At 39.4% G+C, this 66,682-nt stretch overlaps 2 protein-coding genes across 4 annotated transcripts in view; one reads left to right on the top strand and one right to left on the bottom strand.

Annotated features, from left to right (window-relative positions):
* cdc40 (cell division cycle 40 homolog (S. cerevisiae)) overlaps positions 1–4,968 on the bottom strand; it is an 18,583-nt gene extending 13,615 nt beyond the window's left edge. The window contains exons 1-9 of the mRNA XM_008397756.2: positions 4,748–4,968; positions 4,318–4,404; positions 3,170–3,299; positions 3,006–3,092; positions 2,767–2,906; positions 2,201–2,297; positions 1,888–2,027; positions 1,375–1,449; positions 573–618 (exon numbers count right to left, since the gene is read on the bottom strand). Of these exons, the coding sequence (XP_008395978.1) occupies positions 573–618; positions 1,375–1,449; positions 1,888–2,027; positions 2,201–2,297; positions 2,767–2,906; positions 3,006–3,092; positions 3,170–3,299; positions 4,318–4,404; positions 4,748–4,939 (994 nt within the window). The 5' untranslated portion in view covers positions 4,940–4,968. The remainder of the gene's footprint in view (positions 1–572; positions 619–1,374; positions 1,450–1,887; positions 2,028–2,200; positions 2,298–2,766; positions 2,907–3,005; positions 3,093–3,169; positions 3,300–4,317; positions 4,405–4,747) is intronic.
* Positions 4,969–6,072: 1,104 nt separating this feature from the next.
* wasf1 (WASP family member 1) lies at positions 6,073–63,917 on the top strand. Of its 3 annotated transcripts, XM_008397758.2 has the most exons (11): positions 6,073–6,500; positions 29,144–29,298; positions 31,506–31,640; positions 40,843–40,996; positions 45,479–45,596; positions 51,236–51,319; positions 56,477–56,533; positions 57,237–57,400; positions 58,650–58,829; positions 60,598–61,169; positions 62,253–63,917. In XM_008397758.2, the coding sequence occupies exons 2-11, from the start codon at positions 29,166–29,168 to the stop codon at positions 62,408–62,410; spliced, it is 1,755 nt and encodes a 584-aa protein (XP_008395980.1). In that variant the 5' UTR covers positions 6,073–6,500; positions 29,144–29,165; the 3' UTR covers positions 62,411–63,917. The 3 variants fall into 3 exon arrangements, with proteins under 3 accessions (XP_008395980.1, XP_008395982.1, XP_008395983.1); XM_008397760.2 differs by lacking the exon at positions 51,236–51,319 and having other exon boundaries at positions 6,074–6,500; XM_008397761.2 differs by lacking the exons at positions 51,236–51,319; positions 56,477–56,533 and having other exon boundaries at positions 6,074–6,500.
* Positions 63,918–66,682: the final 2,765 nt, after the last annotated feature.

Raw genomic sequence — 66,682 nt, 5'->3', positions numbered from 1 at the left:
TATATATATCAGTATTGCCTTACATATGGACTCTTGTGATTTCATTCATTCCTAACTGGGTTTCCTCTCCCCCTCCACATCGCCTCTCCATGTTCTGTGCCCTCCCTTGCCCCTCGTTCCCTTCAGCCCCTGGGCTGCTGAATTATGCATGTTCTGTGAAGGAGCTGACAAGCAGAACCAAAGCTGCAAACAATCTCTATCCTGACAGTGTGCTGTCAGGGAGGAGTAGCAGAGTGCCTTGCATGCATTAGCCTAAAAACACTCAAACCTGGAATAATAAATATTTCTCTGTATGTATAATTAAATTTAAAACACAGCATCTCTGTCAGTGGTCAGCAGATTTAAATGTTCCAGTGACGCTGAGCTCATATCCGTCACTGCCGCGCGTTTCCCAAAAGGCTATGTTTATTCAGAGCTTGAGCGTATTTTCTGTCAGCATGTTTGCAGATGACATTCTGTTGTTCAGGAATTCTTGAGGGATGCAGCACTCAAAATTACATTAAAAAAAAGATTAATCACCAGTTGACAACTTTAAAATAAACCATATATTTAGCAAAAAAATGCTTACTTACCAATAAATGTACGGAGACACCTCCTCTCTCCGTAGACCTCCCACAGCTAGAGAGAATTAAGACACATCGAGTGATGGCCTGATCAGTAAAGAGCACTGATGTGCTCAATGTTGTGCATATTTGCACAACGCTGTGTCTTGACTAAAATAGTCAACCAAAATAATCAAATGCACTGATCAGGTTTTTCTGGAGTGAAACTATTATCTATATCACCTGAGAAAAATATGGGCTGCAGGCTGGCTGATAAAGGTTGCTCTTTTGTATCCAAGAGAAAACAAAGGAATAAACTCCATTTACACATCAAAGCACATCAAAGTATCTAATGAACTTAAACAGTTCAGTAGATACAAAAAAAGTGAAACACACATGTCTCTGATTAATGTGCTTATAGATCAAAACAGTGGAAGTTTGAAGTTTTCATAAAAAAAATATATATATATATATACATTTCCCACTATTGGATGAAGAAAAGAAAGAAAGCCTTTTCTGATTTGGGTTCCTTCAGTATTTCCATTCCAAAATTTCCTACTCATACTCAATGTTTTAGACTTTTCTATCCATATAAAATGACATCGTGGACATATGCGCAAAACATAAGTTTGGTTTTAACATTTGTTATCTTATAGTCATTTAATCCAACATTCAGTCCAATGCACTCTTAGAGAACCACGTCTTAAGACTGTAAACATAGGCAGCCACCTTGAAATGTAACAGTAAAATTATTAACATCTACTATCTTGAGGCTATCAAGAGTCTGTGCTGCTTAAATGACCTGCTGTTATTAGATTATTTGATAATATACCTTGATCTTGCAGTCCATTGAAGAGGAGAGCAGAAGATGACCAGACTTAGGATATAATCGGATAGCACTGACACCCTGGAAACAAACAGACATGGAAAGAATGAATTTACTTATTTATCTCCTTCTTATGATAGTATTTGTCAGTACCGATATTGTACAGTGTTGTACTGTACAGTTCTGCGTTTTATCTAGCTTTTAGGTGTCACAGTTTACAACATTTACACATTTTTGTGCCTCTTTTTAACTGGTGAAATGTTTTTGAGAGGTTAATGGTTTTCAAAGTAAAGTCACACTTTACACAATAATGTAGCACAGATGAATTCATTTAAATTCAAAATGCTTACAAAGACTGAATAATCCAAAACAGACATGGAGACAAAACACTCTCAGTGTTCCTGGTTTTCTTTTTGCATGTCAAAATGTTCAGAGAAAGAAACCATAGAAATATCAACAAAGCTCACTGTGAGGTTACTTCATTAGCAACAAACCCCCATGTTGTCCTTTTCCACCTACCTTGGTGTGTCCAGACCAGACATGAATCTGTTTCTTTGGCAGGTAACACTTATCTGGAGCATCTGCAGAGCGCAAGTTGACGCCCACATCCTGTGGAACATGGAGGTATGACCTGCCCTGGTAGTCATACATGTCTTTGACTGCAGACAGGAAGAAAGACATAAAATGTGATGTTTAAAACACTTTAAAAAAAAAAAAAAAAAAAAAAAAAAGGAGAGAAAATGTAACTCCTCTTAGTCATTAACTGGGAAAAAAGATTATTTTTGATTAATTTCACTAAAAGCCATTGAAAACATAAAAGCATCTTAATTACCGTGAAGAATGGTCTTCTCCTCTCCTGGAGCCTCGTCTTCATTCCTTCCCTTCTTCTGCCTTTTAGCAGTGATCTCATTGAGTTCTTTCTGCTCTTCCTGTACAATAAAATTAATTATGAGGAAACAACCCAGCAATTGTCATATTTTATATTATTACGAAGACAGGCCCGGCAACGTGAATCAGTTTAATCTCGAATGAATGCCCGATTATGAGGGCTTTAACATGGCTGTGTGGGTGAGTGGAGTCACAAAGCCAGTGATAAGTAGCATCTGCTGCACCAAATGTCTGATCTAATGTAGAAAAATACATTAGACTGGATATAAAGGCCTATACAGATGCCTCTCGGTAGCTGCAGAAAAACTGTCCTGTTAGAGGGGCTATAACTTCAGTATTCCTGCTATGAATTATAATAAAGAATAAAATACAAACACTCTGCTTCATAATTGTGATTTAAAGACAATCACATATAATTTAGCACATGTTACAAATGATCAGTAAATCGTTCTGTAAACCAGCAATCAAGTTACACTAACATGTTTTCTAGCACATAAAACAACATTTCACCTCTGATGGTTTGGCCACATCTTTCTCGTCCACATATTTCGCCCACGGCCCCAGGAAGTTGTCAATCTCTCCTGCGTCCCCACCTTTGACCTTCTTCCTTTTCTCTGGCTTCTTCTGACCACTTTCAAAGACAGTCAGTCCTGGAGGAAGGAAGGATTACAATTGTTTAATAATAACACACACACATATCAAAGTTATTAAACAAACTAATGTAAAAGATAATCATTATTAATGCACACCTTTGTTTTTTTCAGCCTCTTCCACAGCACCAATATAGCTACAAGAGGAAGCTTCGTGTGTGTCAACAGAAGGATCTAAAGCGTAACCTACAAGCAGACAGAAGAACGCTGTTAAAAGAAAAAAATGGTGTGCTACCTATCCTAGAGGATATAGATCATTTTACCATAAGTAGAGAAAGTCCTCCTTTGCTGTTCAAACATAAAATCATTGACGTGAGCAGGTTCTGCATAGCCAGACAGCATGTTCCTTGGGGCCGACATCTGCTGGGACTTATACGGATTCATCGGCCCAAACTAAAATGAAATGAGCCAACGATTATTGTCGATGTCATCAAAAAGTGTTGTTTTTAATAGCACTTAGCACAGTGCTTTCATTGATTTAAGAAAAATCATGAGTTTCTAACCAAATGGTTTTCTAGAACAAGTTGCCTTTTTGTTGTAAAATAACATGCATTTCAATAGCAACCGACTTTGTGATTCATAGAAGAGAAAATAAATGAATAAGATGGCAGAAGGATCAGGAGCAAAGATCTCTTCTCCTAAGGAAAAGAGAAATCAGGGGTCGACAAGAACAAGATACTTTTTTTTTTTTTTTTAAACAGATGCTATGAACCAACCAAAGAATTTTTCAAAAACATATCGCCTTCGAGAACAAAAATAAACTAATCTGTATTCAAAGTGCAGCAGTGAAACTAATCTTTTCCCAAGAAAATATTATCTTCATAATTCACAGTGGTTACAGCAAAGCTCAGCACATTGGCCCAACTCAATATGAACTGTTTAAGTCCATATCGAATTAGAAAACATTATTTTAGAAAGAGTTACTTAGCTGCTGTAAAACTGCCTATCCTGCCACATGTTGACATATCTAAAACACATTTTACATGGGTATTTATTGAAGGAACACCATGTTCTGTCCTGGTTTAGTAGGTAATGGACACTCTTATGTGTAGAAGCTCTACAGTGGGTGAAATGTGTTAGATGTGCATTGAGGTACATCATCTTTTATATATATATATATATATATATATATATATATATATAATTCAGCATTTGATGATCATCTGCCCTGTGGTCATTTATTTAACTGAATTCATAAGACTCAGTATTAAGAATGCTAAGGTGAGTCAATCACCAATGCATAGGGTAGAATGAAGTCAAGTAAAGTTACTACCAAGCCTTTACTTCAACACTTAATTAGAACTTAATTAGAAGTTTTGACATTATTCATGGAAATCTTTTGACTTGCAGGTGTACATTTTACGCGCAAACATATTCGTTTGTAGTTCTGTAATATTTTTGACGGCCTTACCTCAGGGGCAAACATCGTTTCATATGTCGGGTTATAAGTGACTTCTTTCAGTGAAGGGTCCAAGTGTACGCCAGTCTCAACAGCCTCCTGACATGGAGACATACATAATTAGCTAACAAGGTTAACCAACTGATCTCACCAAGTTATAAAATACCAACCCAATGAAATTAGAAGTTGGAGATTGTTCTCTGCAAAAAGTACGACTAACTAAACCTTGCGTTACAATGAATAATGTCGTGGTACATTCAGATAGCTATATCAGCGAAAAATAAAAAGCAACAATGGCAAGCGTGTAAGCTACAGCTCAACGCATTGTGCTTTAGTATTCATTTTCCATTTAGTAGATGAAATTGGTTATATTATTAGTTTAAATACAAAATCCGCATTCAACGTCAAGCTAACGTTAGCTAGCCTGCATCTCTTAGCTTACCTTAACAGCGACCTCCGGGGCAGAATTAAGAACAGCCAAAGACATTGTGGGTCCAGACTGCAGAGGTTTAAGGTGAGCCGTAGCATCCGGATCATCCGGATCAACTTTCTTGATACTGGTATTAGATTCTGACTCGTTTTCAGAGTCGGAATCGCTCCCGTACGAAGCGAGGGAAGCTATGATGGCAGACATGTTGAATGTTGTGAAGTCACCGGAAGTAGGAGGCGGGACATCCGTTCAAAGAAAGAAACGAGGGAACAATACGGGCAGAAATAAAACTTGAAACTTACTCACCAGAAACTGGATTGTGATTTAATTTTGCTGCAATAGTTCTACCCAGTGGGAAAAAAGAGAGAAAAGAATCAGGTAAAAAGTAGATGAATGAATTCATAAAATTACTTAAAGTGAAGCATGGAAAATGGATAGAAACTGCTACAACTGCAATTTTCAGATCACTAACTCTACTTGGTTTATGTAACTTAAGTTAAGAAAGTATAGAGTTCAAGACTTTTAAGGATATAAGTTACAAATATTTTGTTACCACATTATTTTTTACTAAAACAACCTGTAGCGAGTTCTAGATGTTATGTTTGGTCATTTAAACAAGTAGCTATAATTTTTTCACATTTTTTTTCTTCACAATTTCACATTTTTGTTCGCTTTACTTTTTTCATTTGAAACATCAAACCGGGATTGATAAAATAATCATAACAATTACCGTCATGACATATATATTAATATATGTCAATCTGTGAACAATATGTTTAAAAAGGAGTAGGAAAAAACAAGAAAAACAAACGGCTGAGTCATGCTAGAATAGTGCTAGATTTTATCACACAATATGCTTATTTCACATTAAGTTACTTACACATTATTAAAGACACACGTTAGTCATAATAAAAATGGCCTGTTTGTATATTCCCTAATTCATACATTTGTACCTTTTTTGTATTTTATTGAACGCGCCAATCTTCACTTTTTCTTTATCCAAAAAAGTTGTGGGTTCGTGGTAAAATTTTGTTTTTCTTTATTGATTTGTAATTTTTGCTTGAAATATATTCTGTTTGAAAAAGCACTACAAGACATGACCCATATATGAAATCCATGAAAAATAGTTTTGCAAATATCTCTCAGCTCCATGCAATGATTTCTAAAAATAAAATTTTTTTGTATTACACGGCTAATATATTCACTAAATCATAATCTAAAAGACCGGAGATTAATTAAATGTACAGTTGGATCGATTGGACAGCGCACTATGACGATCCCACACTTTAGCCAATACTGCGAGCGCACGCGCTGTCCGCGAGCCTCCCACGATCACACATCAGCATGGGACGCCGTCTCGAGCCCCAACAATGGAGTGGCTCATACCATCGGCGCCGATTGTTGCGGGGACATTCTCCTCCAAACAAGCCTAACACAACTCCCCTTACTTTGCCGAGACAACCTTTGTCGCATGGGATTTAAACCCGAAAACGGGTTCATGTTAAGAAATTGCCAGTTAGTTGGACCCCGGAACACATTTGATGTCAGTTTAAGCAATATCTTGCCAAAGAAACCCTTTGCAGAAAAAAAAAAAAGTGACTGGATTGTTCTGCGCCGCCGCCTCTTCCAGCAGGAGCGCATTTGATATCAGAGACGGTGCAGCCATGGATCTGACCCGGGGATTTAAATACTTGGATTCTGTGGCACGCTGTGCAGCTCCGTGAAGATGGAAAGAAAATAAGTGGGATTTTAACCAACCTATCAGGTAATGTTTGAACGTCGTGTAATGCTGCAGCCACTTTTAAATCCTGCTCTAATAACATTGCATGGTGGACCTTGATGTATCTCAACAGTATTCAGCTGAACTTAACTGGCTCAGAACAGAGTCACCATGTTGTAACGTTAGACCTGAACTGGAACTGCTAGACTAATAACGGTCTTGGTAATTCAACACTGTGACTCCCACTTTAACCCCGGATACAGGTGATAAACGTGACACTGATGGGATTCCAAAGTGATCAAATTCTCGAAAAAGTACCAAATGCGTGTTTCTAATGCTTAAATAAAGGTCAGATTTGCAAAGGGACTGCTGGGTAATCAATTTCAGGGGCACATCTGCGTGAGCTCCCGCTGCAGCAGTGTCTTGACATACATGTACAGTCTGAGGAATTATTGGCAAGAAACCCGGAGAGCACATATGTACGATGCCGCGCAAATTTCCTGACACGATCGAAACATCCGAGATGTATACGCCAGCTGCTATGTCAGTAGCCGGGGAATGGTGGACGGAGAGTTTCGGAGCGGCGGAGTCAAACCGCTGGGAATGAATTTCTCCGCGATGAGGGGCCGGGGTCTTTCTCCAAGCCTGCTCGGGCTGTAAACTGTCATGGGGGGATGGTAGGTTGCAGCCCACTGAAAAAAAAAAAAAAAAGAATTCATGGTTTCTGAAATTTGAAACCGTCTTTGTACTATTTAGAAGTGCGACAAGAAAAGTATGCACACTGAACCCAGTCCTATTGTGATATGTGTGCATTATTTTTTTTTTATCTTTCGTGCAACTGTAAGACTTTATTTGCACTGAATGATCCAGTTGATGTGATCCTTAACAGTATTCACTTTACAACTATCAAGAATATCTTTTGGAATCATGTTCTTTCAAACCTGATAGAAGGGTTAATATTGTGTGAATCAAAGCCAGCTTGATCCATATGTGAACTTGGCAGCTGCTTTGGTCCTCCTTACCAACAGAGTGCACCCAAGAGCACACAAATCAGGTTTACAAGTTCATATTTTTGTACAAATTATGTCAGCGCTATTCAAAGCTTGTATAAATGATGCAGAGCCTCTGCTTCCATGCACAACCGAATATATATATATATATATATATATATATATATTTCCCGATTAAAAACCCATTTTAATTTGCAACTTATCTGAAACATAGAACTGAGAACTATTAATATGATTTCCGTTCATAAAGATTGATCTATATATCAATCTGTATGAACTTAATAATTAACAATAATTTCAATTTTAATTGTAAATAAGTGCAGTAAGATCCTAAAGATCTTTTTTCTGAGTAAATGTTTTTTTTTCCTAAATGGGATAATGCTTGTAAAATAGCATAGCTGTTTTTACGCCGCGCTTTTTTAACGTTGCTACTTGGAAATATGCCAGCATCTGAAAAAAAAGTGGCTTACATGAATGAATATTTAATTGTAAAATCAATTACTTCAAATATTTTTCTTTCCAGATGCAAATTATATTGATTGTTACATAGGACGTTCAATGTTTTAAGCAATTGAACTGGAAGATGTAGAGTAAATATTATCTGAGTTGTGTTGAAAATTGTGTTTGTGCTTTGGACCAGCTCTGCTGTCTCAATAAAATAACCATTTGGTTTGTTTGTTCACAACATGATATTAAAGTAAAAACACCCTGTGTGGAGTTCTTTTAGGTTCAGATCTACGATTTACAATGAATGAATTATCTGTCCGCAGATGGATATCTTGGTGTCCTACTGCTTCTGACAATGGATTAGTTGTGTCTCCTATGAACTGAAACAGTCAAATGAAATGAAGATGCAACAGGGACACAAGCTGTCTATTTTTTAAATTTTATTTTATTTTTTTAGCTGAGATTGTAGCAGAACGTGATATACAAGAACTTAATCATTTCACCAACTATCCACTAATCAGTTTATTCAGCTCAGATCAGCTTTTTGCATTTTCAGAAGACATTAGGTCTTAAACTTTAAACACCTCATCAACATTAATCATAAATATTTGGTCAGAGATGTATGTGTTCGAAAGGAGAACGTGACTAGAATATTCATCATGTTAGTTGGGTGTAAAAGTGGCTTGTAGACGCCATAATCGCTCACAATCAGCTCTGACATTGTTAAATGATGGCCTAGCATCATGACACCGCAACACTTTTAGATGCACTGAAATCCATTCCATTCCCACAACTGAAGCAGGCTGTTTCCCGTGTTTATCTGATGCTTCCTGCAAACCTTTCTGCTTTGAGATATGGAATTCTTGCTTGGCTGGCACTCTTCTTTGTGAGAGAACAGTTTTGGCAAGCCTCCTGCAGAGGCTTTTTGGACTTCTCTTGCTTGTTGACATTGCTCTGATCCTCTGCCAGTCTCTGGGTTTCTCATGCAACCAAGAACAGTCTCTCCCTTTCTGTCTTTCTCCTTTCTGTCTCTCCTCTGAGGTGTGCTGGGGCGACAGGGGAGGCACAAACTCTTAGGGAGAGAGAGAGAGAGCGACGGAGCATGCACAGAGTTCAAGGGGGGAGAGAGGGGGGGAGCGAAAAAGATGATTAAAAGCTGAGAAAGTGTGCCGGAGATTCTGGTGAAGTCAAAGAGAGCAACGTTGCAGTTCCCATTTACGTGGCATTTCGTGGAGCCACAGACGGACCTCCTATCTCCCAGCTGCTCGGATGCTCCCGAGGGTCCGGCACACAGGAGCTATTGTTCCTCCTCTTGGCCAAGCCCACAGCTCAATAATGCTGCTTCTGTCCTCTGACTGAACTGGTCTGACAGAGAGACACCAGTGCACGGCTTAGCCTGACTGACTGGTGCTCCTTGTGTGTTACTACTGCTGTATCTACCACCTCCCGAGAGTTAAGTGGGAGGAGGCAAAGGTAGAGTTTCTGTGCTTTTCCTCCATTTTTTTTTTGTTTTTTTAAACGGACTTCATCAAAATAGGATTTAGTTGTTCGTCATGCTTTCCTACCTGCAAGCACAGCTCAAAAAAAAGAAATGTAATGAAAATGTTCGACGGGTTTTTGTCACTCATTTCAGAAAGTGATACCAATTCATCACACAGAGTGAGGTAGTTCAAGCCTTTATTTCTTGTAGTTTTGATTATTATGGCTTTGCATTGTGATTCTGCTGAGGTGTTGAGGTCATTTGCATCGTTGGGTGTGGTGTCTCTGATGTTCCTCTTCACAATACCTTAGAGATTCCCTGTGGGGTGCAGGTCAGGGGCGGGTTTCTGGTCAATCAGGCACCATGGTCATTGAAACAGTTCTTGGTGCCTTTAGGAGTGGGGGCAAGTGCAACGTCCTGCTGGAAAGAGAAATTGGCACCTCCATAAAGCTTGTCAGCAGAAGGAAGCAGTAAGTGCTTTGAAACTTTCTGGTAGATTGCTGTGTTGACTGTAGACTTCAGAAAACACAGCGGGCCAACACCAGCAGATGAACATGGAATCAACGTGAGCTCTTTACCAATTCACTCTTGCTCCAGACTCTGGCACCTTGATTCCCAAAGAAAATGCAAACTTGACTTTCTTTTGAAAAGAGAACTTTGGACCTCTGAGCAACTGTCCAGATCTTTTTACACTAAGCCCTGGTAAGACACTTCTGAAGTTGTCTGTGATTCAGGAGTGGTGTAACACACACACAAAAAATGCAACCTTCATAGCCCATTTGTAAGATTTGTCTGTGCATAGAGGCCCTTGACGCACCGACTCCATCCTCTTCATTTGAAGCTCTTCCAAATTTTTGAATGGATTTTGTGAGACAATCCTTTCAAGGCTGCAGCTATCCCTGTGGCGTATGTGCACCTTTTCCCACCAGACTTTTTCCTTCCGTTCAACTTTCTTTAAATATCGTATTTAACTTTCGCAATTCTTATTTTCTGATGGATTGAATTGTATGTTTTAATTTCTATAAGTCATAACCATCCAAATTACAGCAAAGGTTTGAAATATTTTATTGTTTTGTTTATTGAAATGGGTGGCAAAAATTGCAAAGAATTTTCATAAAATAATTTTTTTTTACAATGATTTGATAAGGTATTCATTATCCTTGAACTTCAAATTTTGTGACATTACAACAAAGAAAATTAGATTTTATGAATTCTGTGATTTTATGAATTATTCTCTGGGTCAGGGGGGTCATCCTGCCTTAAGTGGAGGAGTTTAAGTATCTGGGGATCTTGTTCACGAATGAGGGAAGAAGGGAGCGGGAGATCGACAGGCGGATTGGGGCAGYGYCTGYMGTGAAGCRGGCGCTGTACCGGTCTGTCGTGGTGAAGAGAGAGCTGAGTCAAAAAGCGAAGCTCTCGATTTACCGGTCGATCTACGTTCCCACCCTCATCTATGGTCATGAGCTTTGGGTCATGACCAAAAGAACGAGATCACGGATACAAGCGGCCAAAATGGGTTTCCTCCGCAGGGTGGCTGGGCTCTCCCTTAGAGATAGGGGGAGAAGCTCGGTCATCCGGGAGGGACTCAAGAGTAGAGCCGCTGCTCCTCCATGGCGAGAGGAACCAGTTGAGGTGGCTCGAGCATCTGGTCCTCCTGGACGCCTGCCTGGTGAGGTGTTCTGGGCACGTCCCACTGGGAGGAGGCCTCGGGGAAGACCCAGGACACGCTGGAGGGACTATGTCTCTCGGCTGGCCTGGGAACGCCTTGGGATTYYCCCGGAGGAGCTGGAAGAAGTGGCTGGGGAGAGGGAAATCTGGGCCTCCCTTCTGAAGCTGCTGCTCCCGCGACCCGACCCCGGATAAGAGGAAGAAAATGGATGGATGGATGAATTCTGTGCGTTAAAACTAAAACAGCACCCCGCCCTGGACAAACCATCTCGATGTTTTAACGTGGTGGATGCATGATGATTGAGACTTGGACAGAGGTTCATCTTCCACCACAACAACAACTTTCAACCCACAAATAGAAGGAGAGTGAAATTTGTTTGGATCAAACTGTTTTTGATGGTTCAAGTCAAAACTGTAACCCTATATCTTATTGACAATTTGTATAATCTTGGAAAATTGCTTCTCACAGAACAATCTGTCCAGACTGACTGAGCTTGAGCTGTGTTGCAAAGAAGAATAAGGAGAAACTTCAGTTTCTAGATGTCTAGAGTTGGTAGAGATATCCCCCTAACAGCCTGCAACTGCGCACACAAAAATAAATTGAATGCTTTTGAACTGCCCTGAACCTAATGCTATTCCTTTACACTTCCCGAGATGGCAGCAGTCATCGTACACCTTTTCTACATATGTCTTTAGTGCCTTTTAAAAAAAAAAAATCTCTGTAAAAATGCAAGCATTTCTAAAGTAATTTCATAAAAAGGAGAAAAATTAAAACTCCAGCCTCATTCACATTTTGACAGGCATAAATCACCTTCAAAATCCATGCTTATTATTATGCGTGTAGCTGTTCGGTATAGAGAAATGACTCGTCATTTTCCTCTGCGCCCTTGTAGTCGGCTTTATCTTTTTTTTTTTTTTTCTTGTTTTGTACAGTAGCCAGTTTGTCTCTTCATCCTATCTGTTTCAAGCTCTCACCCCGAGGAAGAGAGGGTGCTGACAGGCTCTTCAAATGACTTGACAGGGTATCTCCAGAAAGGATTTGCTTGACCGTCTCGGTCTCTGTCAAAATGGCTAAAAGACAAGATGTCCCAAGTGGGATCAGAGAGACCCGTTTACGGCACCCGATTCCTCACTTCTTCTTTTTAACATTGATCTCATCTGTTTACGTTGCAAGCTAAAAAAAAAAAAGTCAGTTACTGACGTTTCTTGTTTGATTGTTCCGTTCCACCCATTTTGCTTTCACGTACAAAGTACAGCAGGACCATGCTCTTGTTAGACGCATCCCTCTTGCTGCTAACAAGCTGAACCATGTGCTTCTGCCAAAAGGGTCAGTCATTCAAAGCATTACTGGAGGTTCAAATGAGTTATGGAAAGGATTTTTCTTCCTTTAGCTGGATTTCATATCCGTCGGTTGCAGCTCGGGGGAAGGGACGGACATGCTCTCTCTTTAGAGAATATTTTCCCTCCTTTCGTTTTTTTAAGACAAATTTAAAGTATCTTAACAGTTTATGGCAGAAAGCAACGTCGAATCGAAAAAAGTAGAAAGAGGCATACGAATAACAATGTGCTGAGTTTGCACAAATATTTTTAAAGAACTCCCACTTTTCATCTTGAGCTCATGACTGCACGCTCGCAAACTGAATAGCACGTCTCTCAGTCATTGTCATTCTGTGATGGGGAGTAATTTGAGATGCTGAGCGCCAAAGTGTTCTGTGACTAACTGGGCCAAAACCATCAGATGGAAGCCAAAGTGAGCTGCACAATGGAGTAAACTACAGGCTGTTGAAAGCCACTCCCCTGGTGTCATGTGTACGCTTAGGTAAATGTAGTCTGATCTCTTTCTCGAGACAATGCAGCCTTGATTTGCTCCAGGGATGACTTGAATACGTGGACGCTTTCAGCTGTCGGTAGGCGTGTCTCACATTGCGTATTTAGATGTCAACAATGATGGAGTTTTGGAGTGATCTTTTTTTTTTTATTTTGTTTTTCTACTGGTTTCATTTTCTAATCCATCATGTGCGACTGCTGCTCACCGACTTTATACTGATGTTCATTTAGAGCTGCAATGAGTTTGAATAGATTTGAATATTCAAAGTTGAGCAAACATTGAGCTCCAGCAACATGGCAAAAATACTGTGTTGTTTCATATTCCTCCTATCAGCTCTCATCCCCCCTCTCCATTTTCTCAATGGGCTTCTGTAAAAACTGTAGACAGGGCCAGCACAAGGCATAGGTGAACTTTGTGGATGCGGAGGGACCACTGCGGGTCTTTGGTCAACAAGATTACTCTAATTCACATAGGACATTTTGATGAATTGACCAGTTCTACAAATGCACAGAAAAACATTCCAGAGTTATTAAGCATTCTGAAAAACTGTCTGATATGGAAAATATGTTTGTGACCACAAGGTGGCTATCAGTGCAGCTGAAAGATACAGAAGATAGAATAAGTGATGGCAAAGCCTCCAGTTGGAGTAAGATCTGCTTAAATGTGAAGGTTTACATGCTGGTTTATCCACTGAAGGAGATTAAGTCAGGAGAAATGTTGTCTAAGAGGAGTAGCTTGGAGATCCAATAAACCTGCACTATACAGAGAGATTTAAAGGTGTACAATAGCTAATGCAGTCTGCTTGTAATTCAACTTAGAGAGCACTTTCTACATGTGACAAAAACAAATTCTAAACACAAAAATTCTGGTAGCGTCTTGATAGGGGCTTCTGATCGGCATTGTTACTCTGACGTGCGCAGGAATCGACACGTTCCTCAACAACTCACAAGAGATGTCTTGATATTGGTGAACATCCTGGACGATTGTTTGTTGCTGATTTAACATGAAAGGCAGACATTTTGTACTGAAAAAGGGCATGCTCTCAAACAGCTGCAGTCGCCTCAGTGGTCTGGCTGTTTGCTCCCTTGACGTAGCTGTCGTAGTTACAGTAGCATAAACTGTGTTGTATTGTCTTTCCTCAAATTCTGACTGTTCTTTTTAATGACATGATTTCAATGTTGTTGTCTCTTACTTTCATGCGTCTCTCGCACATTCCCTGTGTAAATTATATTTGTAGCAGTAGCAGATGCTTATTTCCTTTGTTGTTGTCTCCACAAACAAGTTGKAGTTAATTCTGTTTAGAATCTCAAGCAAACTTGGGCTAGCTTATTTGTCAAACTCAGCTGAAATCTGTCTATATTGGGGTTTTTTTGTTGTTTTTTTTGCACATCTTTATTAAATTAGACTCTGAGTTTTTATTAGGTTTTTCATTGGTGCTCATTTTCCCTCTCTGCTCTTGTCCTTGTGTTTGGTTACAGTAGAAGAGATTGCAAGGAAGATGTTCAAAAGGAAAAAAAAAAACATTCAGGGATTTGATACAAGAATGAAGCAGAAAATAATTTTTATTTCTGGTACATTATGTGCAATACAGTGTACTTGGCTTCTAATCACCTCAAGGTTGTTGCTGCGCTTAACTCCCTCTCATTGATTTCCTTCGACATGTTTGCCGATTGCAAATTAAACCAGACAAATATCAGGGCAAACAGCCTTTAAAGAAAGCAAGTAATACTGCCACTCCACATAAAAGGCATAATAAAGTGGTGAGAAAGGAGAAGAGGAGCAGGAAAGGATGTAGGCTCTTAGTGTCCTATTGTGTTTGTCCACTGCTTCACAGCAGGAATGCCTGTGCACACAGACAACTGCTGTCTTCAATTAGGAACCAGTGTTTGGCTGTTCATTTGCAGCTCTCAGCAAGAACCCCGGCTCTGCTTTGAATTGCATGAGACCCCGAGTATGGGGCTCGTCTGATTTGTGCTGGACGTAAGCCAAGCAGAGGCTGCGAGTGTAAGCTGCTCTTCAAGATTGCCTTCCTTTTTTTTGTTTGATGATTACCAGGAAATACGAAACTCACTTTAAATACCCAGCAAGAAAATCTGCGGTACTCATCCTTATTCAGCAGCCTCTTTTGGGTCGACGTGCTCAATATGCAGTCTTTCTGTTTGTGCTACTTAGCTTGGGGTCTCATGGAGGTCAACATCTTCTTGATATACAAAATACATTTGATTGAAAAAGGGGGTGGGCAGTATACTTTTTAATGTTTTCACCAAATTGATGAAGATTAAAACCATCCGTCATGACGAGCTGTGGGAATAGCTCTGAGACACAACAGTCGCTTACATAACTGTCTTTGGTTTGTAAGCACATCCCCACAGCTACCGTAAGGGTGGGTTATGTAAGAAAGGGAAAACGCAGTTTTTCTCTCGCATACATCCGCCGCACTCCTGGACTCTGACTCTGTCCTCATCGCCTTCTTGTTCTTCATCTCTCACCGCGTGGCGTTGTCAACGTGTGTCTTCGCTCATGTGTGAATGTTTGCATATCATGCATGACATCACGCGTACCCTCCTTAACATGTTTTGCCGCTTACCCAAGCTCAAGATGGTGGATGAGTAACTGTGATTCATTGCCTCGGAGGTCAGCATTGTAGCCGCTTTGAAAGATCTGCCTGTGAACTGACAGGCAGATCTTGACCTAGCCGATTGCTACCGCACACTTTTTACAAACCTAAATACTTCTGGCTGAGCAGTCGATTACTGAGCATAGCTTGAATAGGCTGCAGCTAATTGTGCTGACAGTGATCTAAGAAGCGGCTTGTGGTCTGAATAATGCAATAAACTGATTTGCATGGCAGTCAGTCAAAAGTAGGGATGCACAATAGATCACAAATTTATCGTCACGGCAATATTGCATTACACAATATCAATATTGCAAAGATCTGCTTGGACTGTAGTAAATACTTCTAACTCTACTGCTCTAAATACCAGTGAACATTGTGGTGGCACTTGTTTCATGCTGGAGAAACCGTTTTAAAGATGCTATGGTGAAGTAAGAAACTGTATTTCCACACAACAAAGCAGCAATAATTACAGCAGCTGTAAACGGATGTTTTTTTTTTTCACTAAAACAATGTTGCTATAATAAAAATGATGAATTTACTTAGTTTTCTCGTCTGCAGTAGTCTGCATTAGTGATCCCAATGCAAAAATGTTCCTAATAACATGCAACCTTTCTCTAAAGCATGAAATGTTTTAGATTAAAACATTTCATGCTTTACTCTATACCTCAGAGAAATACTGTCTCTTTGCGCCCTGGTTAAGCGTTTTGCTGGCTGCATCACTGATGTATTTGCATTCTCATATACTCAGCTCTGTTAATAGCAGCTTCATCCTGCTTAAACCTGTTATTACTGGAATAGTTTATCATTTCAGCTATAGCAGTCTTATGCGTCAGATTCAATGCAACCCCTGGCTTATCTGTACTGAACAAAATTCCATTTGAAAAGCTGGAATTTTAAATTAAATCAGGGTTTGACTGGAGCAACATGTATATTGTCACATTAAGCCTGAACTGTCAGGGTGATGTCAGCTGTGTACGCAGGTCTTTTGAAGAGTCAGATGTTTGTGATGGCAAAGAATGAGATCATTAACTATTCCTATTTTGTGTTCCAACTTTAGAGTGATATAACTTGCAGGGTTAGTCTTTGTTGGACATCAACCACATCTGAAAAGATGTTCACTTTTGCTGTTTCATTTATGAATGCAAAATTACAGTGAGTTCACTGGAGGGTAACCGGGACTAAAAAAAACTACAGAACAATCAGAACTGCTATTGCTTAGAGCTTCAAAAAAAAAAGATCCCAAATGGGGCATATATTAGGCATAAGGAAAAGAGGAATGCTCTGCAGCTTTATTAAAAAACTGTCTTTTACTTTCATCCAAACCACATTATTAAAAAAAATCTGTTTATGTATTGCCTCTGAATTCCCATTTGTGGTTTTATTCTAAGAGCATATTGGCTTGACTTCTTTAATTAACATTAATATATAGATATTGATTTTTTTTTTTGAGATGTCGGTGTACTTCATGTTTTTTGCCTGGAGGAAAAACACTGATTTTCCCAGTATTTGGCCTGCTGATTGCTGATCAGAACCAATTAATCAATGACTGGCCAATTCTGTTCCCTAAATGATTAATTGGTGCATAACTGGTGCATACCTAAGATAAAACGGCTTGGCTTCCATTCTTGAATTATACGTATTGCCTCTTTACCTCAGTCAGAGAATTAATCAACTAATGGCATGATAAATAAATGAGCTCTGACCGACTTGAAGACCTGTTTAGAAAATGATGAGATAGACTATCTTTGGACTGAGTTTATCTCACTGAACTAGGACTTTAGCTTCTTTAATAATACAATTGCCACAAAGATGACCACTTCACCCCATTAAACTTTGCCTCAGTTATTTTCCTTTTTAAAAAAAAATTTAAAAAATGGGCCACCTACCACCATCCCACAATGCAAGGCCACTTTCAGTTATTTTTGTTTTAATTTGTCACAGCTAAAGGGGGGGAAGAAAAACTACCTACAGCTGAAAGTCCAGTCATCTGGCCTGTGTCGACGCACTTTAAGGCAACCTGTACTGTTTTCTTAGCAAGCATCAAATGACACTCTGTGGTGTCTCCTGTGTATTTTCACCTTAAATTCCTCTGGGATGGACCATCTGTCATCACTACATAATACACTCGAGCTACAAAACCGGTTTACATAAGTTAACTTTTATGCCACTGCTAGGTAATCATCCATTGTCTCAAGTACAACAGCAGCAGATTGATTTCTTACCAACTCCTTTCTTCCCCATTCCCATCCGAGTCCTTTAAGAAAACTCGCACCGACTGCCCAAAGGCAATGGAAGTCTTGTGTGGAAGTGTTTTGTGAAAGCAGCTTTAGAAGGTCTCTTAGTAGTAGACCGGTGATTATTGTATTTGACAACGCCAGAAGGACTCTGGCACCTCTGTACTCTCAACGGCAAAGTGATAAGGGGGCAGCAGACGAGTCAGTCTGACTGACTGAGACAGATAACATAAAACTGTGTCAGACTAGGAATGCAGCTGCCATGGATTTCATCATCTTCCGTTACTAGTCCATTTTAGCCATGCAAGATCACACTTCTGTCTGAATTAATAGTGAACGAAGTCCTTGGACTTTCATATGTACAATACTCCAGAGAGAACAGTTCTACCAATTGGAAGGATTTGGGTTTACATCCATTCAGTGTGTTGATTGTAGACACAAACGCAAGGGAAGGGAAAAAAAAAACAACAAACGACCAAGACGCTTTTCTTCACTGTGCATCATTGTCAGCCTTCCTGCCCTTTTCAGAGACGAGATGCGTTTGGACAATATGTGTGTGTGGAGGAAGTCTACTTTGACACCACTGTGATTTTTCTGGACGTTAAATTCACAGCACTCAGTCTCCATCTAAATAAAGTAAAGTGAACTGAGCAGACACCTTCAGTAACTGTCTGCCACGATTTAAAATTCTCCTCTCAGTACTCGGATGAACTGCAGGGCTTGGCAAAAATGCTGCCTGGACCACAGTTCTACAAAATGTCAGACTAAGTTAACAGCTAAAGTTATTGGCGATCGTTAAACCTTCTGGTAAAAAGTGAAATGTCTTATTTTGCCCCCATTGCTTTGCAAATGGTTATTTTCTCCTTCCCTCCTATCAATTTAACATTAAGAGAATAAAAGTGTACCACTTTTCAATGCGGTGGGATTTTTAAGTATAGATAAGTGTACAGAAAACGGAGCCAAAGTGAAGCTGATGAAGGGTCACGAGATCCAAGTTTACTAAACCATACAACTAACCTTTTGACCCCTAAGTGTGCAAATGTAATGGAAGTCATTAAACAGACATGCCATTTTTGTCATGTACACACAGCTGATCTGATGAAGTTGCTTTAATAGCACCTAATAGTACATAAAACACAAGATGTGAAGTTTGATTGAATGCATATCCTATTAGAGGAGCATGATTAGACTTGACCAGACTGCCACTTAGTTTCGTCCCACTGCTCAAGCTTGCTGTTCTGTACCAACCGGCACCGCCTTAGGCCTCCTTACAGCAAGGGCACCTTGGCTGACCATCAGTGCTTTGCTCTGCTGGAGCTTTAATTCTCACAACCATCACTTATGAACAAATCCAGAGCTACCGTGAAAGTGCACTCAAACTTAAAGATGCGCCCCGGTGATATGGTCAGAAGTTTGCACAGCTGCCCTGGGCACTGACTAATTGGTCCAATTCATCCGACAAATTCAGCGAGCTTCACTTCTTGTTCGTCTTCCCCACATATCAAGCCCAAGTGCTGCAAATTCCTGTTCTGGTTTCAAAACATCTACATCACAAGTCACTAGTTGTCAATTAATTTATTTTCCTTTTAAACAGACTGGGACTGGGCATCTGTAAATTGTCATTCTTAAATGACTCTGCTTGGTATTTAGGACAAAAGCATATCTTGCCCAAGATATCCCTAAAGTGGGTTATAAGCAGTGTTGACATTTTTGTGTGTGTGTGTCAGATGACCTAGAAAACAAAGTTGGTCAAGAAATTTCTGTTTCTAACCCTATTTAGAGATGTCCCAATCAAGAATTTTTGTCCCAGATGCCAAGTAATTTAAATAAACATTGACATTTGCAGATACTCCACACGTAATTCTTCATCAAAATCAATGCCACGAATAACAGTGAAAACAAAACAATTGGTTGTTCTTGGTCAAATTTCTTTGTTGACATAATAGGACGAGGATAATTTAATACGATTGAGGCTGCAATAGAAAGATGATGTTAAATTAAAGCTTTGTCAATATAGTTTTTCCAATCACAAATTGCGAATTGTGCTTCTCTTTTGGTCGAATCTATTTCTGCCGGTCAATGCTGATTGGTCGTATGTCCACCTGTTTTACGTGAGTGCACAAATATTCTGAGTCAGTTGATTCACTAAATTGATAATAAGCTTCTTAATGTCACATGAGCACACTTTGCAATGCCAGTTTTAGTTCAGCTAGCACTCTTCACCAAAACTAGAATATTTCTGACCTTACTTTGTAGCGCAGGGCCCAGAGCTGAATTATTCTGTGCTACATATTTTTAAACAGTTTCAAATGTATAAAATCTTGAATTACTTAATTTACTGACATGAAGTCAGATATTTGCAACAAAAGGTGACATAAGTCCTGTAAGGGTTAAGTTGTTAATTTAGGAAATCTACATTTGGATATATATTCCAGATTTTAAGAGATGCATCCAGGGTCTCTTCCTGTATCGGGCACAACATCTCCCAGGTGTAGACTTGTCTTTAACTCCTCGAACGGAATCCAGAATACACACCTGAGATGGGGAAGAAGAACCTGTGACATGTCTGGATCTACCACTTACACTTTGGAAAATACCCAGATGCACATCCCTTACATGAACCACTTCGATCTTAGATTAGTTTTAGCTTTTCTTGTCAAAAATGACTGACTTTATTGGAAAGTAGTAATTAATTTCTTGCAGATTTATGGCTCATCATCAAATATTAAAGTATTTTTTTCTTGTGAAATCTCAAATTTCAGAACTTGTTTTGGGGAAAACTGTTATGCAATTCTCTTGAACATTATTACCTATGAACTGGATGAATTGTTACACCTTTACTTTGCACAATTGTATTTTTTCATGACAAAAACTGAAATGGATATTGTAGTAAAATCATAACTGGTGATGAGTTCAGTTTACCCAACTGCAGGAGCAATTAATAATTAAGTGGGGGGTTTTTTGTACAGTATGTTTTAAAGCCCTAATATGGACTATTAACATGAACACGATCTTACCATAAGACTGATCGAAGCACATTGGACTTGTAACTTTCTCCTTGCTTTCTGGAGATTTGATTTTGTCACAAAGTCGCCATTTTATTTTTTTTTGTTTGTTTGTTGCTTATTGCTTATTTGTTGTGGTGAGTCCGAGAGGGGGGTTACGTTTTTTTGTCCTTCACATCTGTACGAACACCAAGGGAGTTGGTGTAATAGAATTTCCCTCACAGGCCAAACAAGTGCAGCTGCACAGTGCAAGCATGCAGGCATTTATTATTGAGCAGCAGCCTTTCATTATTCATACCAGTGGGTTTCTATGTGCTCAGCAGATAAACCTCTGTGAGTGTGTTTGTTCATCAGACACTTTACTCATTGATGTTGCCACACAGATGCCCATGAATATTTAGTTGGGCTCGTTCATCTACTGTGGGATAAAGCCTGATTGCTAAATGAATGTTTAAAGTGATTCAATCTTCTTACAAAACACAGTGTGGTCTGTGTCCCACCACTCTGCCATTGTGAGCCTCATTACTAATATAAAGAATAGGGAGTTGGCAAATCATAGTGGGGAGTCACAGTCACTTCTCTTAACATTCCTGATTGAAATATTTAGGCTTTTTGTTGGGTTTTTTTGTGAGAAGTTGGTAAAAAAGGAGACGGCACTGGTTTTATGGGTTCTCTTACTCCTGAACAAAGCAGTAGGATTGTTCTCCATTGTGACCCCGACAGCTGCAGGCATGATTTTAGAATAATGTTTATCTACCCTTATATGCCTTGACACAAGTCCCCCCAAACAGCAAGCCTAGTTAGCATAGCTGTCTCCGACCACCCTGCCACTGCTGCAGGTGTATTTTTAGGCCAATGTGGGCTCTGTTTATGTTTGTTTGTGTGAGGTTGATGTGTCTGTACATAAATTTTAATGGCACTACACTGGTGAGAGCCAGCAAGGTGTCATCGCACTTCCCTAAGGGGCGTCAGCTGGTACAAAATTTTAATTGGCATGAAGAAACACAGGTTTATGCTGTGATGTGCTCTGCAAGCTCGCGCCGCTGTGACTTATGGTTCGGGAGGTGGTGTTGGGGAATGAGGGTTATTTAAATATATGTTGGTGGAGTTTATTGTTGAAATCCTAGGTGTGGAGTTAACAAACAAACAAAAAAACTTCTAATATATTTTCTCTGTGTGAAAAAAAAATCTCTTCAGTTTGGACTTTGAGCTGTTTTTTTTTCTCTATTTTATGTCACTTTGTTGTAGATTTGCTGACACACTTGGGATAATTGTTTTAGCGCAACATTAAAATGCCTTAATTGTGGCCTTACGTCAGAGTCCGATACGTAAACATACTGAGGAGTTTTTGGTCAACTCAAAGATGGGATGACTGCAAGGTGCACGCTCGTTAAAATCACTTATAAAAGCTAAAAGCTTGTTTGATCAGAGGTCTTTTTTTTGTTTTGAAATGAAATATTAAGTCCCATAAACTATCTAATAGCAGATATAATCCTAGGTCCCTGAAACAATTGCAGTCCTGCATTAAGCAGCACCTGTACCCCGCTCTGCGGCCACACACACTAGTGTGTCGCAGACACATTCACAAGACTTTCTACAACCTGGCCAATGAGCTGCCCAGCTTTCTCCAGGTGAAGTCGGTTTCCACTGGTAATGTTTTAACAAATTTAAAGTTCAGTTAAGTTTGCAATGAATGAAATGTCTGCTGAAGGTGACATAGTTGTGGCTTAATATGTCCATTCATCACTTGATGGCAGTGACTCACTCGTGTGAGCTTTGTAACGGCACTTGTACATTTCCTTCAGCAGATAGAAAATTAACAGTAAAACAACATAGCTTGTGTGTTTAAAAAAAAAAAAAAGAGCCTTACATTACCATAAAGTGTAGGTGTGTGTCTGGTGGACTTTTGGTTAAAACATGATTGTTCTTCATGCATGAAAGTCACTCGCGGTGGGTAGACGATCCAGAAATTTTATTCACGTAAGAGTAGAAGTACATTCATGTAATAATGTAATAATGGCCGTTTCATTTCTTATTAAAGTATTTGGATTTTAAATATGGCATCCTATCAAATGCTGCATGGCATTGGTTTAGTTATTGTGATATTGCACATATTGCAATGATATTTTACCACCTTATGTAGAATATTATAAAGGGATATGGCAAATACGTATTTGCTAAGTAACCGCTTTGCAGTTTGGACAAGTGTCGCTAATTTTGTCTCAGCCGTCCAAAGGAAAATGTTTCGGGTGTCTTGTTAATTTAGATGCAATGCTGCAATTTCAGAAAGATAGCCATACTGTCACCAGGTCGTCTGACCACCACCAGCAAGCAAGGCAGGACACAATGACTGAGACGGACAAACTGGGGACTTGAACTGACAACTCATAAGTGACGGGATGAACTTTGACCGCCTAAGCCACCTTCTACCTCTGTGAAGTTGTGGAGAAAGCTTTAAATATGGCATCAAGTGAGAATAGAGGTCATTTTCTTGGGAAATTCAGAACCATCAGGTGATTTATTTAACCAATTACACCACCAGAAATCACCCTGCACTGGTTATCAACTAAAGTTCAGGTTTAATTCACTGTAATATTGGCCTCACTTTTTATACCCAGAGGCTTTGTTAAATTTTTATATGTACAGTCTCCTGCTTTGGTAAGTTTCTCTCTTTAATGAATTATAAAATAATTAGATCCTGTGGGAGAAATTCTTCCTTACTTACATTTGAAATTCTTGCAAAAAGTGATCACAGCTTTTGGATTATCAGTTTTGGAGATGCCAACTTGTTGCAGTTTCATTGGCAATGACAATGGGCATACAAAGTGAGTACGTTCATAAATTGCAACAAAATGTGTCCATTTGAATGTTGCCAGTTGCAAGGACAAAAAAATATTTTGACAAAAATGAAATTTCGTCTTCCGGGTGGACTTATGATTTTATTTAATTTTTTTTACATGTAAACGGGGCTTTTTTTTACCCAGGTCTGCAGGTCTGTGGTTGATTTAAACCACCTGTGCCTGTTGGCTTTGCCGGCTTGTTTGCCTTTCCCACTGGCACTTCCAGTTTTGCCAGTTTCTCTGATGAGATGTCTGTGTTTTTTATGCCTGCAGTCATGGTTTGGAAAATATTACAAGTACACAGATGTAGTTTACGTTTCCAAAATCACAGAACAAAGCACACAATGTTCCGGCCAGTTTGACACTGTGAGGGACTATTTCCACAGTGGGAGATCACAACAGAAGCAGATATGTGCTATTATGAATTCATTTTCCCATTTTCACTTTTTTCCACTTTTTTTTTTTAGCCTTCGAGGAACATGCACCGCGTCTGTTAAATAATTCACGGCTTTTGATGTACGTAGACTTTTGGCAACAATTATTGACCCTTTTTGAGCCTTAAAAGTGTTTTTAAAGCTGCTTTTACAGAGGTTATGCAGCACTATGAAAAGAGCTTTCAACGGTCTGAAAAAAGCACAATTTATTTCCCGTCAAAACAACTATGAATGTATAAGTTATTTACTCCGCAGTGAAGGACGAACAACATTTGTTATATTTTCATCTGCAAGATGGGACACACTGCCTCATAGTGATCTATAGTATTAGGGAAAAATGGAATAAACAAATGTCCACATGAATGTCATTTATTTAACTAATAACTTTTCATTGTAAAAGTTATTAGTTATATTCACTGTAGTTTGTTCATGTTTAATACCAATAAGCATCTACCTATGAGTATTAAATTATAGCTTTGTGAATAAACTAGGGTAATTTATTCTTGAAAAGCAAGATTTTTCCCAATGCAAAGGTTTCAAGACTTGGCTTGGACTTGGGACAAAATACATTGTATTCTCTTTATCATAAATTTTTATATTTCAGAATACAAATATTATGTCACCTAATGTCTACAAGTTTCACAAAGCAGAAATGCTGAAATCTAATTTCATAAGATTTCAGGATCCATTATTCACAGAGCCAGAAACTGATGGCAAACTTGGATGGGAGGGTATGATATAAACTGAAAAACAATTTAAGCTTCACATCATGTTGCAATGCTATTCCCTGGTCAAAAAAACAGTGTTGCTTTGATTCTTTCATGGATGTTTGAGGAATCCTCGATCTGCCGTGGCAGCCATCAGGAGAGCATTCCTGCCCGCTCCTCCCTTACCAGCTCCACCAGACTAGTGGCAGCAGCAATTAGTTACGAGCCTGGTGTAACTCTGCTGAGCTTATCTACAAACTATTACTCAGTCCAATGCGCGCAAGACCGGTTGTAAATGACTTAATGGAAGAGCATTGTTGTGATGACATGCTGAGGGCAGAGCATCAAAGAGTAGGAGCTTCTTAAAGAGACGGAGGCCATGTATAAGTCGTGTTTGATTTAAGCATAATTTTTATAACTGAAAGTAAAGGTTACTGAATTGTGCTGTGAAATTACACTGTATGCCTGGAAAATACACAATACCACCCCATAAGGTCAAAAACTATTTTAGCATTGGAAAGAAGATTTTCTTTGTATTACTGTAACACATGTATCATGTATACATGTTATTTATATTCTTACAACAAAAAAAACAATGCTAAACAAACTAAAAAAAACCTGATAGTTTCACATGCAAGTTATTCCATCTTGATGAAAGACGCCTGACTTCCACCGTACTGCACGGTTTGGAGTTGAATTGTGAGTGAGACAATATTCTGTTAGGATTCATTAAAGCTTCTAGTAGGACATATTGTCCAGAGTGCAATGATCTGCACCACTCGAGGTCTCCCTGCCCCCCCTACCTCCGACCCTCTGGCACGTGCCATCCCTCACCCTGCTTTGTGTTGCACACAATAGACAAGCAATCCCTGATTTGTCCCTTATTTGCTTTCTCATATTGTATTCATTCCACTCACACCATCTCAGTTCTGATGTTTGACTCCAAGCTTAGCCCATTCTTTTATTCCCACTCTTGCTGCCCCTCCCGCCCCCCCACCAACCCCCTAAAACCTCATTCTTGCCTATGTGTCTTTTGGGACGATATAAAGTGACCGGTGATGTCCCCCTGCAGCCGTTACCATGGTGATTGGTGACAGTGGGAAGCACCACCAAAGATGAATGGGTCATAAAAGTAGTAACAGAACAGCAAGGGGTGAGCAGAAAAGAAAGGAGCAAGGCTAGTCCAGACGTTAGATGGGAGAAGAAAAATTACGTAAAGCAGGAAAACTCAAGTGTGTTAAATAATTGATGCACACCAATTATTCAACTCTTATGCAGACACTTCAGATGATCTTTTTTGTCTTATATGCATATTATATTAAAATTTATTTAAAAAAAAAAAAAAGAAAACTAAACAATGCTGTGTTGATGCATTCCAATTAATGGAAGGTAAAATTTAAATGGAAGCGTATAACATTCAGAATTTAACCTCTTTCTTATGTTCCTAAGTAATAACTGCTTTGTTTTAATACTTCATAAAAAAAAAAAAAATAATAAAATAAGTGCTACTGGAACAGTTGAACATCTTGTGTTAATCATTACGGAGAAAACCTTGTATTTCAAGATGGTTTCAAATTTCTGATGTGCTATTTCCCAAGTATTAGTCCAAGTTATAAAAGAATAAGATGACTCTGCTCTTGCATGAAACTGTTTGTAGTTAATTTTTGCAACTCTAAATGAGGTTGTGTTTTGTGGAACTCTTCTTCTTGCCATGTGTAAAATTTTAGTTTCCTTCTACGGTAGAACCCGTCACATCTGGCATGCTACGTAGGTAGCTTTGAATGGGTTTCGAGAAGAAGCTGCATCATTTTCCCTGTGAGTATACAGCTGTCACATGCTATCACGTCAAACCTCGGTTTGGAAATCTCAGTAGGCAGGGGTGCTTGTATGTCTGAGGCTGTAAATGTGTCTTGCAGTTGTTCATTGCACGCCGAACAAGTTCGCTGCGGCAGAAAAGCTAAAAAGCAAGGCTTTGCTGTCGTCACTTTTTCATGCCGTACCAACACATATATTTATATATAATGAGCCCCTCTGACAAAGTAGCACCTGTACTTTGGAAAAACTCACATTTAGAAAAGACATTCTCACTTGCAGATCTATTTCTTGTCTTTTTTCTTTTTCCTTTTTTTGTTGCTTTCAATTCATTTCTCAATTCGTTTTCAGCTACTGCTGTTCAGTTTTTGGCATCGTTATCATTAACCCCCTCAACCTTTGGGTAGGATTTTCTCAATAGCCGATAAATAAAAGCCTAGTTTGGACCCTACGCGTAGGAGAAAAGTTGACTTTATCACGATAAAAGATAGGAGAAAAGCCTTGAGCTTTATGGATAATAACAAAGAGCTTAAGTACATGTTTGTAAACTGGCTAGTTTGGAGGCCCATCTGGAATGTACATATAGTTATGACTGAAAGATTTAATTTGGGTTTCCATCTTTGCAAAGGTTTTATTGTATGAAAATAAGAAAATAAACTCTGCTTACTGTTTTAAAGGACCTAATTTTAATCAAGGGTGTTTTTATATCTGATTTTCTTTTCGTGTTTCATTATTATATAATAGAACATCATGCAGTAGAGTGAAACACAGATGTTTTGGTCCAGGATTACTTCATGTTTTCAGATCGGTTCTATTTAGCTTTTCTTAACGTTTCGGGTGGCCAAGCCGTGACTGACAAAAAAAAATTTGCCACCCAGAATATTTCTTAAATTCTTGACTGTCTTTCCTGCATAAGGGGAAGATTTCTGGGGAATTACATGACTTTGGCCATAAGCTAGGTGACAGCTTTCAGAAATATGTGCAAGGAGTCTTTATTTTTATACTCCTTTATAGCAAAAGAAAACTTCATACTGTCTGTAATTGTAGGCTGCAAAGTTTTAGTAGTTCAAAAATCTGAATGTCTTTAATATTGAAGGCAACTACTGAGATTAGTTATTGAAATGACCTGTTCAAGGTGCACAGGATTAATCAATATCAAGAAATATCATGAGCTTTTAGCATCTCAACCACCACAAAAACAAGCCAGGTGATTACGACTATGATTTAGTACATTTTGAAGCTTTATTTCTTACTTGTAATGATTGTATTACAGCACAGGAATCACTGGCTGTTGGGCACTGCTGATGAGCGTCTGTATATATGCATGTGTAAGTAATATGCTGACCGCTGGAAGACGAATGAAGTAAAATAAAGTATAGAGAGCATGTTTCTATTTTAAAAAAGGCTACAGGGATTTCACTCGGTGGTTTATTTGTATGAGAGCGAAACACTGCCGACACATTTCACTCTTAACGGCTTCAACACAAGCTCAGAGAGGTGCGTGTTTGTCACTGATGGCCCCCCGTTTGAGATGCCTCCAGGATGACTCACCTCAGCACAGTCACCATCCTATCGCCGTCCAGCTTCCGAGAATAGCCTTTTCTTGCCCTACATTTCTCAGGATACGGCCAATAATCATGTTTATTGCTTGGCAGAAGAGCCGGCACTAAAAATACCGCAGAATATTAAAGGCACCAGACGTCAATTAAAGCTTAATCAATGCTTTAACCAAGCCGCGGTCACTGCCGAGGCAGTGCAGTCAGTTTGCATCAGAACACCTGATCACCACATCATTTCACATGCCTGCTCTAATTAAGAGTGAGCCAGCAGCAGGGAAATGGTGTTATTAGCAGCATTAACTGCTGCTGTCGCAGAGGGAGTCATGTTGGAGGATGTTTTAGCTCTCCTCCTGTCTTGATCTCTCTTTTCAACTTTCCTTCCCACTAATTATCACCATTCTGTTCTCATCTTCAGTCACATTGTGCATATTTCTCACAATCATGTGGCATGTCAAAATAGTTTGCTGGTTGGAGCATTTCAGTACTGAATGGGTTGTTTCAGTGGCTGATAGGAGACTTAAAGACAACCCATGATCCTGACACATGTAGTCGCACTGTTTGATACACCCAATAATTTATCACAAATAGTCCTCATTTACAAGCTGAAATAATCGTGGTAAACACAACTTATGCAATAGTGCCAGCCTCAAGTAGTCTGATTTCTGTACACATATTTTGTTTTGCCCCTCTGTTTTCATCTTTTTCGTGTTCTTGCAGAGGGAAGAGAATTGATTCTGAAAACCTTGCAATGTAGCTAAATATAATTAGCATGGCTGACTGAACAGACAAAGTGCAGTGATATGTTAACAGATTGCATAAGTTTAGCGATGAGCACAAGATTGTGTTAATTAAGCTAAACTACTTGAATGTTTCCAGTTTGTAAACAAATGAAATTCATTTTACTTTACCGTGGTGCGTCATTTCTGGGTGAAAAGAATTCTTGCTTGGCGCGAGTGACGCATTGTTCTTATATTTGTGCAGAATCAAGAATACAATTGTATGCACTAATGAAATTTTCTCCCCGTCTCCTCCATCTCTCTCCTATAGGTAGTGTTGTTGCAGCAAAACGATGCCGCTGGTTAAGCGTACCATCGAGCCCAGGCACCTGTGCCACACGGTATTGCCAAGGAACATCAAGAACGAGCTGGAATGTGTGACCAATATCTCCTTGGCCAACGTCATCCGCCAGCTCAGCAGCCTCAGTGAGTGACACTCATAAATACACTCATATCCTTATATTGGGATAAAACCTTCTACTACAGATTTCTGAAGGATTTAATAGAAAGTTATATATATAAAAAAGAAATACGATTCATTCAATAAAATGCAAAAATCAAATTTCCAAATGTGCTTCGGTTTTATTTACTACATTTTTGGAAAGGCGAAGAAACGTAAAACGGCACGACTGAAAATGTTTCCGTGCTGTGATCTATCAGCACTGATCCAGACAATTCATAGGAAAGACATGAGCAAAATAATCTACCAAATACATCGCAAACAGAGTCGAAGGTTCCAACAAGCAAACCAATCTAAAGCCGGCTTCAGGATCTGTAGACAGCCCACAGATTCTCATTAGACTTTCTGTTAAACTTCTTCTCTATCGCTATGACAAGATTCATAATCCTGGACTGCACAGATGAGTGAGATAATCATACCTGTGAAGTCTTATTTGTAGCAAACAAAAACAGTGATGTGTTCTGCTTTATCTAGAAAATATATTAACGAATGTAGAAATAACTTCTGGCTTAAAAAGTAGAGGATATTTATCTACCTTGAATTTCTTAAGATACATGTTGCAGAAATGCATTTTCAGTGAAGTACACTTCTGTACAACATTTTCTTGGTATCAGTTTGTATTGCTTTATTAAAAACTATTTTGCAAACCCCACTTTGAAATCAGACACGCCATTGGTTGTGATCTTATTAGGAAAGTCTCAAACTCGATAAACTCCATTTCCCCCCAATATTTTATGACATTTATTGCAATGAAGATAATGGTGAGAATGCGAAATATTACAAAATTCAATACAAATGTATGTTACTGCACATGGCCCAGGCCTCAAAAAATTTGCTCTAAAAATGACAAATTATTCCATTTGCTTCTTCACTACATGAATTACATTAAGCAGTACAACTGTAGTGGTATGCAGTAATGATGGCAATCAATCATATTTTCAAACAGAAAAACATTATTTTTCCCTGTCATGAAGCCAACAGTGGAAAATTGTTTGAAACGGCAAAAGTAATGAGTAGTACTCCCAAACTTCTGGCTTTTGGGTTTTGCAAAAGTAATTAATTAGCTTATTGTTATTATTGTTGTTAGTATGAGTGATTTATTCACATTTCTTCTGCATATAACATAAAGTATAATGTTGCCCATCCCTTGGTATCACTCCCAGTTCTTAATTCAATATGCAAATAATGAATGAGTAGTCGGCCAGAAGGTAAGTACACCTTTTCAATACAGAAATATAAATAAAATACTGTAATTGATATAAAAATAACTGCATCAAAAGGTTTGGTGAGTTTGCCAAGACCCTCTTCTGGCCCAATTATACAATTATTATTTTCCTTTTTATGGCCATCTTTTTTTATTATTTTTTTTAAACAAATGAAATACTACAAACATATTTTATATGCCAAAGCAAAAATTCAACTGTTGTCAATTTTATTCAATATTTCAACTAAGATTAAAGATCCCAGACTCTTTAAAATTCATCATCCCAATTCATAAATTCACAAATCCATAAATATTTTTAAGAACAAAACACATAATACCCAACATAGCTGTCAATAAGTTTTGAGCTTAGAGGTTAACTTTAAATGGAGTAGTGGTGATACGACATTTTATACTGGCGGTGTGGTACTATGGAAACAAAAGGTCATGATTAATGGACTTACTCTCATTCCAATGCACTTCAGAAAAGGAAGGTCTATATTTTCCAGAGCAGACACCTGCAGGCGTTCTGTTTAACAAACCTGTCTGCATCACGCAGCTCCAAACGTTAGAAGTTGGCCTGCTCTAACTACAGAGACACCCAGTCGTCACTTTGTTTCTTCAAATCTCAGTAAGAGGCTGAGACAGAAGAAGAGCAGCATGGCTTGCTTTGATTGTGTTTGACAAAAGCATTTGAGTTGTCTCACCAACAGATCTGCGGTACGTGCTGCAAACTACCAAAGGTCTCCGGAGTCAGTTGACAGTAACCACAACTGACAGTTACATTTAAGCAAAAAATGTTCTACAAAAGCAAAAATGATTTACTTTAAACAATAGAGTGAACGCTAGATATTGGATTAGACGGCAAGCAGTTGCCTCACACACTAAACAACTGCTCACATCTTCCAGTCAAATGTTTCCAACCATTTTATTTTTGAAAATTTTGGAAGAGTAAAATGATTTTTTTTGCAGGTAAATATGCAGAGGACCTTTTTGGAGAGCTGTTCAATGAAGCCCACTCCTTCTCTTTCCGGGTCAACTCCTTGCAGGAGAGGGTGGACCGGCTCTCCATCAGCGTCACACAGCTGGACCCCAAAGAAGAAGAATGTGAGTTTCATACAAGTGTCAATACAGAGCCTGAAAAAATGACTGAAATCCCTTGAACATTGTCACATTTTTTAAGCTTCATTTTATTTGGCTTTTATGTCTTGTACCGAGGCAGTGTAGTGTGTACTTGTGAAGTGAAAGGGGGAAAAAAAAAAATCAAACAAATCAGATGATTTGCATGCATTTGCATTCAGTTCCCATGAGTCAAACCCATTTTAGTTAGCTCAAGTTGTATTTTTGGGTTTTCCTCCATGACTGCCCCGTATTTAGCTCCTCCATTTTCTGTTCAACTCTGACTAGTTTCCTCATCATTGCTGGAAAAAAAAATGCACTCCAACATTATGATGCTGTAACACCGCTAACATTTTCAGTGGTGTTAGTTTTAATTTTGTACCACACATGATGGACTTGAATTTTCAGTTTGGTTACATCTACCTTGGTTTCGTCTCTCCTAAACGGTTTGCAGGAAACTTTACCAGGAGCTTTTTGTTACACCGCTTTCTCCCTGACCTACCTGCTATGTTCCTTCATCTTCCTGGTTCTGATTATCAGTTCATAGAAAGGCCGTATTTACAGTAAAATTAAATTACCAGCTGGTAGACTCTGTTTAAATCAGGTAATTTCATATTAACTTTAAAGTTGTATGAGTAGGGGACCTGATTTTTTATTTATTTATTTATTTAGTGTATTTTTTAGTTTTGGGAAACCTACGTGTAATTTTCCTTCAACTTAAAGATGATATTAATGTTGGTATTTCAGCTTAAAATTCTAAAAAAAATAAATAAATAAATAAATAAATAAACATCATTAAAAGGTGTTCTACGCACAACTCATTCACTTATTCTTTAAAAAAAATAATTCTCATCAGTTTTCTTGAAATAAAATTAGCAGAATTTGAAAATGCAAAACCATCATTAAAAAGTTCCCTCCCTTTTATTTTCCATAATATTTTATAAGTCTGCCATGAGTTTTAAAGGCTGTTGGTGAAGGAACAGGTAGCTGTGAGATTGTACCATTTTTCAGCTGCCGTAGTTGTAAAACCTCTGCTCCCGTTAGAAACATTGCTTTCGAGTTTCTGTTTGACTTGCTGCTCATTTACTTGATAAATGTGTTTTCCTTGTGTGAAGACGATCTTTGGGATCCTTGTTGTGAGCAATAAAAAGAAAATGCAATAATCTGTGTCTTCTGTCAAGTGAGCCAGGTTATCCTGAGAGAGGAGAGGCAGAACGACAGGATAGAGCATCGGGCAGAGTCAGCAGAGAGTGTACAGTAAAAAAACACGGGGAGAATCACAGCAGTGTAATACCACGCTCCGAGGCACTGTATCGATTTCCCATGGGCCCGCAGTGTGTTTAAGGCTTTGTACAATGCTACTTTAACTGCTTCCTTGTCACTGGCAAACTGTGAAATGCTCTGTGGCTATGGCCTATTTGAATGCATCCAGAGGCTTTGGTAGCCCTTTTTCAAAAGGCAATGAATTGTTTGAGATTTCGCATCGTTTGCCTGTATCACTTTCCTTCTCTCTTTTTTTTTTTTTTTTTCTTTTTTTGAGTCCCACAGGAATTTGTTCTCCCCCATTCAGTTTAGACCAGATATTTACACACTCTGGGGTGTGGAGGGAATACACAAAGTAATTTTTCTCACTGTACTACATTAAATCAAACTGAACTTTTCCTGTTTTGTGTCATTTGGCATTAACAAAATAATTACTATTTTCTAAATGCCAGAATAAATAGAGGGAATTTATTATTTTCAGACATCTAAACCCACTAAGGTCGCCATGTCTTTGGAAAATTTGGAAATAACCAGCCATCACACCGTCCATATTTTGCACCAATGTGTCCTATTGCAAAATATACAAATCAACCTCTGAATAAAAGCAGAAGTATATGTGAAGTGAAGTATTCTCTTGTTGATCTGGTGTTTTGCAAATTGAAAAGATCTTGGTACTCTTAGTTAACCTAAAGCAGAAAAAAACCTTAGGTTATATAAGTGTGTGGTTTTTTTTTATTTATATATGTGATGTATATAAATCTCACATGTCAATTACAATTGTGATCTAGTTTTGGAAGTCTGGTTTGCCGGAGGAATGTTGTACCAGTGTACACATCATGCTGAAGTGTTGGTGTCAAGTACCAAAGCATCAGCACACCCCATAAACGTTCTTAAAATACTCACAACGTTTGCTGCAAAAAATGTGTTTGACATTTTAGATGCACACATAAGTTTGAACCAAGTTGCAGTAAGAGATTTGGATTTTATTTTGGCAACAATGTGTCTGTTTGCTTTTTTTTTTTTGTTAAATATATCAGGCCACGGTGCTCCGGCGGATTTGTGCTGTTGCAAATCTGTATTTTAAGCTTGAGTCTGTGCCTGTGGTCCGTGCCTTTATCTGACTTCATAAATAATCCTGACTATTCCCCCTTCATTGCCTAAAGAGTTGGCTTTAGAGACTGTGGATAAGAATCAGCTCAGTTGCAGTTTTAAGTGAGTGGTGGGAGAAGTGGGGGTGGAGGGGTGTCAAGAGGGAGGACAGTAAGGAAGATGGAAGGTTCAAGGGAAGGGTGCTTAATACAGGGCACTGCAGCAAAAGCAGTGGAGTGTAAAAGGATTGTACCGCAGAATTTTCCGGACTTTGCTGCTGCTCAGACCTCAAACCTTCTTCACATTCTTTTATGGCCTGATAAAGTGTTTAAAATGGGGGCAAAAAAAAAAAAATCACACTTCATCTTTTGTCGTTTATTTGAGTTTGTACAATCGAGTGACAATCGAGGAGTGTGGCTCCAGTGGACTGAATTTCACACAAAGCCGAACATCTGCGGGAGGGGTTCACCAGAGGGGTTGTTTCCCGTAACTGCCACCCCGCATCTCCCATCTCTACCCTTTCTTTTACCTTCGCGCTGTCAGAGTGGATGCTCTTACTGTAAGACTCGCCTTGTAATTGTCTGTGTGGCTTTGTGGTTGCCGTGAGTGGAGGGGTGAAGGAGAAGGAGAGTCGGTGCAAGCAGAACGGGGCCGTAAATCAGGGACCTGGAGGGATGGAGATGGGAAGATGGGGGTCAGGTATAGGATGGAGGAGACTGGAGCACACAATGGCTGTTTTATAGATAAACAGGCTGCAAGTCTTACAGAGTTCGTTGCAGCTGTAAAAGCTTAGATTATCACTTTAAAACACTTTGAAGCAACCAAGTTTTATCTCTTGTGACTTGAGTTGACTTTTATTTAAAGGTATTATGTAGAACAGCAGCATTTACTAGCAGGAATCACTAGAGTTTCCTTCATTAGGTGTTTTTTGGAAAGCAGGGGATTAGGTCATTATCCTTACAACTCACTGGCTTTTTGTTTTGTTTTCCTCTGCCAGTACCGTGCGGCGACTACACGTAGCACTTATAATTATGTTTCCAGGAGTTTTACCTAGCTCCTATATTATTATAGTAGCGTCACACATTTTAACGCATTCATGTGGTGCACATAGGGTGGAATTTGTTTTTCATTTTGTTTCCGTTCTTGATCTTAATAATGGAAGCAGTTTATCTGTCTCGGCTTTTGCCTCTCTTTGATGTTGTGCATCACGACCTTCGTATACCGGCGTCTTTGTCTAATCCAACTCTTTGATAGCTGATCTAAAAAGCACACATCAAACGCATAGATTTATTGATTTCGGCCGCCATCTTGATTGCTGTGGTTGGTGGTGAATGTCTCGAGCAGTGACATTGCTGCATAGGCTGTCGACCGTCTAGCTTCTGTAAAATCACCAGATTTAATTCACATAAAGTAGTGCAAGAGAAAATATTCAAGTCCCTATTTATATAATCCATAAAAAAAGAAACTGTTTGATATGTTTTCTAAATCACTCTATCGTATTAAATATATTGGAAGAAGAGGTTCAAGAATGTTTGTAGTTGCCCATTGCATAACACCAGCAGAATATGTAGGAAAACGGCAAACAGGCTGTGATTTTACTGTTTTTGGCAGAGACATTGAGATTGCAAAACAAATTTTATTATATAGCTTACTTATTGCAATTTCCTTTTTCTTTTTACAATATTACGGCATGCCAACAATTTTCAAATAAATATAGACAAGCAATTTGTAAGCCATTTCTTTTGTGAAGTATTATGAATAAGTAGACTATTGTATGTGCAATATTTGTATTTTAAGCTTTTTTTTGTGAATCATAAAAACAATCTTATCCATCAATCTCCTTTATAAGAACATTTAACAATAACGTCTCAAGATAAATTCTTTATTCTAAAAAATGTCATTATTAAAAAGATTTCCAATGTAAATTAGTTTTTTTTTTTTTTTTTTTTTTTTTTTTTTTTTTTTTCTTTTTGTTTGGAAGGATGTCAATCAAGAGATTAGAAACCAAAAAATAAATAAATTACAGCATTTGATTTTGAAATGACCTCGTCTGGTTCTGGATTTTCTCTTCAGGTGAAGTAAACTAAAATGACAAAGCAAAGGGGAGGAAAACCAGCATTAGTGGAAGACAGTGCAGTGAAATATCCAGTGCTATTTTGAGGTGATTTGATTTAGACACCTATAAGGATGACAGTGTAACAATAAGCTGCTGTGGCAGGAAAAAATACAATCTGAACAAAGAGATGCCCTGCAGTATAAACAACACTGATGAAACTGTCAGCTTTTACTGAGGCTAAGACATCGATCTTTGTGACATCTACCTGTAAGTACTGTTTGTAAGTTGACAGTAATGGCTTTTTCAAGATAAAACATAATCCTTTAACACCCTTTGGGTGCGTTAAAATCTGAGTGAGCAGCTCAGAAGTATTCATCTATAAGTGCATTAAAAAAAAAGAACAAAGATCTCACACACCCAGTTGAAATGGATTTACTCTGCTGATGAACACATTTTAGCAAATGATTGAAGGTCACAGAGTGGTCCACAGTGTTTCATCCAGTCATTGAACCACAAGGGCTTTATCTACCCTAATAATTTATAACTGCCCAGTGTGACATGAGAAGAACAGACGCACACTTTTCTGTACTCTGCTGACCTTTCAAAGAGTATCACCCCTCACTTTGTCCTTGAGGATCCCACCCTCTCCTAGACTTCAATCCACAAACTACCTCACCACACCTATATCTGTTTTTTATTGTCCTCTCCAGCCTGCTCTCATATCTTTGATTGATCTCTGCTTTCCCTTCATCCTGCATGGATGCCATTTGTGTTCTGTCAGGCCCTCTTCTCCCCCCCCCTTACTCCAGCCAGCCAAACTAATGACCTGTATCCACTACTTAATAGCACTGTTACATCACTGGACAGGCTGCAGGCCATTATGGAAGGCCATGAAGCCACACCAAACCCCTGGGGGCTCCAACTGTTTCTTTATCTACTGTCTTATTCATCCCTTTCAGTCCTTCAGGATATGTTCATTGCTGTACTTATCTGCTAAATGGTTTCTACTTCTGTTACATTGCTGATGGTGCTTTTACAACAGCTCAGTCTTTTGTCCTTTTTTTATGTTCTTCGTGATGTGCAGCTCTGTTCTTCTAATCTAATTCTGCATTCAGTCGTTTCCGTTGAATTGACGTACTTTTAAAAATGGGCTTTGGTTTCATTTTATCCCAGAAAATTGTATTTGGTGTCGTCTTAGTTTCCGCTTTGACGGAAAAGACGGAGAGCGCAAAATCAGTTATTTGCTATAAGCCGAGTAAAACTTCAGATAAGATTTGTAATTCAGCAGTAAAAATCTCTGAGTCTCGGCTTACTAAAGTCATCAGGGGAGTTTCCTTTGTTTTAAACTTTGGGCAAGTTTAGGAAATAAGCTATTAACTTGTGGTCATGTCCTGACTTATGAAGGTCTATGCACATCTGATTAGTTTATAGATGCTTTACTATATTCTAAAACTGGAACGCCCTCAAATATTCAAAATAAAATCACATTAGAAAGAAAAAAAATATTCTGTAATTGATGATTAAATGCACCTATATGCTTAGTTCTAACATGTTAAATAACGTGAGAGGCTTTAGAATCCATAAACTAAGTAAAATATTATAGTTTAATGAATGTCACAAGTTTAGTTTTCTGGGGTTTTTTTTTTTTTTTTTTTTTTAGAAAATAGCCACTGGGCTGTTTTTGCATATAACATGGAGCTTTATTGCAGAAGATGAAGACTTTCGTTTTGCAACTCTCCTTTTATGTCTGTTCACCATGTGTTAAGAGTTTTTCATGCAAGTATCAGACCCTATGATATTCAGTGTATGTAGAATTAAACAACAACCTCTGCAACAAATGCAAAAACGGAGACAAAGAAAAGAGGCAAAAGCCGAGTTGAAGACGGAACCGATTCAAGGCTGCAGGAGGAAGTGTGCAATAGGCAAAAATATAGGGCAGCATTTGCATCAGAGTAAAACAGGGGAGAGAGCCGTGTGTCTCCATGGTAAAACTTGGCCTTCAACTTTTCCTATCTGTTACGCCTGTTTGTGCACTAGAACAGCTACGAGATAGTCAGTATAAAGAATGAGGACAGCGGGGAAAAAACAAACCTGGAAAGTTTTCTTTTTTCTTTTTCTTTTTATTGAAGCCGGGGGGTGTGTGTGTAGGTGACAAAAACTTCTTCACCTCACTGTAGCTGAAGTCTCTCAGCCAGATGGTGTCTGTCTAAAAGCGAAAGATGCGAAGGCTAGAAATAAACTATTTAGGACAGCTTGTTGATAAGATGCATCCCGGGATCAGAGACAGCTGGAACACCTGGTGCTGCCTCAGCCAGCGCGAAAGCTCACAGGTTTTACTTCTGGATTTATGAAGACCTTTTGTCTACGTTAAGCATACCTTAGCTACTTAAGCTAATTTATTCAACTAATACACTCAGCCTGCTTTGAGGTATCCTTGTCTTAGGCTCACTTACCAACATTTCTTCTTACAATCTAAGCTTGTTCATGTAAAACATGTAAGTTGTAGTTGAGTTAAATCTTATGCTAAGTAGTAGACCTTTTTGACATATCCGTCTATGTCTGAGGTGCTCGATGTAAGTCAGTAAATATTTAAAACCACCTCATTGTGCACCAGTCTCAGATCTGGGTGCTCGCTTTCTTTGCTGTCTCTTATTTCGGCCTACTTGTTGCACCATGTGACAGCCCAAGGAGTGTCTAAATCCATCTGAGGACAGTGTGCACAGTGCTTTCTTCTGTCAACACTCACCTGTCAACTTATCATGCCAGGAAATTCTGTATCTATGTGATGTAGACCAAGCTCATAGAAAATAGTTTCACCAGAAGTGGCAGACACAGCATAGGAAATCCTGGCATTAAATCCTCTCTGAGAATTTATTTTTGACATTTGTGGGCAGAGAGTGGAAAATTTATGAGGACTGTCTTGTAGCATGTTTGTCTTTATTCACCTTTTTTGTAGTTTTCCCACCTTTTAAAGCAGAAAAACTATTTTAATTTCTGTCTTCTGCTACCCCTTCATAGTGTTCCAGGTAGGTCTATGTGTAGGCATGAGCAGTCTCATTTTCTTGTGGCTGTTTTCCCATCTCTGCGTCTGTTTTAATGGCTTTTCAGTCCAATCCACCCTCTGGCTACGTTCAGCTTTCAAGACTTATCCCAAGGGAAGTTCGTGCCTTGCTGTTTTTGTCATTGAAATTATTTACCTGTATACACCACTCTGGTATTGCACATTACTTTCCATTTCGATTTATACAGATGTTTCTGTCCTTCCAACTCATTCCTGATTTTTATCTGTTTGCTGTTTCCATGATCTTGTTTATCTTTTTTTTTCTTTTTATCTCCTTTCATGTTTTGTACCAAACTCCAGGTACTGTTAAATCTGCCATGTCTGTGCTTCAGGTGGCTGATCACTTACTATGCTGAGTCTGCAGAAGTGATTTCCCAGAAGTTATAAAGATTAGCAATCTAAGCTGGCTTTAACTTTTTCAAATTTTGTCGTATAGTAACAAATGTTGAAAGAAAATGATATATAGTCTTTTTTCTTAACAAGAGACAAACTTTAAAATTTTGGCATGCATTTATGTTCAGCCTCCATGTTTTTTGAGGGGTATGTCTTTTTTTTCTGATCATCATAAAATTAAAGAAAGGACATCTGTGAGTAACAATTTTCAAGTAGAGTACAGATTCTCAAATGGATTTTCATCAGTTTTGGTCCGACATCTTGAAATTGGCCCCTGTCTCTTTAAGAACCTCGTATTCTTTCCAACACTCCTCCCTAAGCGTATCATCACAACCGTGCTTCTCCATGCTGTCCGATGATGCCGGTTTCAATCATTCACACACGTATTCACACTCCGTTGGCGCCGCTGCCTTGCAGCAGCACCGCTATGCCCTCTGACCGCCACCAGCAGGCAAGGCGTGTGCAGCGTCTTGCCCAAAGACACAACGACGGAGGCGTATAGAGCAGGAGTCAAACAAGCAACCCACCGATTGCGGGTTGAACTCCTGCCACTGTCGCCACCGTTGTCCCGTGACACATATAATCACGGAAAAATACGAACAATAAAAAAAAAGTTCTACGTGAAATTGTTAGCTTTTGTGTGGTAAAATTGTGTTTATTTTGGTCTTTAAATTGATGTTGTCACTCCTCAATGCTAGCCTGCTAATAACAGGGAACTAACGGAATGATTCTAGGCCTGCCACACTCCTTCTGTCCTCCCCTGGGCTGCACTGTCTATTTGTCTCTCCCTCATGTATAATTCACATCTGGTTGCAACTTTCTGGCTTTTCTTCCAAGACTTTTACTTTCCACATTAAGAGTTGCCTGTAGTGTAGCCCCCTCCTCTCCCCCCTGCTCTTCTGGGCAATTTTTCCTACTTGTTTTTTCAAGGGATTCAACTGTGCATCACTAATTTTACTTTTTTTTCTTCCTGCCTTTAAATGTCTTTTTTTCACTTTCATATGGAGGAAAGGGACAGTCATTAGCTTATCTTAGTCATCAAATTTGGATTTCCTTAAGGGGAACTGAAATGAACCTCAAAAATGCGGCGTTAACCCAAAGGAGGGAGGAGGATGAGTTGTTTATGACGCACGTTTGTGCTCTAATATCAATACAACTGACATGAGAATGCTGATGGAACAGAACCGATTGATAATCACAAGCTCGTCAGTGACGTGTTCCTGACACGCTTACATGTTCCAAAGACTTGAGAACACGACCGATTTAATAAGTGAAACCCATCATTTTCCCATTACCAAGCGCCCTCCGTTTGTCCCGTCTCTCTGCAGTGTCTCTTCAGGACATCACTATGAGGAAGGCCTTCAGGAGCTCCACCATTCAGGACCAGCAGCTGTTTGACCGCACGTCTCTGCCCGTCCCTCTGCAGGAGAGCCTCCACACCTGTGAGGAGCCGCCACCTCTCAACATCCTCACACCGTACAGGTCTGAATAATGTTGTTATGCACAAAACCACGTTTCACCTCATCAGCATTGCCAGCATGACGCTAATTAGACTGACTTTAACTGTTATTTTTTTATGCTTACTCTGCAAATGGTGCAAATGACTAATAAGTGTTAAAAGCCACAGAGTTAACGCATAGAGCTGAAATGACCTTGAATAGTAAACAGTGCTTTCTGTTTTTTTTTGTTTTTTTTTGGTTTCTTTGTTTTGAGTTCCTTCACTGGTCAAAACATTTATTTATCACAGGGTGGACTTTTCGACTGCAACCTTGAATGGTTAGGAAGTTGGTACAATTGCTCAGATCACATTTTTTGGAAGCGCTACCCGTCACAAGGCCTGAACATTCCAAATTTATTGCATAAATAGTTTCCAGATTTATCAATATTTAGTCTACCTAGTGTTTATGCCATTTGTACAGAAGAGGATTAGGGCCACTGGAAAAAAAAAAAAAAATTCTGACTTCAATTTCAGAATTCTGAGATTAAAGTCAGAACTGTTTTTTTTTTTTTTTTTTTTTTCCAGTGGCCCTAATCCTCTTCCGTACATTTGTGTTTATGTCTTTGTCTTTAAATCTGGTGGACTTCCTTGAATACAAAAGGAAAATAATATGTCAAATTGGGGCACCTGCTATATGTAATGTAATAACTTGTGCATATACTGCTTTTGGTTTTTAATATTCATTAATATACGTCATTTGGATTTTGCGGCGTATGAAATTGCTTTGATTATTTTTCAGATATGGATGAGTTTCAAAAAGGGTTTTATTTTTCCAAACATTTTCACTTTGCCCCACTGGCTAATCTTTGTTCAGTTTATTCAGAAATCATCCGTCATGCAGTCCCAATAGGTCAGTGCAGTGTTTAAACTTTCGCTGACACCTGATATTGTCTTCTGAAGTCATTAGACACTGTGTGTCTTTTAAAAAAGCCAGGTGTTGCTTAGAAATCTTGCTGTAAAACTTGTTAAATTCTGTTTTTTTATTACTGCTTGTACTGATGAGGCCCCACCGGACCCAGACAGAAATGGCTTCATAAATGTCGCTGCTACCTAACAATACTGATCAAGTCAGATGGTTGTATCACGGCATCTACAGTATTTACAGGCATACTGGGGATATAAAACGTACGATTTGTGTAATTAAACTGACTCCATGCACTGGGATTCTGCACAAAACATCAGAATGAATCAGAGGCTGTAATTTGTTCTGTGGTAGCATTTTTTTTGTTCCTGTGGAAGGAGTCTTGTGCAGTGTTTTTAAGGCATCTCCTTGGGTTAGTTCTTTTTTGTTGCTAATATACTGTGCGATCAGACCGCGTTATCTTGGCTACATTTCAAAAATTCACCCTGAGAAACCAAAACAAATTGTGCCTCTGTGACGGGCTGCAAGTTCCCAAAGAGCCAAATTAAATCACGTCCTATATTTTATGTTTCCATACAACACTGGATAAACAAACTCTAATATTTAGAATTTGTTTATGCTCAGAGGTTAGTGGCTTAGCAAACCAAAAAATACTGGCCAGATATCAAGCTGAAGATGAATGTGGGAAGGGGGGAGCCAAAAGTCCAAAGCAAATCCTTTTTTCGTAAAACAACTTTTAGAAAAGGCAAAAAAAATGAAATAAAATAAAAATAAATAGCACTACGAAAGATGTACTAGAAAATCTTGCTTTTTGGAGACAAAAAAGGGAAAAATAAGGGATGATTTAAAACTTTTGCACATTCTAGCATGTGACCTAGTTGTCCGCTGTGATGTTCATGGTTTATGCTCAGTGGGATTAATTTTCTCAGATTTTCTTCGAGTTTGAAAGAAAACACCAAGTAAAAAAGAAACTCAATTCAAGGACAACGTCTCTGTAACTGTAAAGATCACAATTTGCTATATTCTGTTTTTTGGACTTCATCATCGTCTGATTTTTTAAAAAAATTTTTTAGTTTTTTTCCTTTCTCTGAGTCCATCTGAATTTTAGATCCCGACTCCTCCTCCTGAGCTGATTGGTTCATCAGCGCTGAATGGATGATTGGGCATATCAATGGGTGATGATTTCATGCGTTTGATTAATAATTTAAAGTCCGACTTGAATTTTTGTCATCTTCCTAGTTCCACTGCTGTTCATTATTTCATCCCGTCTCATCCTTGTCACCCACTGTCTTCTTTTCTTTATATTTTCTACTTTTTTCACACCTCGCCTCACTCCGCTGGGGCCCTCCCCAGGGTCTTATTTTCCAGATGGACCCAGAACATAGCTTCTACATGTATAATCCTTTGTATTCCTCCTCCTTATGCGCGAACATGTAAACACGCATTCCAAACTAAATAAAAACATCAAAGCGCAATGATTTATCGAGTCAAATTGTACCTGCTGCAACACAAACCCACACTAAACTGGTCTCCCCTCTGTTCTCTCTTATCGCTTTGTTAAATTCAATTTTGTTCCCTTTGTTGTGCTACATATCATTAAACTTTCCACTCCTGCCGTTTGAAGTTGAGTCTTTTCATCTTCTATGTGTTCACTCTTATTGGTGTCATTGCCAAATAATTGCCTCCCAAGACGAGGCCAAGGCTGGATATAGGGAAATACTCGCAGATTAGAGTTTCAGCGGCCAAGAAGCATGAGATCTTAACTTTTTTGGATCTCAAAACCAGGCAGCAGTGTGCCCTCCAGGCCTGTCCAGAAAATAATTATAATACAGTGAAAGATGAAAATATACCAGAGAATTAAATCTATCTTCCAAACTGTTAAAAAAAAAATGACACTGAAGATTATTGATCATATTATCAAACCATGATAGCGTTTTTCTGGTCTTCTGTATTGTGAATTAAATTGTTCTTGGCCAAGTTATTTGCAACTGACAAAAAATTTTCTTCTTGAAGGAATTTATTGTTCTTTCTCAAATCCATTGACGCATCAACTTCCATCTATCCAAGATCCGGATTGCAAAAGTAATGGGTAACCCAGACATTCCTCTCCCCAGTTATAACTCTCTCCAGCTCGTTCTGGAGGATGTTGAGGTATTTCCAGGCTGGAAGTGAAACATTTTTTGCCAATGAGTTTTGGATTTACTCTCGGGTCTCATCCCAGTGAGACACGTCTGGAAAGGGAATCCTCACCAAATACCTGAACCACGCCAGCTAACTTCTTTCTGATGTGAAGAAACGGCAGCTCTTCTTTGGGAACCCTGTGATGAGATCTCCATTCTTTTCCTATGGCAAATCAGATCAGCACTGGCTTGACTGCAGACAACACCATAGACAAAAATTTGAGCCAGGTCACGGCAAAATTGTATGCTTGACGGTCAGGCAGCATGAGGGTGTCTCATAAGCCTAGAATACAAAATGTACAGAGAAAACTAAACTAGAGTACTTGATACAATGTTGTGTTTATACACTTATAATGGTTTACTCTGTGGAGGAAATAAAAACATAAGATGCAGAAATTAGACTGTAAGCTCCGCTAATGTGCATGTGGGCCTCGCTCTGCTCTGCTCCTATCAGTCACACACCCCTGTGGATTTGCTCTTTAATCACTCTGTGGTTACAAGCAACAAAATGGAGCTGGAAGATGTTATACAAAAGCTAAAAATGGCCGAATAAAAACCAAAACAGTAAAAGTTTGGGCCTCCAATTAGAGTTAATTAGTTGTGTTGGATCAGACAATGGGTTCAATTTTTGTGGACCCAACTGGGACAAGTTGGATTTTTTAAACGTGAGCTAAACTCTACGTAACACCTCTTCAAGGCGGCGTTTCCAGATTCGGAAACGACTAAATCATTTACATGTGGAAAAGGTAAAACCGGTACATTTTAGAGGGGGAGAGAGAGAATCGGCTTTCCTGTCTTCATTAACACTTTCCTCAGAGGTAAACAAGATCATCGACGCTTGCAATTCTTCTTACGGCAGGGCTAAAACAAAATGCAAATTAGTTTTCTGATGTAGTCACAAACTCTCATTAACTTTGCAGACAAGAAGACGTTTAATCTGATTGTTCTTCATAGCAACGTAGAATTACTGCAAGTTGCTGCCATAAAAACCGAAGCTTGTGAAAAGATTTCTGTCAGTTTAAAAAAAAAAAAAAACTTTTGAGAGAGCAGCACAGCCAGTGACTGATTGGAAAAACATTGCCTGCATAAAACTGTCATGTCGGTGTAGACCAGAATCGCTAAGGAATGTTTGATACCTTCTTAAATCTGTATGAAGTATTAAGGAACCTCTGAAGGGAAAAGGTGGAGTAGCTGCTTAAGTGGTGGGGGCCAAACGATCTGCTTGGGAGACGAGCCTGGAGATGCAATACGCAGCATTAACTTCTAATTTCCTAGATTAACCTGACTTAATTTGTGCGGTTTGATGGAAAGGTTTTGCGGCTTAAAAGGAAATGTTTAGAAAATGTTCACACACAGGTAACAAGCCCATGTCATAGCTGCACAGAAAAAGTCGTGACAACAACTTTGCTCTTGTGCCTCTGCAGGGACGACGGTAAGGAGGGCCTCAAGTTCTACACTGATCCGTCATACTTCTTTGACCTGTGGAGGGAAAAGATGCTGCAGGACACCGAGGACAAGAGAAAAGAGAGGAGGAAGCAGAAGGTAAGTTAAGGCTTTGACCTTTTTTTTTTTTTTTTTCCAGATTGCCGCAGTAGATTAAATAGTCTTTGTGGAGTAGTGAAGTTTTTAATTAGAATGACTTTAAGTGACTGAAGAGGCTTCTCGTATTTTCCAGCCCTGCATGAATTTATCGACAGGGTGACTCACTAATAGATTTGCAGCTCCGATTCATACCACATCGCCTTTCCCTTTAATTATGCACCACTCATAGATAAATCAACGGTTCCCTCCGTCGGCCCTGTTAGTTATTACTTGTGTGATCATTAGATCTAATTAATGGGAGCATCTGCTTCTTGCATGCCCCCGCACTGTGCGTCATCTTTCTGCCTTCTGCTGACATGCATGAAGAAGAAGGGTTTCCAATCTGACTAGACTTTTTTTTTTTTTCTCTGACAAAATCGGATTAAATGAAGGGTTGCTGAAGTATTTGAAGAAGCTTTGGTCTCTTACCGGATGCAGGGGCTCAAAACCGAGGGGTTTCCCACCCTCTGCACCAGGAGCGCTAATCAACTCCAGCTTGCAGTTCCCTGCGTGGGAAGTGGCTTCCCATTTTGCCCCCTCGCAGTCAATCAGAGCTTATTACAGTCACGGTCAGAGAGAAACAAAGCAAATGTGTTTTTTTTTTCCATTGAGGGTTTATATGAGCGCGGAGAATATAAATTGGCCAGTTATGAGGTTTTTAATGAACATAGGAAATGCAGCAAGAGGATGGAGAAGTTTCTCCAGGTCTGAGGGTAAATGCAATGATTGTTTACTGTTGATCCAGTTAGTGTATCTTAGTCCCGCCTGCGTTTAAATATTAATTTTTTTCTTCGCTGCCCGAAAAGCAAAATTGGAGGTAATTTCCAACAGTAGGTGAACCCCATTTGCTTTAGAAGGGCTGGGTTGATGTCACTGCTGGTAGTCAAAGCTCATTTCTCTGACTTGATCCTAATTAAAGCCCCGGGTGGGCTCAGCATATAAAGCCATGTTCATTTCCCCTCCTCGCCGCAGTGGGAGGTGGGAGTCAGACAGGCCCCACGGAAAGACCTGCAAGACGTTCGCAGGGACAAAACGGACCGATTGGGAATCATTGTGCGCACAGCTGCTGGTTTGTGTAGCCATCACGGTGGGTAAATGGTCAGAGTGAGGGTCAGTGCAAATGCGTAGTGGAGAGTCTTTCACAGAAAAGCATGCAAAATTACTCAGGGAAGGACAGAGATACGAGAAATACAAAATCGCGTAATGTGAGTCTATGGGTGTTGACCTTACACGTTACTGCTTTTATCTTGGCACACCTCTCGGTCACTGCAATTAGTTCTCTTGTGGCTGTTTTGTACTCCATTTGATCATTTTAGGAGACTTCAGATACATTTTTCTAGCAGCATATCTCTCCAGTTGTTACTTCAGACCGCACATAAACAGCCTCGCAGGGGCACGACTGCACGCATGAGTGCCTAAAAACATCTAATAGACTACGATGTACCATGCAGCTGCAGTGTCAGGGACCTGAAATGCCTCAACACCTGTCAGTCACTGTGATTGCATCCGAAACTGGCTGCCAGCACATTTAATGGCACACCGTGTTCCAGCTCTCTTATTCTTTATTTATTTTGCCAATTCTTCCACTCAGAATTTAAAATGATGAGCTAGGGAATTGTACTCTTACGACAATAGCCGTGCGACTGCGAATTCCCACCTTTCAAAATAACATTGAATGCTTCAGACAACAAAAATGGGTTGCATTGTGATTAGCTTATAAGACACAAACAGCGCCATGGTTAGTAACATCGAGATAGTTTTTAGTAGAGTTTACAGATGGGGGGGGAAAGAGATGTATATGAAGAAATACTGATGATATCAACCATCTGAATAATAGAGTAAATATACATACATGGTTTCACAGTTAAGAGGATTGGCATCTCACTGTTTTGTTCACAAATGAAGGGGGGGGGGAAGGAGCAAGAGATTGACAGACGTATTGGTTCATTGTCTGCAGTGGTGCGGGCGCTGTACTGTGTTCTGTGGTGTAGCGAGAGCTGAAACCGAAAGATGAAGCTCTCAATTTACCGGTTGATCAATGTTCCTGCTCTCATCTACGGTCATGACTGAAAGAAAGAGACAGAGGTTACAAGTGGCTGAAACGAGTTTCCTCCACACGGTGTCCGGGTTCTTCTTAGAGGTAGGGTGAGAAGCTCAGTTGTCTGGGAGGGACAAATGAGAGTAGAACTGCTTTTCCTCCCCACTGAGAGGAGCCACACGAGGTGGCTCAGGCATCTGGATAGGATGCTTCCTTGTCGCCTCCCTGGTGAAGTGTTGCAGGTGCACCCCGCTGGGAGGAGACCCAGAGGAAGACTCAGGACAAGCTGCAGGGACCGTGTGTCTCGACTGACCTGCGGAATCCTTGGGATTTTCCCAAGAGGAGCTGGACCCAAGTGGCTGAGGAGAGGGAAGTCTGGGTCTCTCCGCTTAGGCTGCTGCCCCATGAAGTCAGAAGATGATGGATGGAAGTGCAGTTAATTTATGAGATTGGATTAAACCTTAAGGTTTAGTGGCAACAATGTTTTGGACACTTAAAACAGGTTCAATTTTAAATATTTTCACAGATTTATTAGCTAAAACAGCACACATTTTCTCATTGAATGTCATGATTTGACATTAAAACTTCCTGATGAGGGTGCGCTGCACTTGTAGTTCTGAGTACATAAAATTAAAAAAAACCAAAATGATAAAAGCAGATGTCACATCAAAAATTTAATTAGCTAGCCTTATTAGTGCTAGTAAATATTTTAGTCAATGTAAATATTTGTGCGAATGTTGATGAAGTCAATGAAGACAACAGCATGAAAACTACTGAATAATGCAAAAATGATTACAATCATTAAATTATTTTTCCTACTAAGCAGACGGTGAGACTTCCAGGTCGGTTTATTTCTTTTCGCAGCACTCCTTCTCCTTTACAACCAGCTAATTTCCGACCAAGTCACTTGACTGATAGTTAGTCTGAAACCGGATTTACGTTACTCACAGTCACAAAGCGTTAAGAGCCAGCAATAAATGAGAAACAGCACAGGACAGAGCGAGGAGCCGAGACGGCTGCTGCGTCCTAATCTCATTAGGTTCTGTGTTAGCCTCATCCTCAGTGGATTAGCAGCAGACGAACTGCTGAGTGAGTCAGAGAAAAAAAAGAAAGATGTTCAGAGTCAAGTGCCCGGGACGGGCTGAGAGAAGAATAGCTGGTGAGATCTGGAGGACAAAGATCGCATTCAATCTCCCTGACGTCGGTGTTCAGGTGCAAGTTTTCCTTATGTCCGTCTGACATTTGAATCGCTGCTGAGCTTCCCCTGCTTCTGATTTCCAACTTAATGTAGACATCACTGGGAACCTAATGGAATATACTAAACTTGTTTTCGTTCTCTGTACCGTCTTGCACAAGAGACAGACGTTTTCCGCAATTGCGCCATTAACTAAAAAAAAAAAAAAATGCGTTTGCCAGCTATCATTAAAAGTGTAGCCAACTGTTTTCTACTAATGAGCTTTCTTTCTGCATTATTATGCAAGAACGTAATTTTTTTTTTTACTTGAGAATGACAATTTTAGTACATAGTTGCACCCAGTTGGACTGCAGTTTAACTGGATGCATATTAAAATAAATTTTAATTTGGTCTTCTGCACATCTGCTCACATCAGCATCTGGCTGAATCCTTGAAGAAATTGGTTTCTGCTCTAGACTGTATTTAACAGCCTTAACGTAAAAATAGCAATCTCGTAGGAAGTAATTGTTTGAGTTTGTATAGCTTGTCACATAACCAGATGCTTAGTTGAGACTTTGTGGTAATTAGTAATCCGCGATTTCCGATTTTGAAATTAAAACAACTGGAACCGTAACAAAAGTAAAGAGAAAAGAAAACAATCTAAGAATAAGCTACGGCAGTCAAATACCAATTAGTAAGTATGGCGTTTTACACAATTTCTGCCATAAAATTCTACTTGATAAAATGTCTGGTAAGGCTATTGTTAAAGAAAATGACAATAAGGAAATTAAATGTGCTAGTTTAGTTTTGCTCTGATACTTTTTTCTCTCCCATGCAATTATAAATTAATCTCAAAATAATGCTGGACTATTAATCATTAGCCGTCGGGAAGCCGTTTCCTTTTATTAATGGCTAAGCCTGGTGCAGTCATGTTGATGAAAATTATTATCCTCCTGCTGTAGAGCATGGATGGTAATCATTCAAATCAGCTAAACTAAAGGGAACCAAGTCGCACAATAAAATTCTGGTAATTAAAATGACGTCTCAAATGGTTTGTGTTGTATTCAAACATCTGAACAAAGCAAGGAAGGCTGTTTATTTAATCAAATACATTCACTGCAATGTAGTTCTGAAAATATACTCAACTGTTACAGAAGGTTAAGATGCATTATTTTATCATGAGCATTCAAATCTCAATCTCAAAGCCATATGCTGCCCAATAGATAATTTCATATATTTCTCATTAATGCACTCCATAAAGCATAATTCACCACAGCAGCCATTCAGGGGGGGTAACCAAACTACAGTTTTTGAACACACCTAGGAAGCAAGTTATATCGTTTTCTGCATCGCCAAGCAACAATAAATCAAGTCAGTACTTCTGTGTTTCCCTGTGAAAATTTTCAGTTAATTCACACTGTACTTTGCAAACTTTGAAGCATAAAAAAAAAAAACAATTTTGGAACCGATGGATAATCCATCGATGTAGAAAAATCTCATGCACACACTTAGATGGAGCTTATGCTGCAGAACAGCTGTATAGCACCACACTTAAGGCGAATAAAAAATTTAGTCGGTCCAACACAGTTTCCTCCTTTCACCCCAACGACAGTCCACAGCTACAACTTCAAGCTGGATACGGTGCGAGTGTTTGGCAGCGTAAGATAACAGGCATGTTAAGATTATTGTGGTGCAAAAATATGTGTCTTTTGCATTCCTCGTTCATGTGTGCGATTTTATGCTTCTATTATGCTCAAAATAAATGGATAAAATAGGACGCTGCTCAGAAGCCGTCTTATTGATGTGCACCTCCAAAGTTGCCCGTTCTAAGTCTCCACAACTAAGACTCTTAACACCAAACACTGTTGAACTTGTTGCCAAGAGGAAGGACTCGAGAAAAACTGAACTTGTTGAGCTGTAAAAATGTCTAATTACTTGCTTAGATGCATAAATATTCAGTGGTGGAATTTGTCACCGCTGACAGATGGAAGGTAAATCGAAATATAACAAATTCTGGAAAATTGTTTCACCTAGACACGTTAACTGACTTGGGATGCTCAAGTGGGAGTCAGTCAATCTAGTCAGTCGTCTTTTTCATTTCTTCCTATCTTCACCCTAAAAACGTGTAAAAAATCAAACCTTAAACATTATGAGCTCTCAATACTACAATCGGTTCAGTTTCCGTATGTTTTTTTTTTATTTATTTATTTATTTTTTAGTTTTACTGTTATTGCTGTCTAATATCACAATGTGACAGTTATGAGGTATCAGTGGTTCGAAAAATAGCAGTAATTACTGCTTTCGGAGCTCTCTTTGCCTATTTTCTTCCTCCCAATTTATTTATTTTTTACCCTTTTCTGTATCTGGTCTTTATCTAACTCTGTGCAGCTGGAAATGCCTTATCTTGTGTGCCCCAAGAGTCTTATAAGAGTCCTCTCTGAAACCCCTCCTCCTTTCCTTACCCCCCCAGAGGTAAGACTGTCTGCCTTCTCCTCACTCCGTCAGAGCATCTGCTTCCTGTGCAGCAGCCTGAAGCCTTTGCAGCCTTTACTCTCCAACCACTAACTCCCACTAATTTCCACTCCCCTCCCACAGCTACCCACCACCCCCTCTGCCTCCACCTTCTGGTTTGCTCCCGGCAAGCGAGCTGCTCACTTTCAGTCTGACACTAACGGTCCTTCAGCACACCTGCATCCCAGTTGTACCTTTGGGATCGCCAATGTCTGGCAGTTCTAGACATTGATTACTGTCTGTGATTAATCTTCCATGATGTTCTGAACGTTGTGAAGGCACAGTATGCAGACAGCTGTGGCTGAAACGCAGCGCACCCGATTATTTTTTTAAAAATAACAATTTCACATTTTAGACTCAAAGTAAAGAAAAGTTAATTGTTAAAAACCAAAATGTTTGTTGTGGATCTCGGACAGAACATGCAATGGTGCATTTGGGATACAGTCAGTGGATAAACTCCTGAGTGAATTCTCTCAGATTTTTATTTTGTCAAACTAACTTTCTGCCCCGTTTTTCTACTAACGTCTTCCTGCCTTTTGGTTTTCAGACAAACTAACATTAAATAATGATTTCTTCCTCTGATCGCATTTGCATACTGCTCCCTCCATATTTACATTAAATCTTGAAATGTTTTTTGCTTTTTTTTCTTTGTTTCTTTTTTTTTGTACCTCCCCTATCTTTGTGGTGACGAGGTGAACTTAAGTCCTCTAGTTTTATTTTTTTGTCACAGTCCCAGCTGGAAAAGGTTTAGGTAAATAATTACATGAACAAACTTAATTAAATCATCACTTTGAGAAAAATATGCCCAGTGTCGTCTTATATTCATTTTACAAGCAACCAAGAAGTTGTGAATTACTCTTAAATAGTTTTAATGTATAATTAATGCGGCAATAATTATTCAGCCCTCACTGTAAATTAGGTTCAATGGGAAGATATACAATCCCTCAGCTGTTTGTGGTAAACAAATCAAAAACAGAACAATTTAGAAAGCTTTACTTCAAATATTATTATACACATTTTTTCAAAACTAAAATGCAAATCAACATCTTCCTGACAAGCATCTTTAGTAATTGGCTAAATGATTTATAGCAAGACAACAGTTTCTGGCAGAAGAACTTCACAAAAACTCTGATGCAGAACTCAGAGGAGATCCTCAAAGCTCCTCCTTACTGTAGTGCAGCAAACACGCCCAATTCCAGTTTCTGACCAATCACACAACATCCATCCGACAGCACATAGAAAAGAAAAAAAAAAGCTCTGTGCAGAATAAGGGTTGAGATTAAGCTACAAGAACTAAACCAGAGGTGTTTGCATGTCATATTTCATGCAATAAAATGTTGCTGCCAACAGTCCGGGTATACGAGGTGTTCGGTTTCAAGATCCTCTGATGGGTGTACCTGAAACCAAACCTGATTTCCAGATATTCTCTTTCATAAAGAGTTTGTAGTCACTAAGGATTTCAAACTAAATGTACATGTATTCAAAGTGCTCAAAACAGTTTTACATTTTGATAATAAACCAAATTTTCAGTGGGGACTGAAACATTTCAGGTCTACGTTATCTGTATATTTAGTTTGATTGGGTTTTCTCCACTTAATAGATGTTCTCAAATGAAACAAGTAATCACTGTGAGGCTCTACAGCTACAAAAAACAAGAAGCTGTTAATACATTTCCACAGTTGTGTATGTGTGCGGAGGATGCTGTGTGTCAACCTGGAGCTTCACAACAAAAGACCTACCAGTGGTTGTAGATCTTTTAATTGAAATCTAATTCAGTTTGAAACCCAGCAGATCAGCAGCAGCTGTCCGGGTTTATGTTGTGTTATTGTCGGCAACGAGGTGGTCCAGTGCCTGCATTCCTCCCCAGGCCTGCTTTAGGGGGGGGTTACATAGCAGCAGTTCTGCTGAGTCTGTCACTATTGTATACAAGAGCACAAAGCCGTCCACACGCCTGGAGTGCGGATGCGAACGTGTGCAGAGACTCTCAAACACACAGAAATGCATAAATCGAATTGCTGTGTCTCACACATATAGCTCTCTCTCTGCTGTTACCAGTCCATTCTTGTGAAAGATGACAGTTCATCTGAGCCACAAAGCTCTGTGAAATTGGCTACATTTCTAACTAATGTGACAAACGTGCACACGTGCGTGGATACGCTCACACAAAACTTTTTCTTTTTTTTTCTATTTTTTCCTGCTTTGTTTTCGCTCCTCTTTGTTGTGTTCTCCAAATTTTGTCACCCTTATTGCAGCCATAAAACTTGCGCTATAAAACTCCACACATGACTTACAAATGCTCGTCTTACACTTGAGGCGTCGCCGTGCATCTGCTTGAAATTTTATATCGCAGTGCTGCCTGATAGCAAAGGGGTGAACGCTGGAATAACGGCACGTTTCTGACATGCAGTTTTCTGTAGAAGGTAAAGCACATTGTTACGAGGTAGTACGTGTCTGAGCTGTGGGTTTGTGTGTGCTTTGGACACAGAGACTTCCCTTCAGGAACCGCCCCATCAGTTGGTAACGTGCAATGATAAATGAGAACCTAATCAATATGCATTAGGAGTGATCCCTACACTCTCCCGCAGCACACTGGCCGCTGCAGTGGACGGACAAAGTCAACATCATTTAGCCTTAGCAGAGAGCTGCTTGTCTTCAACCCACGACGTTGAATCATCCGCCTGTCAGATTTTGTGCTTCATTTGAAAATCTACACAGCTATTAATTGGGCATGACAGGCCAAAAGATAAAGTAGAATTTAAACGCAATAATAAATTGCAGCCAATAAAACCATATAAAACTACCTCGTGTGTAGTGCCTCACACATGTTAACTTTTTCACGTTTTGTCACTTTGCAGCCTCAAACCTAGGTGGACAGTGTTTGCACTTTTAGGTGATAAACCTACACAAAGGAGTGAATAGTTATGGAATGAAAAAAATAAAGTTGCGTGGCTTTTTCTTTTTTTTTACATTACCTGAAAAGTGTGGGGTCTTGAGCGTCTTGTGTTAATCCTTTATTGCCCATTTCTTCTTTGCAAGATAACTCATACTTGCTCCAGAGCCTCTCAGACAGAATTGTGTTCAGATGAATTTGCTTAAATCTAAACCCTTGTATCGAGGTACTGCCTGTATTTTAGTGCGCTCGATTCAAATCTCACTTCTTAGCTCAGTCTGGGCTTTCTCCTATTGACTTGGATTCTTCTGTTACAATTTCAACTGGGGCTAATCAGCAAACGGAAGGAGAAGTCGCGAAGGATGACATCGATTTTCTGCGCTTTTAGAATTGCAGTCTGCCTGTTGTTTCAGTGATGCCAGTGGAGGAAATGAACAAAGCCATTCAGTCCACATGGGCCACGCTTCCAAATATTGAATTAACAAGCCCTTCATTCGGCTCAGCACTTCCCTCTTCGCAGCACAGGACGGTTGTTTACAGGGCAGGCAATTTCCCTTAAGCTTGACAGAGTCAAACTTGCACATTACATATGTCACGGTCAAACATTAGCGATTGGGTAAAATTTAAAACTTCAGCAGAGTCCACACCTACTGGAAGCAATAGTTTCTCAATAGCTGAGAGTCCTGACCCCGTGTACAAAGCAAATGGCATAGAACTGCTGCCTGGTTAATTATGTGTTCAAGGTGATGCGCTGTGCTTGTTTTCCTCCACTTCGAGAGGCTGTGTTCTCTACATGGCTTGGGGCAAACTTCAATTGGGGATTTCTTGTAGCTTTTTTTTTTCTTTCCTACACCACTCCTCAGAGTTCATATTTGAGGGGTGCACAACTAACAGATTCTCCTACATGAGTTTTGGATCCCAGCAGCTCCTTCAAAGCTAGCAAGGGCCTCTTGGATGCTTCTCTGTTTAATGCTTTCCTAATCAGTGGTGTATTAAATGTTAAAAGTCAAGTTTTATAACCCAGCCTGCTCTAAATTTCTTCACGTCTTTATCTCTGACACATCTGCTGTGTTCCTTGGTAATCATGAGTCTGTTTGATCAGTAATGTTCACTAACAAACCAAAACGCTTTAAAAAAAAAATCTGCTTGATTTCTACTGAGATGAAACACAAGTGGACTTCAAAGGCAATTGTTTTTCTTCGGGTTTCATTCAGACGTGTCGGATTGTAGAACACGTTCCAAACTTCTCCGATTTTTATTTGTGAAACAATTAGAAACCCCATCTGTAATGTTGCTTCCAACTTGGATTTGATTTGGCTTGGAAAAAATTGAATATTATTTGCAAAAATATCCCCATAAAAGTGGACTGATGCTCACAAGACTTGCAGAAAATGTCTGTTTCCTTTGTTACCAGTACACCCAAGCACACAATAATGTCATTCAAGCAAACATCATCTGACCACAAACCGTACAGACCTACATCTGTAAAACATTGTGACATTTAACTGTTTGTTATAATGGGAATGGTTTGTTTTTTATGTTTTAAGTGGTTAAAAAGTGGGCTGTTGCTATTTTACATTTCCACAATATTGTAAAATATTTGAATGAAGGAAGGAATTTTAGGTCTTGTGATATTTTTTTTTTTGTCAGCAGGATTGCATTTCATCAGGCTGTCTAGCTAGAGACTGTTTGGTACTTTAATGTGTCACTGAGTTTAAAATGCTGCATTCTGTTGTCTTTAATTTTGTATCAATCTGCCATTTTATTATAAGTTGATCAGCATGCTTATGCATTTTTTTGGTTGAGCATGTCTTCAGCCTGTTCTGTCATCGCTGCTCTGAATTGTTCCGGCTCTCTCACAGATGCTCGCTCTTCCAGTTCTGTTTGCTAGTTCCAGTGCACTCTTCCACTCGGCCCTGTTCCCCCCCCACCATGTTTATTTGGACGTGTGTGAGAGGCTGGTTGTTTGCGTCTCTGCTATCCACCTGTATTGTCACATCCCCCCGCCCCCAGGATGCATGTGCTGTCATTTTCTGTTCAACAGCACTTTTCTTTTTCTGCCGTTTCGCTTTTGTCTCTTGTTCCCACCACACACACACACATGAATATTGCCCGTGTCCCTGTTGACTGAGAGGCAGTGCTGTGCTCGTCGCTGTGCCATTTTTTTTATTTTTTTATTTGAGCCCCCTCCCCTCACCCCTGGTGCTTTTGTTTTTTTGTTCTTGTAGTTGCAGGACCCCCGCATGTATGATCAGGTCTATAGGTACTTAGACCTTCCAGGGCAGGTATGTGAAAGAAAAAAATAACTGATTATTTTTGAAATGTTGTGTGTGATTTCTGCTTTAGCAACTTGCTGCTTTATTTCTCTACAGCTCTGTGCACAATCTCTTTATATATTAGTATGGGGGACAGAGTGCTGATAATCCAGGCAGATATTTCATTATTATTCAGTTTTTTTGTTTTTTTTATTGACTGAATATTTTGATTGAGTTGATCGATGGGCACTCCCTGTTTTCGATTTTTTCTTTTTTTTTTCTTTACTGACTTCTTTAAAAAAAACTGATTTCTATCTTTGCATATCTAAATAAACAAGCTTTCTGATTAACACAACTGCAATGGTAGTTTTAAGATACTTTTGAGCTTAAGATTAGTTTTGAAAGGTTTCTCAGCATATAGCATAAAAGTAACTGTGATTCTCTTTCTGTTCATAAGCCAGGCTCTAAATCTCAGCGCTGCTTGTTGTTTGTGTGTAAAAAGCTTTAACTGTGTGATTTTTATTATTGTTTTCCTTATATCACATATTAGACATGATTAGATCTACCAAATAACTTTTTTTTTCTTCTTCTTCCTCTCATCTTCTTTCACTCATCCTCATTTGTCGTGGCTCTGTCCCCCCATTTAAATCACCTCCTTCTCACTCATCTTGTACCCCCATTAATTTCCCTCCCGTTGTTTCGTTCTGCCCCTCCTTCGCCCGCTCCTCAACAGCTGAAGGCAATCGACCGTCCGCCTGAGCTAGAGAAGGTGCCACGGCAGCCTCACGATCGGAAGAAGGAGTGGCAGAAGCTGGCGCTGGGGGCGGAGCTTGCCCAGGACGCACCTGAGGACAAGCACAGGGAGGCCAACGGATCCACTGGTTACCACGACAGCAGGTGAGTGCAGGACGCATCGTTTCAGCCGTGATCGAAACGGTGTGTGAAGGGTTCCTGCGAAATCTGGAATAGTGTGAGTAGTTTTACAATAAGTATCCAGCCGTCTATTCACTCTTAAGATGAATAAGCGGATGGATACTTTATTCTTTAAAATAAGCTTTAATGGATTCAATAAACCTGGATATTTGAGTCTGAAAACATTTAATGCAAAAGGTGCGTCAACCTTGAATACGGCTTCAAAACAAAACTGCTTTTTGCTGAAAACAAATTAGACCTGACCGTAGAGCTTAAGCCATCAATGACTTAGTTAAATTAACATTTGAAAATGGGTTCTGCATAATATACGTATATGTGTATAATATTTTCTATAGACTTTATTACACCACCAAGGTGTATTCCTACTAATGTTCAATACTTTCACTTCAGATGTTCGCAATTAAGATTTTATGCAAAACTTGTTGCTTTCCTGGATGCATCTATGCCACAAATACTAGACAGAAAGTCTTTCCTACAAAGATGGTTGAGAATAGATTTCATGTAAATTGATATGACAGTGTTACCCGTGTACTGATAATTTCAGATGGTGTCTATGAAGGGCAGATGTATTTTATGCATAGGAGCCTCATGTTTAGAAACTGCTACAGCTGCTGCGGCATATATGCCTTAATACATAATACGTGTACGTAAGAAATACCTTTAATTTATACAGAAACTTGGAAACTCATACATACCTCATCATCTTTTTCCACACGTTGTCACTTTCCAACCCCAAACTTCAAGGTATTGTATTGGAATATAATACAACACACACAGAGTAGAGAGTGGTGATGAAATGGACTGAAATGGAAACATGGCGTTCACATACACTGAAAATTTTGCTCATTCTTCTTCAGTCTGATTGGATAGAGAGCATCTGTGAGCCACTGCTTCCATGTCTTGCATCAAATTCTCAGGTGGATTTAGATCTGGACTTTGACACTGCAAACTCTAGAAATCTGGTTGTTAACTGGAGAGTGATGGTTAATATTTGAAAGGAAGTGAGGTGGTGCCCGTGAGAAGTGTGGTGGTGGCTGCATCATGCTCTAATGGTGATGTGGGGGGAAAAAGGTGACTGGTTACCAGCATTTCTTTTGTCTCTAGTCACAAAAACTTGCGTAAGAAATACTTACACAATGGTGGGTGGGATGTAAATAAGGGGCCAATAAAGCAAAAATGGTGTTGATGATCATAATGTGTGCTTTTTCTTCAGAACCGCCCTGTACATGGAACATCTGGACGGGCACTTCTCGCTCGCAGCGCTGCCCTACACCCAGATGAACGAGCTGCTGAACCGCACCGGGGACAGAATGTATTCCCGACCCCACGACCCTCCTCCCCCGCCTCCCCCTGGACACCCACTGGGCGAAATCAAGCCCCCTTCTGTGATCAGGTTGGCTCTGACGTTCATGCTGAAGTTTGTTTTTAACAACTGCGCTCATACAAAATCTGTACACATATATATATTCACCATTTCATATTCTGGTTTGTCAAATTAAAGATTTATTTTCACGCCAGGGAAATCCTGGTTAATAGGGAAGGAGAGTGGGTTTTGCTGGTCAAAGATGAATGGCATGATCAATACTTAAGTCGTAGAGCATATTAATGGCTGGTTTTCTGCTTCTACTCCTCTTTTACGGATCAGACGGATTGATCAAACGCAACCAAAATGTTTCTTTATCTTTTATCTTCTGCAGTTGTCCTTTCAGCATTCTGCTTTTTGTCTGACTTCACACCGGTCCTGCATAAAAGCTGACTTACCTCTCAGCATTTGCTTGACGTCTTGCTGTGTTGTCTTCTTCATGAATTGCCATTGATGTGCTCTGTGTCTCACTTTCACCTCCTTCAGTTTTCATTCGAGTGCGTTTGTAGAAAATATGCTCTATGCTATTTTCTGCCGCTTGCTGTTTTTTTTTTTTTTTTTTTTTTTTTTTCTGCAGTGCAATTTTCTCTGCAGGAGGAAACATTATTGTGAGCTTTTCCATCTTTGTGTTGCAATGCCGTGGTTCACATCTATATTTACCCTCACAGCTTCAGCGTCGGTGAATGGCCAGCATGATTAGCATTCTGTCTTTAATGTGTGTAAATGCTGATGGGAGGTCTGATAACAGTGGGGGTTTTAGAGAGGATGCTGCCGAAATGATTTCTCAGTCCCCGTTGCTCATGCGTTATTGCACATTTTTAATTAAGAAGAATTGTGATTTTAGTTGAACAAAACAAACAAAGATGTTGACATTTGCTTCCTCCCAAAGGAAGGATTTTAGTTTTCCCACAGCATATAATCAGTTGATTGAGCTGGATTTTCAAAATTACACTGATGATGTAATCAGCTGCAGTCTGGTTACAAGGCCCGAGGGTCCAAGTAATTCCTACAGCTTGAGCACCTTCACATTTTATCGTGGCACAGCCACACATTTCAGTGAAGTTTATTGGGGTTTATTGGGATTTCTTGTGATAAACGAACATAAAATAGTGCACAATTGTTAACTGGAAGGCAAAAGACCTGCGGTTTAAAAGCAAGCACAAATAAAACCTATATTTGCGTTCCCTGATCTTTTGGTGTGTGCCTCTAACAGCTTTGCACACGTAGAATCATTTTGCACCATTCTGTCTTTGCTATCTCAAGTGTTTTGCAGCGTCTAAGAGGATTTTCCACCAGCTCTAATTGAACGCAAACAGCTTCTCTTTCCATGCAAGAAAATGCAACTTCGTCCACAACCTGCCTGCTGGTTGTGGACGGAGGCCATAAACGGCTATTAAACAGTGTATAAACAGCTATGTTTATACCAAGATTAAGTAAATACAAGTGCTACTGGATGCACCAAGTTTTATTTAATGGTGTCTGTGTAAGAGGGATGGAACCAGATTTTTATTGATAAAAAAAAAATGTGGATCACTAACTAATTGATGAAGTCGGCGGCTGCTTACCGTAGTTGCTAGACCTGTTGTGGCTCAATATTGGTCCATATAAGGCGCACTGTCGGCTTTTGAGGAAATTGAAGGTTTTTAGGTGCGCCTTATAGTGCAGAAAATACGGTACATGATTCACAGTAAAAAAAAAAAGTCAGATTAAAGACGAACTGCATGTAAGGAAAGGAACATCTGCTTTAGGTGTCAGTCTGACTAAACCACATCGTTGTTTTTTCCCTCCCTCCCACCAGCTCCAGTTCAGGTTTCTCCGACAGCAGACCTCAGTCCCCAGCGAGGACGGCGGGCCTCAACTCCAGCACTCCTCCTCCACCGCCACCCCCTCTCCCACCGCCTCCTCCCCCCTTGCCCTCCATGGGCCTGCGAGGCGCTGCTCCTCCTCCCATTCCTCCTCTGCCAATCCAGCATCAGCCTCCAGCCATCCCTCCTCCCCCTGCTCCGCTCCAGATCGCGCCCGGGGTGCTCCACCCGGCACCACCGCCCGTCGCGCCGCCGCTCCACTCCTCATCACCGGCCCGCCTCCAGCACGGCCAGGACAAGGGCCTGGGTGGAAGCTCTGGGACCCTGTCAGACGGCACCATCCTGCCCCCTCCCCCGCCACCACCTCCACTGCCACTCCCTGGAGAGCGAAGCTCGTCGCCTTGTCAGTCAGGGCCTCCACCTGTGCCGGCCTTTCCCTCAGCAGGAGCCATGGCTTCCCCGCCTCCTCATGCCATGCACGATGTGGGCACCAAGAGGCACCATCCATCCAATCTGCCACCAATCAGCGACGCACGGAGCGTGCTCTTGGAAGCCATCAGGAAAGGTCAGATGAGTTTCTTGGACAAAGCTTGCAAATCTGTGCAGTTCCAAGTTATTCTTACTTTTCAGAGCTGCAAAATGTTCATCCACTTATTTTAAACTAGTTACATTTTGAAGTATATAACTAGTGTACAACTTCTCCTTCTCAATTGTGTTAAATATGTAAAAAATAAAATATGCAAGAAAGCGAGGGAAAATAGCGAGCATAAACCAGCAGCACGCACCAAAGCTGCAAAAGAAGGATGATATGCCTGAAACGCTGAATGATCAATGCATAACACAATGCCTAGCAAACAATAAAGTAATGATGGCAAAGTCTTTGGCTCAAATTTGAGTCAAGTGAAGGTTTAATATGATGAGGAAGAAGCCAGCATAACTATTGTCTGAGTTGAGCAGTTTGGAGACACAACAAACCAGAATCAGACAGAGAGATTTCAACCAGTCTGTATGCATGTAATTAACCACACTGATTGATTGATTATGAAAAAACTGACCTTCAAACCACTAAAACCCTGTCAGAATTCAGGTTAGGCATTTTTCTGCTCCTGTTCAGACTGAAGTCATTTTTGCAAGCAGCTTCATAGCCAGAATATGTCATATAATGAGTCTGTCATGTACTCATGAGTGTACTCTGCCTGAAACTTAAGTGTCAGGATGCTTTATTGTTGACAAAATAGAAAACTCTTCAAGTCCATGTACTTGCTTTCTCCGTGGTGTTTGGACCTAAACAGTGACTTTCAACCACAACTTAAGTATTCCTGTTTTAAAATTGCTCATTCAGAGTGAAAACCAATCGAAATAATACATTCATGTTAAGTGAAATTGCAGATTTTCTCCTTATAATGGACAGACCTTTTGTTCAAGAACCAACAAAATTAGATATAAAGATCATTATAGAAATTTCCCTGCTTAGTATGTCTAGAAGGCTCTAATTTCAGTTTCTTACCTTGCGGGAAGTTCTACTTTTCATCTCGAAATGTCTTCAATTTACAACTAAAGCCCTTAATTCGTTTAGCTGAGGGTCTGCATTCTGCTGCGACCGTTCTGCGTTCAGATACTGAGGTTTCCTCCTAATTCCCTGCTGCAGGAATCCAGCTGCGAAAAGTGGAAGAGCAGCGAGAACAGGAGGCTAAGCACGAGCGAGTCGGGAACGACGTGGCCACCATCCTCTCTCGGCGCATCGCCGTGGAATACTCCGACTCGGAGGACGAGTCCGAATTTGACGAAGGGGACTGGATGGAATGACAGAGAGCGTTGGGGGGCGGGGAGACGGAGAGTCGCTGGTGGTTGATGATAAAACATGTTCAGGTGCCCCACGCTCCATCAGCGCTCCTTGGCTCACCATCAAGGAAGAGGAGCCTTTTGGTCACCCCCCCATTTCCACAATCGAGCTTCCTTTTCGTTTTATCTCTTCATATTTCTGTCTCGTTGTGGTTTGTTTTTGGTGGAAAGACTCCACTCCGCTCTCATTGGACTGTGTAGTGTTTAAAGAGTTTTTTTTCTCTCTCTCTCTCTTTATCCTTCATTTATTTCTGCAGTAATAATTCCTGGTTTATATCATCTTTACTGGCATACATGAAAATGACATTTTGAATAATGACTTTTTTTGTTTTTATGTGTTCAGTAGTAATGTTGGACAAAAAGAGAAGGAAAAGTGGAGGCATGTTTCTTGTTTCTTAAGTTCTCCGATATGATTTTGCCACCTGGTGGCTGAATATGGCATTGAGTGAATGCTGCTTTTGTTTTATTATCTTTTATAGTCTTAAAACATTTATTGATTTAGCAGGCCAGTAGTTTCCAGTACTGAGCACTACGTGAACAGTTTAAACACCCGTTGGGTTGTTTTTTTTTTTTTTTTCTTCTTCTTTTTTTAAAAATCAGAACTGACGTTACCGCAAAAACAGACAACCGTTTGTTTTAAAGTGAAGATGAAGAAGCATATGGCTGCTGTGATGACATGTGTGCATATCCATCCATTTACCTTTAATCCAGGGGAAATGTCTGACAAGAGGTTGCATTTTTCTGTCTGTCCAGGTTCTATGGAGCCACTTCTGCCATTCCTGACCTCTATAAAAAAAATAATAATAATGGAAAAGTCACAAAAGAAACACTAAGCCATTTTTTTTTAAAGTAGAATAAAATTTCTCATGACTCTGGGAGTGATTTCTTTTTTTTTTTACTCTGAAAGTGAATCAGAGTTCCTGCCTTTCTCATTGTTCAGTGTGCACGAACCAGAGCAATACCAGGTACGGACCATTAAGTCTCACAGAAGGCAGCTTTTCTGTCAGATCCTTTTCCCACTTTAGTATGTACCTGCCCACCAAACCGCAAATCTTTTCTCGTTTGCTTCTGCAGCTGTTGTTCAGAGAAAAATCTGCACACTGCTGACTTTACAAGATCTAAAACAGAAGAACGTGTTATGCCTTGATTTGGCTCGTTGCAAAGTAAATGTCTGTCATCGCTCTGAGTTTGGGTTTTCTTTTTTTCTTCTTCTTTTTTGCATTTTTTTCAACTTGCCTTATTGTTCGTACAAAACGTATTATTGAGTTGATGAATGTATTGTGCTGTTACTACTTACTTGCCTGCGCTTGTATGGATTTGCTGTTTCTATGTTTTGGGGCACAACAGGACAAGAAACCCTGGTTTAAAGAAAAATTTGAAAAAGATGAGAACATTACTGTATATCATAACTTATGTAACTGTTGACTGTAACAGTTTGCTTGAATTAATAAAAATCTAATGTTATGTTTCATCCCCATACTCTACAGGCCTCTTTTTAAGCTCGGTTTTTACCTTTTTACAAAAAAATCTGCTATAGTACTTTTAATTATTCCAAGGCTTCCAGTAGAGCAGAGGAACATTTAAAGGGATATTGTAGAATACTTTTTTTAAAATGATGATCTGTAAACTTTGCAGGACCTCAATTCAAAATCCCTAAGCAATCCATTTAACAGTGATCAACGGGCAGAGGTCGTGGGTATGGCCAAATATCCTCATCAACATTGGACTCTAATATGAAAATTATTTGAGGAAAGAGATTAAATAACATAGTATAGGTTCTAATTTTGAATTGCAGCAGTTTTAGCATGTTTGGTTCTTGATGTACCTATTTAACCCCAATTCATTGCATAACTTTAGTTTTCATGGTAATAAAATGTATAATTGATTTGGCTAAAAATCACCATATAATTATTGTCAATTACCAGGAAAGATGGCTAAAAGCCTTAAATTTAAGGGTGGAGCTAATTTAATTTATTAGCTATTGTTTATTTTTTCAGTCAACAACAAAAAAAATATCACATCAATGGTAACTCGCGCTAGTTTGCTATCTCTCTCTCTCTCTTGCTACGTGGGCGTATAACATTGGATGTAACTATTGGTTTGTAAAAGGTTTAAAATGCTGATGCAAAACAAATTTAAAACATACAAGCAATGCAAACTAAGCACAATGATATGAAGTTAATTAAAAGATGGTGAGTGTTGATCCATGTTTGCCTCGAGTTTGAAATTATGCCTAAATGAGCTTCATCCTGTAAGGCTTTAAAAGTCTGTTTAGGGTTGGATAATTTCATACTCCACAAAAAAAAAAAAAAAAAACATTGACTGCATAAAGATATCATTTGTAACATGAAATGGTATGCAGTCCCCAATTAGTCTGAAGGAATGCAAGTTTACTCGGCAGTTATAAGTTTTAAAATAGCTTGTGAGTTTCTAACTCGCATGTGGCCAGACTATAAACCCTCTGGAAAACGATCACGATCTGGACGAATGAGGATCTCCACAGACAAGCTGACAAATTCCGTCCTCATCCAGTCTTGAGTGCCACCATTCTAAACTTCAAAAGCATTCCTCTGCTTTGACTGTACATATGGGTAAGTTTTGGTTTTGTAGCTGCTACTGTATTGCATTATCTTGTGATGCTCATTCTGTTCATCTTTTCACATCTACTTTAGGTGTTTCTCTCCCCTTATCTAAACACAAAACGCTGCCAATGTTTTCAGCTATTCTGTGACTTCTGCTATTTTCATTTTTATCTTTTTCCCAGCTCGCTGTTTAGAAATCATTCAACATTTTAACACTCATCGCTGCGCGGCATATCACATCTGCACTTGTCAGCATCAAAAAAAAAAAAAAAATCGCTCCATTGTGAGAAGCTCTCACTGCAGTTTGTTGAACGCCGACATGGTGCCCAATTAAAAAAAAGGTCAGGCTGTGTGTCTAAAAACAGGTGGCGACAAAAATCTGATTACCACATGCAGTTTGGTATTCTACTCATGATACAATGAATAATGTTTTCTAAAATTAGCAGACTTGAAACTGACAAATCAAATTATCGCTGGTTAACTTTAGCAGTCTGTGTTGCTGGAGGGTGATCACAAACACATGGGAAAGTTGTCTCTGGGGTTCTGGAAATAGCTGCTCATTCCAGCTGTTGCACCATAAAGGCAGGAGTCTAGCGTTAGTCAGGGCCAAGGAAAAGTGAAGTAAATCTTCCCTCTATTAGATTTGCTGAGGGGGTCGTCAAAGTTTTATTGTCCATCAGCTTGTCTTCAATGTTGAGTCTGTTGTGTCTAATTTTCCTCCAGATATTACCTCATATTCTTTATGAGATTTAGATCAGAGCAAGCTAATCAAGCATAGCAAGACAATTTTCATTAAAGTGGGTGTAAATACTTTTGGTAGTGTGGGAAGGTGCTAAAATTCCAGCTAGGAAATTAAATCAATATATAATTGATGTTAGTCAGCGGAGGGAAGCACGAAATCCTTTGAAGGTTTCTGGTAAAGGTCTTGATTGGACGAAACCAGCAGATCACCCGACTCATCGAATCCTCCCTAAAAGCTTCACACGGTCCCAAGAATCATCAGTAATCAAATTAAAAGAAACACATGCTTGAAATATAATGCTCTGAGTGTTGTGAATTTATATAGTTATCACTTTTTTTGAATTGCTACTAAAATAAGTAAGCTTTGTTTGAAAAACCCCTTTAAATATATTCCCTCTGGCCTGAGAGCGTCTCAAGAGTTGGAGACTTTTACCAGATAGAGTGATGTTTGGGTTTCCTTTTTGAACTTGATATTACATTAAGTAAGTAAGTGGATTTATGGATCTACTATAAATAATGTTGTTCGTTAAGGTGACTTAATAAAAAGGAAAGTAAATAAGAAGTCAAAAACTATCACCCAATATTTCTTAAGTTTCTTTTATATACGTTTCTCAGAGTTTAGTCACATGAGAAACATTTTTAAATATTAAAAACAATATGATCACTCAATAGTGTCGCATTACTTGTTTTAAAAAGGTTGCTGGATTGTATGTGACAATGTAATTTCTAATGAATGCTTTTTTTTTTTTTGCAAACCGCTTAATCCAATTTATCCTTAGTGGATAACATGAAATGTATTTTCAGAGGTAATTCCTCCTCTAGCACATCATTTAACTTTTTGAGCAATAGTTCTCCGTTGGGGTCTCTCCTTGTGGACCTGGTGGGCTCTGGTGCCAAAAGCACAGAAGCTCTG

The sequence above is a fragment of the Poecilia reticulata genome, linkage group LG21 (assembly GCF_000633615.1).
Source record: "Poecilia reticulata strain Guanapo linkage group LG21, Guppy_female_1.0+MT, whole genome shotgun sequence".
Classification (NCBI taxonomy): domain Eukaryota; kingdom Metazoa; phylum Chordata; class Actinopteri; order Cyprinodontiformes; family Poeciliidae; genus Poecilia; species Poecilia reticulata.
The sequence above is the reverse complement of the archived record's forward strand: the minus strand, read 5'-3'. Positions and strand labels throughout refer to the sequence as shown.

Coding starts and splice junctions, on each gene's coding strand:
- wasf1 (XM_008397758.2), top strand. CDS start 29,166: ATGCCGCTGGTTAAGCGTACCATCGAGCCCAGGCACCTGTGCCACACG. Junction 57,401..58,649: donor ACTGGTTACCACGACAGCAG/GTGAGTGCAGGA, acceptor CTTTTTCTTCAG/AACCGCCCTGTACATGGAAC. Junction 58,830..60,597: donor AAGCCCCCTTCTGTGATCAG/GTTGGCTCTGAC, acceptor CCCTCCCACCAG/CTCCAGTTCAGGTTTCTCCG.